Source organism: Melampsora larici-populina (assembly GCF_000204055.1).
Source record: "Melampsora larici-populina 98AG31 unplaced genomic scaffold MELLAscaffold_82, whole genome shotgun sequence".
NCBI lineage: Eukaryota > Fungi > Basidiomycota > Pucciniomycetes > Pucciniales > Melampsoraceae > Melampsora > Melampsora laricis-populina.
In genome coordinates this window covers 267099-323630 of record NW_006768846.1, presented here as the reverse complement: position 1 = coordinate 323630, position 56532 = coordinate 267099, and the positions used below count along the sequence as shown (strand labels likewise).

At 42.8% G+C, this 56532-nt stretch overlaps 8 protein-coding genes across 8 annotated transcripts; 4 read left to right on the top strand and 4 right to left on the bottom strand.

Moving 5' to 3' along the window:
• Nucleotides 1-11421: 11421 nt before the first annotated feature.
• Nucleotides 11422-14349, top strand: MELLADRAFT_79652 (uncharacterized protein; the record flags this gene model as incomplete). The annotated part of the gene is made up of 7 exons (XM_007418002.1): nucleotides 11422-12035; nucleotides 12113-12361; nucleotides 12437-13095; nucleotides 13189-13450; nucleotides 13512-13818; nucleotides 13840-14255; nucleotides 14290-14349. 7 exons carry the CDS (start codon nucleotides 11598-11600, stop codon nucleotides 14347-14349), a joined length of 2391 nt encoding a protein of 796 aa, XP_007418064.1.
• Nucleotides 14350-14415: 66 nt separating this feature from the next.
• Nucleotides 14416-15102, bottom strand: MELLADRAFT_73567 (uncharacterized protein; the record flags this gene model as incomplete). The annotated part of the gene is made up of 1 exon (XM_007417994.1): nucleotides 14416-15102. One exon carries the CDS (start codon nucleotides 14826-14828, stop codon nucleotides 14622-14624), a length of 207 nt encoding a protein of 68 aa, XP_007418056.1.
• Nucleotides 15103-15433: 331 nt separating this feature from the next.
• MELLADRAFT_73563 (uncharacterized protein) lies at nucleotides 15434-17098 on the bottom strand (the record flags this gene model as incomplete). The annotated part of the gene is made up of 8 exons (XM_007417993.1): nucleotides 15434-15787; nucleotides 15878-15940; nucleotides 16028-16089; nucleotides 16155-16220; nucleotides 16312-16362; nucleotides 16519-16573; nucleotides 16648-16821; nucleotides 16946-17098. 8 exons carry the CDS (start codon nucleotides 16967-16969, stop codon nucleotides 15731-15733), a joined length of 552 nt encoding a protein of 183 aa, XP_007418055.1.
• A 784-nt stretch (nucleotides 17099-17882) lies between these two features.
• MELLADRAFT_50952 (uncharacterized protein) lies at nucleotides 17883-21986 on the top strand (the record flags this gene model as incomplete). Its single annotated transcript, XM_007417981.1, has 6 exons — nucleotides 17883-18595; nucleotides 19415-19862; nucleotides 20619-20696; nucleotides 20757-21000; nucleotides 21078-21440; nucleotides 21536-21986. The coding sequence occupies 6 exons, from the start codon at nucleotides 17938-17940 to the stop codon at nucleotides 21683-21685; spliced, it is 1941 nt and encodes a 646-aa protein (XP_007418043.1).
• A 5691-nt stretch (nucleotides 21987-27677) lies between these two features.
• Nucleotides 27678-28494, bottom strand: MELLADRAFT_113372 (uncharacterized protein; the record flags this gene model as incomplete). Its single annotated transcript, XM_007418021.1, has 4 exons — nucleotides 27678-27837; nucleotides 27866-28014; nucleotides 28109-28261; nucleotides 28399-28494. The coding sequence occupies 4 exons, from the start codon at nucleotides 28492-28494 to the stop codon at nucleotides 27678-27680; spliced, it is 558 nt and encodes a 185-aa protein (XP_007418083.1).
• A 740-nt stretch (nucleotides 28495-29234) lies between these two features.
• MELLADRAFT_113371 (uncharacterized protein) lies at nucleotides 29235-30355 on the top strand (the record flags this gene model as incomplete). Its single annotated transcript, XM_007418022.1, has 3 exons — nucleotides 29235-29393; nucleotides 29928-30305; nucleotides 30344-30355. 3 exons carry the CDS (start codon nucleotides 29235-29237, stop codon nucleotides 30353-30355), a joined length of 549 nt encoding a protein of 182 aa, XP_007418084.1.
• A 5071-nt stretch (nucleotides 30356-35426) lies between these two features.
• MELLADRAFT_79649 (uncharacterized protein) lies at nucleotides 35427-41157 on the top strand (the record flags this gene model as incomplete). The annotated part of the gene is made up of 12 exons (XM_007418001.1): nucleotides 35427-35584; nucleotides 35679-35779; nucleotides 35865-35945; nucleotides 36074-36082; nucleotides 36175-36537; nucleotides 36627-36711; nucleotides 37071-37194; nucleotides 37256-37322; nucleotides 37409-37643; nucleotides 37705-37916; nucleotides 37984-38179; nucleotides 38248-41157. The coding sequence occupies 8 exons, from the start codon at nucleotides 36329-36331 to the stop codon at nucleotides 41155-41157; spliced, it is 4038 nt and encodes a 1345-aa protein (XP_007418063.1).
• Nucleotides 41158-42271: 1114 nt separating this feature from the next.
• Nucleotides 42272-44292, bottom strand: MELLADRAFT_73561 (uncharacterized protein; the record flags this gene model as incomplete). The annotated part of the gene is made up of 11 exons (XM_007417992.1): nucleotides 42272-42504; nucleotides 42578-42685; nucleotides 42757-42775; nucleotides 42866-42903; nucleotides 42977-43075; nucleotides 43141-43186; nucleotides 43250-43367; nucleotides 43450-43458; nucleotides 43533-43749; nucleotides 43809-43836; nucleotides 43913-44292. 11 exons carry the CDS (start codon nucleotides 44077-44079, stop codon nucleotides 42400-42402), a joined length of 954 nt encoding a protein of 317 aa, XP_007418054.1.
• Between the last annotated feature and the right edge of the window lie 12240 nt (nucleotides 44293-56532).

Here is a 56532-nt window from a genome sequence, read left to right as displayed (position 1 = left end):
TTTATTGTTCAAAAAACAACAAAGTCAGTGATTTGAACCAGTTTTCCTCGATTTAATGAAAAGCAATTGACCACCTTTTTAAAATCACCCGATTCTTAATTTATGATGTATCATCATCATTATCATTGATTGAATGAGATTTCAACGAGAGCGTTATGATTTTCGGTCGAATAGATTGAATTTGAGGTTATCGTTACCCATGAAGGTCAATGAGACAGATACAAAATCTGATTTAATCGGCACACTTACCTCATTAAGCTCAAAGATTACTAATCGATCACCTTTATCACCTGTAGCGAGATAATTCCTTGTGTGATCGACATCAACAGTTGAGATGATATCCACGATCAATATCAACAGCTGAGATGATATCTGATTTGATGATATCTTCGACTTCCGTTTTCTCGGCTTTATGATTGAATAGATTGGTAATTAGCAAGATCGATCAAGAGTAGATGATCAAAAAGCATTCAGGATAAGATTGAAAGACAAACCAAAAAAATGAGCAAATCTCCAACCAGATGAGTAACTATCTAAATCTGTTCCCGGAGCTGTAGCTATTGATGAAAAAGAAGATATCAAAGTAGTGATGATAAGAAAAAAGATGATGAATATCAGTCAAAAGCATGTTTTGTCAAAAGTCTGAATGATTGTGAGATCTCAAAGGGATGTTTTCAGATGATAAGTTTTCTTGAATGATTTGAATGAAGTTGGGATTTGATTTGTTTGATGAGATTGTTTTGATTTGATTTGATGATGATGATATAGTTATATGAAGTTGATGATGATGAGTTGAGATGGATTCGATGAAGTTGAAGTTATTGAGAATGGTTTTGAGGAATTGATCGGTGGTTGTTTGGTTTGTTGAGTGATGTCATGATTTCAAGTTGAGGTTAAGTTCGGTTAAAGCTTTCTTAAATTTGACCTTATGAAAAAATTTATTAAAAGGAAGAATAGTCTGGCAGACGTCTGACAGGCGCCTGCCAGCCTTTTTTCAGACTTGATCACGCACACCGGCTGCAGTCCGACTACGTACGGTACTCAATCGGATCGCAGCCGGTATGTAGCCTGCTCTCACCAACCATTTTCAGGCCTGTGAAAGGCCACTTTCAGGCCATTTCCCGGCCATTTCACGACCCCGACGACGCTCAGACCTCACCGACGCTTTTTCTGCTCAAGAACCACTCCGTGGTGTAGTACCTCCTGGACCGGGCTGCGCAGCAATTGCTCCGCTATGAAAAACCCCGGTCCTGGAATGTGATGCGCGGGCTCTGCTACAAAAGGCGGAGGGCGTGGAGCTTCCAAAATTTGCTACAAAACCGCTCTGCAACCACCATTTATTGTGGAGCGGTTCAGGTATTGGTCCTGCAACAGACAGTACTCATAGCCCCAAATCACAAGGCACTGGCAGGCCAGTGCATCCCAACAACTTCAGAATGTTTTGGATTAGTTTTCAATTAGTTGTTGAGTGCATGTCATGCATTTTTTGAAAGGTCTTTGATTACATCTTGACCAATTGTCAGATAGGTCTTGACTGGTCATGGAACACACGTCCCCAAGTTATTAACCCAATCTTGGACAGATAATAAACAACCAAGTTTCCAATGGTTATGAGCTGCGAATCAAATTTATAATGAGCTGACCAATCCAATTGGCCATATGGACCCCTTTCAACAGCAGCAGTCAAGTCCAGAATTGATGTCTCTCCCTCAAAATCTTGGAAATGGTGGGTAGTGCCTAAATGGGTATTTTGAAAAAAAAAGTTTATAAAACCCACAAAATTGATCCAATTTTGAAGCCAAGGGCAGATTTGGAATCCTCACATTGATAGCAATCCAAAATTGTATTGAACATATTTTTTTAACAATTTTTACAGTAGAGATTTTTTTTTATTCAACAGAGTTTTTGATGAATCAGTTTTTTGGCTGACCCGACATTACATGATTTTAGACACTACCCACTTTACAAATTGGCATTGTGTATGAATCAATAGTGTTCAAACAACCAGGAGACCTAAGCACAATCATGGCAGAACATCTACAACATACTCTGAGTGTTCAGAACCAATCATCCATCCATAACCATGTCATCCTCATCTTTGCCTTGCACAAATCCCTGGTCAAACCACAAAAGTCAGTCAAAAGCCAAAACCAGAATTGTTTTGAAACTCACCAGATTCACCAATTTAACTGTTGAGAGTGTTTCACTTTGGATATCAAGAGTACCTTTTGCATTCTTGATGACAACTAGCTGCCCAATGACCTTGTCACACTTGATGACATGATATCCTCCAGGCCGGTTGTATAGCACTCAGGTGTTCAGTAAGTCAGGCAACAAAGCATATGTATTCTGGTGTTTTTCATCATCATTGAGAGGTATCAATGAGTTGGATGTAGCTATTCCCAGGGGTCTTCTTGTAAGTGCGGTATGGCTTGTTTGAGATCAGTATCCTTGTTGTAACATCAATATTTGAGGGTGCAGTGCACTCCACCCCTATATATAACTATTCTGTTGAAGTGTCAAAAAGGTGATAGGACTGAGTTTGATGGCTGCCCACTTTGTCTGGTGCTTTCTTAAGAGGTACTCTTCAATAATTGGATCATTTGCAAAAGTGGTGTGATTGTTACTGATAATGGCTTAAAAGAAGCTGTGTCTGGAATAGGGCTGAAGCAATGAATCACCCTGCCATTCTGGTGATGGAAAAGAAGGTCAGCTGATGGTTTATAAGTTGTATATTGAGATAGATTATGGAGACAATCTTTCTGATGACTGGAAAAGATTGGTACAAAAACAAGTTGACAGCTTTACAATACCTGGTTAAGGTAATTTGGATGACTGAACCAAATCTGTCCCATAGCTTGTCAATATATGGTCAAGACTTTGTTAAAATATGCCTCACAGTGGTTTGGAAACTTTCCAAAAAGAACTAAATAAAGTTAAAAATCTGCCTCACAGTGGTTTGAAAGTTTCCCGAAAAAATAGCTTTACATAATGGGATGCACTGGCCTGTGTTAATGATTGCTATGGATCTATGTGATCTACAAGGATGACAATCTGTGAAATGATTTCAATATTAAAAGATAATGCACACTGCAGGATTTGAACCCACGACCTACTCCTTGTGGGGAGTCCATTTACTAGGTGGAAGCTCTAACCAGGTGTGGGGTTGCCCTGACCCCGGATCAACCCCCCCCCTTGGGTTTTGTGCGGCGCCAGCGGCCCGCATCCGCGGGGTCAGCACTTTGCATGTAGTGTGAGCCAAGTGCGCTTGTGTTTTAATTAACCGAGATTGTACTATCTCAACAGCCTGCCAGTGCCTTGTGATAGGGGGCTATGAGTGGGTTGTGGAGCAGAAGAGGAGGAGATTTTGGTTTTGAATTGTACCAAAATTACAATGAGTGAATAATAGCTAAGCAAATAAGAAAGAATAGAGGGTGTGAAAAATGTAGATTGATCAATAAAAAATGAATTAAGTGTGCCTACTGTTTTGATGAGAGCTTGGTCAAATAGCTTATATGGTATTTGACCAGGGGATGTATTTCCATAGCCCCATGTCAGGATCACCCCTAGCATAATATTATTATTAATTAGCATTTTATATAACAAGGATTTTGATCAAAAATGATGAAACAAAGCCAAAAAAATGGAATTACAACCTAATTTGGGGAGTCAATTGGCTGATATTTGGAAAAGTTGATCAAAAAGGGAAGCAATCTGTTGGGGTAAACTAAACCTTGGAGGAGAGGATAGAGAGGGCCACTACAGCTACCATTGGCATTACACCAGGTATAGTGCCTGATATGTGGATCATGGCCAACCCAGTATTGGTATTGTACCCGTGTGTACAGTTGTATACCCAGTGCAATACCTCAAAAAAAGTCATTTCAGGACTTGTAGTAAAGTGCCAGCCTGCCTGGTTTTAGTACTTTACTGTAATATACCAGTACATACTAGTACAGTGACTTTATCTGCATTAATAATGGGGTAAACAGTGTCTAGGTTCCCCTCAATACTATTTCAAGGTTATCTTGTTCTCTTTCCCCATACCTGCTTGTTTGGTAAGCATGAAAATATTGCCAAAGGAATAGTCTGAGCTTCAAGACAATCAATTATCCACATATGAAACACAGAGATTTTGGAGTGTGGAGTAGGACCTAGGAAAGCTCCTATTGGGGTTTGTATGGAGAATCTCAACATAAAACAACACAAACTCAGGTTAGATCCAAAAAATCCAAAATCCCAACATGTTTTGGCACAAACCTCACCAAGACAAATGACAAGGGGATGGGCCCTGTGTGTGCACAATCACACGGCTGGTGTTGTCATCCCAACATTTTGGATTAACAGAATGGTGGTGAAAAGAATAATTCACATCATTCTAAATCTGCTCCCCCTTATATTGATAAGAAAGGGAGTAAACCTTCTTGAGTCCATAAAACGGATCTTGACTTTGATAGCTCAGATGAATCGGACAAGAAAAATGCTAAAAAAAATTGTTTGGTTTTCTAGAGCAGAGTCTGGTGCTAATTCTGAAGCCTCTTATACTCCAGGCACAATTAAATTTGCTTGTGCTAAGAAAGGATACACTTCAAGTATTTGTCTGGCAGTTGAATGTTTTGATAGAAGTGTTAGACCTTCTGATTTCCCTAAAACTCTTACAAAAGAACTATTGGAGTGGGGATATATTGACTTGCAACATATCAAAGGGGAATATTTGGCTAAGCAGAAAGGTTATACTGCTCCTCTGGTTGTGGGTGGTCATGATAAAAGCCTTTGTCTTCAAAATAAAGCATTATCAGACAAACTGGTCAATGGCATAATTGCCTTTTGAAGTCTATATCATTGGTCAATGCATAAATATGCTTTCATATGGTTAATAGTGGTTGCCTTTCTTACATGGTCAAGGGCTTATGCCTTGTGAATCATAGTGCTTGGCAATTGCTTTATTTTTTACCTTTTATCCTTTTTGAGAATTTTTTTGGTCAAAAGAATACTGTCAAATTATTTTTGTTCACTAATTTTTTCCTCTCCTTCTTCAACACTCTTTTGGTACACTGGTAGGCGGGTTGGAGAGGGTGTGTCCATTTATTCAAGTAATTTCAAATTTCTTGGCTTAGGCCTTGGACTTTGCACCAAATACAATTCCTTTGGTATTTTGATACCAAGCTAGTAGTAAGTTTTAACAATCCCATTTCTCTATCCTCTTATCTTGTTGTCTTGCACTTCACTTGTATTTATTTTTGTTTTTGCCAACAATTAGTATTGTCAACCTTCCATTCTTGTTTTTCAACATCTATTGAAAATTAAATTGTTATGAAATCAATGGGCACTAGTACAAAAACTCAATACCACAAAAATTGAGCCTTGCATGTAAATTCAAAACTCACATTGAGGACAAATCATGCCTTGAAGTGAAATTGAGAGTAACAGTGGTGAAAACTTGTCTTCAATTTGATAATTAGGTTTAAGGACATTTCCATTAAGAATAGCATTTAAAACTCAAGGCTCAGTTTCAAGAGTCAAGTTACAAATGATTTAGCACATGTAACATGTGCAAAACTTACATCAAACAGTGTGTACGTACACAACTTTTATGTAAGCCAAAGCTACATATATTTCATGTCCATAACACTTACAATTAGGGCTGCGACCCGGCCCTGAACTTTCAGGGCCGGCCCCGGGGCGCTGCCCGGCCTCGGCTTTGCCCGAAGGCCTATGGGAATCGCTCGGGTTGGTCAGGGCACGCCCCGAAATTTGAGGCACGAGGCCAGGCAGGGCCAGGCTCAAATTTAGGTGCAAAAAAGTCTCAGAGTGGGGATAATTGTGTATTTCAAATCCATATAGAAGCATTTATTGTGTATAAAAATTTATAAAAAAATTGTAAAAGGTAAAAAAATAAAGGAAAACAATTTTGCCTATCAGAAAACAGACACCTTTACATCTTGGATAATATTTTTTTCCAGCTTTTGAGGCATACATGAGCCTCAAGGTTAGTGGGAGTGAAAGAGGATCGGTGATCACTCATCACTCTTAGAGTGTGAGAGAAAGAGCTTTCAGATGGAGCGCTTGTGGCAGGCACTGCAAGCATTGCCTTCGCCATTCGCCCCAAGTTGGGCCAGTGACGACGGGCAGATTCCCAGTAGACAAGCGGTTTGCGTGATTCATCCTCTTGAGGGGCGGTGAGGTACTCCTTCACCTCGTCTTTGATTGGAACGGTCTTGCGACGTTTGATAAAATGTTGAGGTTGGTCAAGATTAAAGGTTTCTTGAGGTTCTACAATCTTGATTTCAGGGTCGACAGGTGGTTTAAATTTCCCAGCGTGTTCAGTAAAGTAAGCCACTAAATCCTCAGGTCCCCAGCCAAGTGACTCCATAGTTTGGGCTTTGAGAGCGTTAAGTTTGAGACAAGGGTCCAAAATAGCCGAGCAAATGCAAACTGCTTTCTTCTCAGCGGCCTCCTGGTATTGAATAATTTTCTTTATCATAGGCATGATCGCAACTTTGAGTTCGGCGCATTTTGAATCCGCCCAGGCCTATGTGAAAAGATTATGCAATTAATCAGCTTTTGACATATACAAACAAAAATAAATAAAATAAAATAAAAGAGAGAAAAACTCACACTTTTGAGCTTGGCAACAAGCCATTGATAGTCGGGCATAACAAGAGAGAAGGTTGGATATTGGTGACCTTCGATGGTTTCAGTCACAGCAGCAAGCGGGGATAGGAATTGAACCAAGTTTTCCACTAAGGTCCACTCATCGCGGTCGAGTATGAAGCACTCAAGTGCTGGATTGCAGTTGAATTGATATTCCAAGACCACTCGAAGTTCAACAAATCGGGCGAGAGAGGAGTGAGTCAAAGACCAACGTGTTGAGACCTCATGAACTAGGCCAACCTTTCTTTCCAACTTGGCACAGCTAGCGATCACATTGTCAAGTGATGTTTTAAGCTGACTAGAGTGTTTAATTTTTTTGTGAAAACCTCGGATTCGAGTCAAGATGCTGGCTATCTCGGTGTTGGAGGTTGGCTCAACGAATAATGGAACTGAAGAAGGGTTTTGTGGTATGGTGGGATCCAGGGCACTGATTGGCGGAGTCGGAGTCTTTTGATCAAAAACCGCTAATCCCGCTTTAGCAACCAGGTTAATCACATGGGCCACGCATCTGTGCAGGTTTTGTGAAGCATCAAATTGAGGTATCATTGTTGAAAGGGCTTGGCCCATGGTTGTATTGTTCGACGCATTGTCGGCAGTAATGCAGTAAAGTTGGTCGGAAATGTGGAAGGACTCAAGAATATGCTTGAGATGGGATGCAAGATTTGTCCCTATAAACAAACGGTTGATACACAAATCGACATGAAGAAGTCAGCCAAAAAGGAAACTTAAAAAAAGAGGAACGAGAAAGAGACATACCAGTATGAGGACCATCAATTGGCTTCAGAGCCAATGTGATACCTTTAATCTCGAACTCATCGGAAATCCAATGTGCGGTGACACCGAGCATGGCCATGTTGGTGGGTGAGGTCCACCCATTGCATGTGAGACTGATATGGCTGACAGAGGAGAGCATATTGGTAATTGCCGCTTTGGTCGATCGATAGGCATCTACAATTCCATCGGAAACAGCGGTGCGTTTAGAGAGAAGAGAGAACGACACCGGATTGACCATGTTGATTATTTCTCGGAATTTGGGTGCATCGACAAAACAGACAGGGACTTCTTGGTTTACTACTAGACGGATCAGAGCCTCCTTGAGGTTGGCTCTGTTGAGGGGTTTGACCTATATAAAAAATTAAATGGTTAAATATTAATACATTGATATGAGACTTCAACATAAAAAAGTAAAACATTACGCTTCGAAAGGACTTACTTTGACAGCCTGTCCGTCAACATAAAACGCTGCAACAGTAGGTTGTTCAGTTGGAATCGGCGGAACAATGTGATGGGCGCGGTCGAGGTGTCGGATCATGGATTTGGTACTGGCATGCTTATCGAGAGCAAGAGCCTTGTTGCAGATCTCAGTGTCTTGAGGATCTTCTTCGCCGCCAGTTGCATCAATGAAGCCTTTGTTTGCTCGACAAACGTTCTTCATTTCGTGGTTGACTTGTTCCTGGACAAAGTACTGCCAGACCCAGGAGGATCGTGCAGTGCTGGTGGTGTTGGAAGCAGTATCAGAGACTGAATCAGAGGGAGCGAGACTGGAAGATGACAGGACTGAGCGACGTAGATTAGTTGTTGATCTAGTGACGGGCATGGAAAGAGCGGACATAGCGGATACAATTAAAAGGGAAAGTGTATATGCGAGATTATGCGAGATAAGGGGTATGCAATGCTCGTGATCGGTGGAAAGAGGGTGCCGGTGTATACACGTCAATCGGCATAAACAAAGATGTATGACATAATCAGTCGTGAGAACTTTTTCAAGGAGAAAACAGGTCGGCCGCCGGGCGGCCGACCCGGCCGAGCCACTGACGGGGCTTTTGTGACTATCACTATGTTAGGTTTTGAAGCCCCGGGGCGCGTACTGTGGAGCTCCAAAAAGTCGTCGGGCAGACTCGGCCGTGCGGGGCCGGGACCGGGTCGCAGCCCTACTTACAATACAAGTGAAATATACTTGGAATCCAATAGTAACTGTGTTACTGTAATTAACTAATCTCAGAATCACAATTTGCACACACTTGTAGTCCAAAGATTTCCAAGGTTCAGACTATATAAATGTTGAAAATCTAACCATTTTGAGCATCATCACATCAACATTCAACTACTACACAAATTTCTCTTACAGTCACCTCTGAGAAAACCGGTATGTGTGAAAACCAATGATCTTTGAGGGCCAATACTTTTTTGGCCAAACAATTTTTTGTTTTCAGCAAAATTTGCTCTGACAAAACAGATACTTGGTGAAAACCAATAACTTTGGACCCAATTTTTTGGGTATTGGATTGCTCAGAGGCAACTGTATTCATCTTCCTAGTTGCTTTAAACTTTGCTTAACAAATACCAAACATTAAAGGCCTGAGTCTACAAACCTTGAAACTCAAACCTTCTGTCTTCTCCCTTATTTTGTGTGCTCATTCAACTTTGTTTCTGATTAGATTCCATAATCAGTAATTTTTGTCATATCCATTTGGTGGAATTACTTGTAAGGAAGTAGTCCTGAAGTGCTACTTTTATCAAATTTGGAATTCATCTGATATAAGAGATTCTAGCTCTACAGGGAAGTCTCTATTAGTCAGAGTGCAAAGTTCCTGGTGTTATAATAGACTTTGACACCACCTTCTTTGACCCTTCTTCCAACAAGAAGAGGATCAATTTAGGATTGAGAATGGCTTGCACATCAGTTGCTCCTATTTCTACTTATTGTAAAGAACAATGATCAAACCAAAATCCCTGGGCAAAATCCTTTGTTCAAAGGTCATCCAACTCAAGTCTTTACTTCTTCATTCCAAGTAAAGCTCTTACACCCCAGTGTCTAACCATTCATACTTGTAGATTTTGATCTACACAACTTTAGTAGAAGTTATTGGACCATCTACAACCTTTTTATCAAATCTACTACCCTATAGATGCTAGTAGGCTCACTGGTGTACTGTGAGCATTGAGAGAGGCTCTTGGGGGTGGGACAAATGGCTATGGGTCTTCATAGGTCCTGATGCATAATAGAAGTGATTTTGAAAAAAATAAGAAAGCAAACTTTTTGGGAACAGCTGTAACTCAACAACTTTTGCCTTTTATGTCACTTTTGTCAACTTTTTGCCCAAAGTTGAGCTCAAATTCTGACATCTTCCAATACAAACATTGGAGCAAATATGGCAAATTCCAACCGTTTTCTGCACAAACCACTGCTGGCACAAACATAGATAATCTCCAAGGCCAAATCCCGACATTTGGGTCCTTGTGAAGTTTGTTGGGAATGGCTTTAATATGTAAGTACAAATGGAATACAGCATGGATGACATGTTGTACTCTGTTGCACTTGGGTGACAGGTCGCGGGAAGCAGCTGAAGTTTTGTGAGAGTGGTTGCTGTGGTTGCTCTTCGTCTTGAGATTGCTGGTGATTACCAAAAAAAACCAATCTTACAATCAACATCGTTATGTCTTCTTCAAAGTTCCCTCCTCACTTCATGAATAAAAAATTCACCACCCCCAATCTAAAATAAGTCATTGATAGCTTTTCTTTTCTCAACGAAATTAGTCTTAAGTTAAAACATCAATTCAGACTTCAGACTTGCATAGTAATACCCTGTAATATCATACTTTATCTCTTTCTTGTTTTCAAAGAATCTCAAACTTCTATTTTCATTTATCAAGCAAGTTGATTTGTATCTCATCAACGCCCTCATCAGTACCATATCCCGGTGACTTGTGAGTACAAATCAAAAGAAGAGACGAGAGGGTATCATCAAATTAAATCATTAACGATTCATTCTTTAGGTTTTGGCATACATTCAATTTAACCGCTCAATCTTCGAGGGCTTTCTTTTTGAGAACTTTACTCTTTTTAAACCAGCACCACCATCAGCAAGCCTTCTTTCGCCTCTTAGAAAATTTATCCGCCACTCCGATCATTCAATAGCTGTGACACCAATCTTTTTAAAAAGTAAACTTCAGAGTTGTACCGATTGATCTGCAACACAAGGACTGTCAGACACGCGCAACGCGTTCTTAAAAACTAATCCCACTTTTCGCTGATTACATATCTTGATTTCACTTCAACACTCATCATTTCACCATCCAATCAAATTTATCATCATTACATAACATTAGCCTACACACTACCTCACCATCATTCCGTATTCAAGAGTTCCAAGAAGTTAAACCATCTCAATCCACGATTAGTTCGACCGATCGAGTGATCGAATGCGATAATAGATAATCTTTCTGAACAAGATCGGGTGATTATCCAGTTTGGTACTGAGTGACCTCACAGAATCCATCGTATCTTACAACAGATCAAGAAATCAAGTGCGATAGGTTTCGACAAGTTGAAATCAAACCGACGATCGTCCTCTCTGGTTTTACAGTTTGGATGAGATTCAGGTACAGATCTTCTGATAGAATCTTTGGTGATTACTCCTAATATTTCTTTAATTTTGATTTTGATTTGAGAAGTGTGAGTGTTAACATTTATGAATGAATTCTTTAAACCTCCTTTTACAAATTATCGCCATCTCATCAAAACACTCCAGATCATCATCAACTTTTGTATCAGACAAACTAATCCATTTAACTTGTATGAAAAGCGTTATTATCACTTCACTTTACTACAGTCTCAGATCAATACACCACAACCGATTATAAAGTACCTTACAAATCTTGTAATACGTAATACATACTAGATATTTACAACCATCTCACTTTATCAACTTTTCATCTCAACTTTACCTATCTCTTCGCTTTACCAATCATTTCAATTGAATACGTAATCTCTTGATTTCAATCCATCAGGAGCTTCAACTATTCACTTTTATGGTTTATTAAGTCATCTTCTTTACCAATATCAAGATTCGAAAGATACCCATCTCACAATCACTATTCTCTGATCTCCATTCTCCACTTCCATTCGATCACATTCTACTTCTCGATACCGAACATCTTTCATGAGATCATCGACTCATCAAACAAACTCACCTATCATGATGCCATCAACAAATTCTAGTTCGCCCGACTTACCTCAGAAATTATTCGGCATCAACAATCACCTCTCTTCTCAATCTACGCCTTCTCAGTCTTCATCACCACCTCTTCTCCTCTTCCCTCGCACTTCACAATCACAGGCACTGGATCAAGGAGTCTGGCAGGGTGACTACTCACTCAACAGCTACATTCATGATTATCTCTGTAAACGAGGATTCCACGGTACTGCTGAGAAGCTCATTCAAGAATCTGGTATGGACAAATCTTCAGCATGGGGTAGTAATAAGCTTTTGAACACTCCACAAGGGTTGCTTTATGAATGGTGGACCATCTTTTGGGAAGTCTTTCTCGCCAGCTCAGGCAGTAGCGGACACCATGATGCCAATCTTTACTCGCAAATTGTACGTCTCAGTTTTCTGCATCATCTTTTCGTGACATGGCGACCTGCATCCTGATCAGTGATGATGACGTTCAATAGACGAAAGCGTCCAGGTCCGAGAGTGCCTCCGGATCAACTCAGCAGCGTAACGCTGGGCTGATCAAGTTACCTACGGCTGAGCGATCTACACATCGGAGCCCACCAGATCCAAATAGCAACCCGGACTCCGATCTTGTCACAATCTCATCTTCGACTTCTACCAATACTTGCTCTAACACTAGTCCCAAGGTCCCTCGTCCATGTCCTCCGAATCACTCGGATTCAATTAATATTGCCCATCGTCCCGCGGTTTGTATCTGATTGACACTTCACGTTTACTACTTTGATCACCTTATTGACCTTTTCATCTTTTTTTTGACGCAGGTCACAAGGCTGAGAACAACTTCTGGAAATAGCCCATCCTCGCATCTCACTTCACCTGCCACCACCGCTCGTTCACTACAAATTCAACAATCGCAACAACTCCAGCATCCCAATTCCCAAACGCATTATCAGCTTCTGCAACCGCAACGCCATCAGCAGCAACAGCCCCAAGCGCTCCAACAAAACCAAGCACATCAACACGCACACCAGCTACACCAACAGCAACAGCACCAATCATTGTCATCAAACGCTCCACCTAATGGCCAACCGCAACGCCAGCCAGCCAGTCACATGATGGCTCCTCCACCCCATCCAGCTTCTTTCCAACCCCGACCTTTGACGGACAACGAGGCCATGACCCGCCAGGCGTTGTGCAGCGCTGGACTGTCAGGACGAGAAATTCCGTCCTTGACGCTTGAAGAGAGAGAACGATATACGGCCCAATTGAGTAATTTAGTTACAATGCATCACGCCGCACAGCTCCACAGAGTACTTTCGAATCCACGAGGCATTCCATATTCACCTCTGGCCGACCCAAGAATACTACCTAACCATCCCAGTATTCATCGCGATATTCACCAGCTCTCCCTGCAACAGCAACAAGAACGTCAGTTAGGAGCTGTCCGAGCAGCTCAGCTGCAGCAACCCGCTATGTCACTGTGAGCCTCTGGCCCTTAGCTCACATTAGGCTTTTCTTGTTTGGCTGAGTTCTAGTTAATATAATGTTGTTCTTATTCTTTTTGGTTATCCAGTGGTCAAACTTCTCCGGGGAATCTTGTTGGACCCTCCCAGAGTCCAAGTGCAATGCCATCAGCGGTTAACTCTCATCAGATGTTCAACGGGGCTCAAAATGGAAGAAAACGACCGTTGACGCCGGCCCAGAACATAAACGAAACCCCACCAGCTAACGTTTCTGACACTAACTGGCCTTCACCATCTAGCCGAAAGCGGTCAAAGCCGCTCGATGCTCCTTCACCCGCCCCAAGTCCTAGGATTCGAGTGGGCTCTGGCATGGTAATTCAACCGTCTTTTTGAGTTTGTATTGTCAAGTTATCTGATGACGTCATCTATACAGAGCGCCAACGGAATTTCGGCGTCAGAAGCACGGCGTACTGTGGATACGTTACACGGAATTACTGGTCGTAACGAAAATCAGACCGGGATTGAAGGCGATGGCCAAGTGAATAATCAACCCGAAAGATCTGTCTATGGTACCCCCTCTACAAAAGCAAACGGTGAACCGCCTAAGGCAAATACGCCCAACGCGCCTACCCCTGCATCGACTCCCAGTGCCTCTCAGCATGCCACCGCCAATATGGCTACTCCACATCATAATCCACCAGCTATGGATGCAAACCATCCATCTGCCTTGCGATCTTCTGGTATGTAACTGGCTCTTTCAGAACGTAATCAAGACATATCTGACTTTTGGTGTCTTCGTCGATTTCGCTTCTTTCCAGGTCCTTTGAGCAGCGGGAATGGATTAGGAGCAGGATGCGCATCGTCGCCCGCAGCTCTCTCCAAACCTACCGGAAATGGGTTTACCAACCTTGCTTTCAATCCTCATCAACCATCCGGTCCGACCTCGAGTGGGATGACAATGGGAGATTCAAGTCAAATAAATGCTTCTGCCCTCGATCTTCGCTCGTTGAACGGTGTTTACGGTATACGCGATTCCACAAATGAAAACAACTCTACAGCCGAGAGTCGTAATGAGAATGTAAAAGATTCAGCCTCACAAATGAACAGCACTCCAGGTGGAAGCGGACTGGACCTTATCCCTGGTGGCTTTGATATCGATAAGCTCCTGGAAGATGCGGTAAGTTCTTCTACTATCTCGTGACCACCACCAGTTGAATTTTGGAAGAGATGACGGTCGTAGGTTAGCTGATCTGCTCATTGGTCTTGTTTAGTCGTTTTGGAACACTATGCATCAGGTGTAAAACGATCCTCTCATATTGGCAAGTTGAATGGTCTTTCAGCTGTATTAATGTTGTGCAATATCATCAAACCGTCAACATCATCCGATACTTGAATACCAATGAAGGCAGAGTGATCTAAGTCGTGCACATGGCCAAGAAAACACTCGTCATGACATCAAAAATCTCGAAACTATTCTCTTTGATGTCGATCAGTCGACAGCCATCTTAATCTTTCTCTTACAACTTTTTCCTAGATCATGTCCCTAAAATGTGTACCTTTCTACATCAAATCGGTGTTGGGGTTGCTGTACCTTTGTTTTCTTCGTATTGTCATTCTTCTTTGGGTTGTTTGTCTGTGCTTTTCGTCCCTTTTGGTTCATGTTGTTGTGAGATGTTGCACATATGTCTGTAACAGGAGTCTTCTTGTTGTTTTCTCTATATCTTCTTTCTACGCACCATCCGTACCTCATAGGTTATTACGATCTTGCTCGAAAGAATTCCTTTTCCTTTTCTTATTTCCTTTCTTTAGAGGATTACCCTGATGTTTCTTTCACCTTCTTATTCTTAATGCTTGTATGGAGGTTTCAACTTTGTGAAGATGTGGGATTAGATTGAAGTTTATTTTTGTGAAGGAGATTATAGTAAATTAATTTAGGAGTAAAAAAAGTTTGAGTGAAGAAACAAACATATTTGATATCTTGTATTGTAATTTTTTTGTTTTGTTTTTGAGAAAGAGGGGAAGGATAATTTACTAATTAATAAAGAAAGATTTTTAATTTGTGACTTTTTTTTCCATGAATTCTTTGTAGTGGGAGAAATTAAGAAGGGAGAGGATTTGACTGTTAAAAAGGATTTGAAACTCTTTTTAAAAAAAACCTTCTATTAGGCAAAAAAAGAATGCCAAAGGTTTGTATTCTTCCCAAGAGTTGAAGATGAAGTAAAATACATTACAACTGTCTGGAAGACAATTGTGCATAAAAACCTTCAACTTCCTACTCTACTGGGAGGCCAAAGTACTCACAACTTTGTAACACTGAACTCCTCCCGCGGATATGTCCCACTGTGCGATGTTTTTATAATTGATAGTTTGGCATTAATTCATGTTGTGGCATCTGAATTCTTATATGCTTGAAGCCTTCCAGTCCACACGCACATATATATCCGTTGAGAGAAAGCGTTATAAAGACGCGCACATATGTGATGCAAGACTGCCGTATAAACACACACATATATATTTATTGAAAGAAAGACTGCCCTATGAACACATCGGTATATATTGTGAAAAACTGCCTTTAAGCGCAAACTGTACAACAATAGGCAAGTCACATATGAGAAAGCGCTTGTACTCATCCAACGGTATCTTGCTCAGGGATCAGACAATTGTGGGAACAGGTAGGACATTCCCGCCTACAAATGTATCCACGTAGGCCTGGAATGTAGAATGGAAGTCAATGCCTAAGCAAGGTGAAGCAAAATGATTCTAGAATAGATGTGAGAAATGATCTGAAGTATAGCTTACTTGTCGGTAAGGGTTCTTCTCGGTTTCAGTGTTCCGGTTATAAGGTACCCATTTTGGCTCATCCTATGAGATGGTCAAACATAGCGTCCATTCAGAGAAAAGGCTTCGGAGTGGGAATTGAAATGTCAAAAGAAAAGAAAATGACAGCACCTTGAAAAGGCGCATGGCTTTGATATAGTCTTTGGTATCGACTGTGAAGCGGTGATATATACCTGATAGAAGACCATGAGAGTAAGCTTAGGATCATAGTTTGTAGTAGAATCACATGAAAGTTTACCTGGAGGTAGAACTAGTAGATCGCCTTTGCTAACTTGAATTCTGATCCAATTTTGATCACTCTTGTCTTTTTGTTTTTGGCGTTTACGGAGTCAAAGAGTGATCAAATCAATTGAGAATTGTCTGAGATAGATGAGTTATAAAAGATTGTAGGTTACCTCGAACATCAAAGTAGCCGGTTCCATCGATAATCCATCGGATCTCTTCATCTATGTTCATCAGAAGAGCGAGCTCGTATTAGTAAGGAGCAACGCAAGATAGGTGTACACCATAAAGTTACGGAAGGACGACACTCGGGTGGCGTTGGAGATACGCTAGAGTTGATTGGTGGGCCAGTGGTGTAGAAAAACTGAGAGCTGTCTCACCTTCATGGAGATGCTCTTCGAAGAAAGAGTTGATCTTTGTCAAATATATATCCCCCTGATTAGCAGACGGAAAAAATAGGTGAGCATCTTCATTCATACATGCGAAGCTGGGAATGAGAAATCACGAACCATGGCTTCCTTACTAACGATGATTTGGTCTCTGTTTCTGTAACCTCGTTCGGCTGCCAACTTATCGACCTCATCAAGTTCTTCTGTATGCCAATGTAACACGCCTAAATCTTTCAAGCCATCAGAAGTGATCGTAACTTTTGAGTCATGTTCGGCTCTTTGGTCTTCCGAAGACTGGGTAAAATTAAACAAGTATATTGAATAAAATGAATTAGCTCTCATAAAGCCTTATCGGAAAATGCGATATCAGGAGGAAAGATGCGAATGTGCTGCAGGTATGAAGGATATCAAAAATCACCTCCTCGTAGATGTAGGCTCGCATGAGTTTGAACGGATACAATTTTTTGGTAATGTCGAGAAGTTTGTCCTGGTATTAGGAGTGTTACTCTAGAACTCTAACTTCGTTCAATGGAGGGTGACTGAAAAACGTCGGCTTTATCTTTCTCTCGTCGTTGTTGCTGAGTCAGCTGAGCGGACAAGAGATTCAGACCGTCCCGGACGAGCGCGGGCTAGTCGCGGTCTGTTATTTTCGGAGTTCATGCTATATGCGGCGTCCGGGTCCACAAAAGAGCATTCTGAACGAGTATTCCTCAAAGGTCCATTGCTGAAGCCCATTAGGTGCCCCCTTCACCTCTATTTATCGAAGCCACGAGGAGTCTTATCAAGTGTTTTTTACTAGCAGAAAGGGTGACAGCTTGTAGAGTTCAGAAAATTATATAAACCCACATCAAGACGCTGAGATGGTTACATATTTCCATCCAAAAACAATTCAACTTTTTCTGATGTTGATCTGCTTGGAGAGAAAGAGGTTCCTAATACATGGTATATTTATCAAATGAAAACAGAGTTGAGCACCAGTGACTTTGATTGCTTCGAATAATTGGTAGTGTGGCTCACAACATCACGCTTATGGTGTAAGATTTTTAGAGATGTGTCATAAAACATTGTTCAGCTTTTTCTATAAATGAATAGAAGACAAGTTGAGCTATCCATGCTCTTGGGATTTATGGAGATTCAGCATACATTCCCTTCCACCAGAATTGTCAATGACATTTTTCTGAACATGACCTTGGAAATTGATATTATGATTGGAATGCTGATCGTGCACTGGATCAGCGTATTTTGGCTTGAAATTACGTAATCCGTCGATAGCAACTCAATTTTAAATTTGAAACGATTTAAAGCTGTTGACCATTTCACTTTAATTTGATTACCATTACCATCATCATCCATCACTCAAACTATTCTCATTCTCAACAATTCTCATTCTCATCATCATTCATCATCATCATGTCTATTCATCAATCAATCAGTTCATCATCAATCAATAAACATTCATCAGCTTCAAGTACTTCAAGTACATCTTCTAATCAACTTCAACTTCAACAACTTTCAAATCATATGCACTCAATCTCTCTCAATCACCCTTCACTCTCATTAGCAGCTCTCACTCCTGAAGGTACACCTCCAAAGGCATTCTCGTCTAACTCAACCACTTCGATCTTACATCCGCCTCCAAATCGAACTATCTCTCCTCCTACTCCAGCACCTTCACCTCAACCTCAAACAGACAAAGATTGGTCTCATCTCGCTACTCATCCTCAACGAATTCCATCCTTACGTCTCGATGACTCACTTACCTTAATCGAAGCATTCAGTTCCTTATCTCTTGGTAGTAGAACCAAATTCCTCAACTCACTCTTACCTATTCTCAATCTCAATGAACTCACCACACTCTCTGGTAAGATTCTACCAAGGCTGAAGCGTGACTTTTTAAGAGAGTTACCCATCGAAATCTCTCTTCATATTCTCAGCTTTGTTGATGATCCAAAGACCTTAATGCGAGCTGGTATGGTCAGTCGTTTTTGGAGATCATTAGTCAGTGATGAAGCCACTTGGAAAGGAATGTGTTGGAGACGTGGCTTCAATAATCGGAATGCTCCTATCAGTCTCAGTGAACGCATGGAAAAGGAGCGCAAAGGTCGTGTAGAAACTTATCGAGCTGGTGTGGAGGAGCGTAGACGAAGGAAGAAGGCTCTCAAACATGATCAAGCTGCCCAAAGAGCAGCCAACAATCAAGATCCGTCTTCTTCAACAGTACATCAATCTTCCAACGCTCAAACAAGTCCATTCCGTACATTGGATCTCGATCAGCTTATCAACGGTCCCAATGCCACTTCATCTACCTCTCTAGGACTCATCCGCAACACAAATCCTGTCACCACTGGTCTTGGCGTAGAAACCGAGGCACTCGATCACGGATACAATGGTCGCTTTGCAAATCCGGAACATGCACTGACATCCAACTTGCCTTACACCCTCGACCCAGAATCTCATCCTGATCAACTTTCGACGCCGTATCTCTCAAACCCTCACCAAATCCCTACGTTCCCATTCTCTAGGCGCAGCAGCTACCATGATCGCATCACTTCACCCAGGCTTGACGGTTCTGATCCGCAGCAAGGTACCAGGAGTGGGATGATGAGCAGGATGCCAAGCGGGGCGCCAGAAAACCCTCAAACCACATCACACGATCATCTCACTGCTCTTGGTATCGAATCTAGTCAAGGTGAAAGCCCGTTCTCAGCTGTAATCAATTTGCCAATGATCAGACAGCCCCATCGAGTCATCAATGCCACCTCACCTGAACCTGGCATGATTGCCCCCACTGATGCGACTTCACCTCGTAGGACTCGTCCTCACTCAATGCCACTCATCGGTCTCAATCTCAGTCTCCCCAATCCTGCATACTCAAGCCCATTTGAAGCTTCTCGTCCATATCCTCCTGATCTACCCCACCACCAGTTTGATGATGCCTCTAATAGCACGCCTAGCTCAACTCATCCCGATCAACTCAATTCACTCGCCAATACACCTACCACAGCCAATGCGCTCGAAATGCATCCTCCGAACAGTGCATCTTCTTCGATGGTCGAAGAAACTGAGTATTCACCTCGTCCGCCTTTTTCTTACAAATCATACTTCAAGCGGGCATATCTCACTGAATCAAATTGGCTCAGGGGCCCTGGGGACCTTATCACAATGCAGACTTCGCAGAATTACGATGGAAATGAATGGGTAGTCACCTCACTTTGTTTCGATGATGATTGGATTGTGGTGGGCATGGCTACGAGTAAGATCCATGTCTTTGATGCCCGGACGGGAGAGTTCGTCAGAATGTTGGCAGGTCATGAACTCGGAGTTTGGTCTCTTGCGTTGGTGAGCAAGGGTGGAATCAGAGATCGCAGGGATCCGATTCCGAAATCGAGTAAAAAGGGTAAAGGGGTAGATGTTTCGGAAATAAATACAAGTAATGAGCGTTCAAGTGCATCTGGTTCGGAATGGATTGCGTCAGATCATCATTTCTCGAGCGGTTCTCGCGGAAACGGCGGAGGCGCGAGTATGATGCGGGCCAAGGGCGGTTTAGGGGTATCAAACTCCAGTTGGGACTTGCCAACACGTCGAGCACGATCTAGAAGTCAACAAAGAACAGTTACCAACAGCGCTACTATATTCCCACCTGTATCCGCAGAGATAGCTCCAGATGATGGCACATCAGCTTACCCAACACCTTTTCCAATTTTTGTCCAACCAGAGAACAACGGCGTTGAAACGACCCATCGAAACCTTCAAGCTAGTTTACTCGGTACATCCGAGGAAACAACCACTGTTACATCAGTTCCAATGAGAGCCGGACGATCAATGCCTGCTCCGATCTCAATTCCTTCCGATCGATCTTCGTCCATCAGTAGTGCTACCACCTCAAGTTCACATCAGTTCAATCATTCATCTCGGCGTCGATCATTCGGTTCATTGATGACCCCTCATTACCTCGATGATAACTTCAGACAGGGGCCTGCAAGCGCGGGCTTACATCATCAATCTGGCGAAGTCATTGGTGGAATGGGGTTGGGTGCTGGGGGTCCATCAGCCGGCAACCTACAGCAATCATCTGCTTGTGGAATCTCCAGAGGCTGGGGACAGAAGAGGAGCTTGGTGGTCAGCGGTGGGTGCGATAGAGATGTAAGAGTATGGGAAGTTGAGACGGGGTTAGTCATACTTTCAATCTTTGTTTTACTGAAACGATTATTGACTCTAGTTTGAAACAGTCGATGCTTGCATGTTCTAGCGGGGCATAGCTCGACCATTAGATGTATGAAAGTCTTAGAAGGTAGACCAATTGCGATTTCAGGATCGAGAGATTCAACACTGAGAGTATGGGATATAGAGCAAGGGGTTCAGAAACACCTCTTGGTTGGACATACGCTCAGTGTACGAGCCGTTGAAGTTCATGGCAATAGAGCAGTCAGTGGAAGTTACGATAATACATGTCGATTATGGGATGTTGATACTGTGAGTACCCTCCCTTTTCCCCTCTCTTCCTCTTGGGAGCAGAGAAAAAGAAATTGAAGTTGTGATGTAAATGATAGGGCGAATGCTTGAAGTTATTAAGAGGACACTATCACCAGATCTATGCAGTAGCATTCGATGGCACTCGAATCGCATCAGGTTCAATGGACTCTACAGTATGTATCTGGTCAGCCGAGACGGGTGAACTCCTTGCACTTTTACAAGGTCACACGGCATTAGTGGGACAAGTTCAGATCAATGGACCCTCAAACGTGTTGGTCACTGGCGGCTCGGACGGCAGAGTAGTGGTGTTCAGTTTGGAGAGTTTTGAATGTTTACATAGGTTATGTGCTCATGATAACTCGGTGACCTGTTTGCAATTTGATGATCGGTTCGTGGTCACAGGTGGAAATGATGGGCGAGTCAAATTATGGGACTTCAAGGTCAGTTTTTTTTCTTTTGTCTCGGGCACTTGTCCTTTGAGCCAAATCCTGATTGTTTCAAATTTTCTTTTCGATGTATCACGCTTTTTTTTCAGACTGGATCATTTATCAGAGAATTAGCAGAGCCTTGTGAAGCAGTTTGGCGGATTGTATTGAGAGATGATAAAGCGGTTTTGTTATGTAAAAGGGATGGAAGAACAGTAATGGAAGTAATATCTTTTAGACCTAGTTTAGATTCTATTTAAGGCTTAACTTTCTTTTCCTTTCCTACCTTATTTTCTGCATTGAATTGTATTGTGTGTTGTTTTTTTGTCGTTCTTTTATGATTTTTTTTCTTTGTTTGAGTTTGTTCGTTTATTGAAAGGAAGGCATGGGAAAGGAAAGAAGTATGTGAGTTGGAATGTTCTTATTGTTTTTTTTGCAAACTTATATATTGTTAGTGGTCCATAATCAAGACAAGGTAAAGATGTTTTCAAGTGTTGTGATACTTTGCTTTTTTTGTTTTAGGTGCTTATTGATCTATTTGTTTAATATATTGTTTGAATCAAGCTGAGGTACTCTGGAGACAATGTCAGAGTTGAAGTTGTACATACCAGCACTTGCTTTGGCTGTGGGCACAGAGAGTTGACAGATCCCTATATGCAATAGTATCCCCAGGATTTGATTTACAAGAGTCAAAAATACAGATCCCTATGTGCAATAGTCCACCCAGGATTTGACTTGCAAGAGTGCATAAATCAAATCCTGGGGGTATCATTGCATCAACTGATGTGCCCAGGGCCACAGGCAGAGCAAGTGCCAGCATGTGCAACTCCAACTCTGACATTTTATTTATATTTGAATGTCCTGCAGGACTTGAACCCACAACCTGATCCCTTGGTCTAGGAGGGTGCTCTTACGGGCCACCAATAATAACCTGTTGTTATCAACATGCTTCTGGAGATCATTCCAATGGTGAAAAAGGAAGTTCCGGTATCACATGGGTTTTTGAGCATTACATTGAATCAAGGTAGCAAGATTATTTTATCAAGGCTATAAGCTAATTAGTGCACATGTCCCAGTGAGACAATCATGCCTAACACTGAGAAGGCAACCTGGAATGGCTTATATGCGCTGACAACATTAGCTGTATGAAGTGGGAGAGATGCGGTATCAGTCTTTCTCTGAGACTACCTGAGAGAAGCAGTGAGACATACAGGTATAGTTCAATCCCGGTCTGTGTGGCGCGTTTTTTTTTGCATGGCGCTTCCTTCTCTTTATAAGCCTTCCACCAACTACAGAACATCTAGACATCCATTGGTCAATTTCATTGGTCAAAAATAATACATACAAAAGACGATCGAGTTGATAAAATGCAAAATGAGATGTCTTGAAAAGCAGAAGTTGGAAGCATTTTAGGTTGGTTGAAAAGAAGTGATATCGAGTGCTTTTCGTGAAGATTATACATACAAAGAGACAGTTTGAAAAGATGGCGACTGAGTCGTTTTTGAAGAAATCAAGACAACGCAACAGATAGAAACCTCTTACATCAAAGTATCTCGCTCCGATGACAATGCATTGTTTTTCTTGTATCGGTTTTGCTTGCTACTTTCATTCAAAGTAGCTTGTTCCAATAACATTTTGTTGTTTTGTAAGTTGCTTCATTATCAATACTTTGATATGTAAGTGGTTGTAGCGATAGAACCCCCTTGACAATGTTTCAGGGGGATTGGAGTGAGTCTGAAGGTATAGATATAAGGTGCACATGGATGACTCGACAAAGGTTCTTGATTCTTGATGAGGTTATCAAAGTGTTAACAGCTTCTTTGAAGTCTTAATGATGAATTTGTTCAAGTCTTCATACATATGTACCAGTTGCCACCAGCCTGTACAGACAGTGTACAAAAAGCCACCATCCGGTTTACTTTTTTGTTTGTCTCAGGATAGTCTCAGAGCGAGTTAGTCTCAGAAAAAGACTGATACGGTTACGCTCCCTATGAAGTGTACATATAGGACAGAATATATCAGATATCCAACAATTTATCCATCTCTTGTGACTCTACACTAGATTGCAAATTTACTGCTGAGTTTAGAAAAGTAAGAAAATATAGAAAAGTACCTATAGGTCACAAGGGGTCTGTAGAATGTGAAACAACAAGTGTTGAAGCTTTGTGTGCTTTCCCATCATCTTGTATATTTTTTGTATTGTTTTACACCAGAATTGACTTACAACATTAGTAACCATACTTTTGTCCAGAACACCAGGGATTTGTAATGATCTCTGACACTGGTTACAGAAGTGCCACAACCTGTGAAAGAGAGCCAACCAAGTCCCACTCTTGTAGAGCAGACTTTCTATATTGCTCTCTTCTCTATGCTACAATAACTATACCAGATAGTACCCACCATCCCTCTCTGTCTGTCCCATGTCACAAGATCCCATTCCCGGTCATAATAGGATTAAGCTTGGCTCTGAAAATTTCATTGAGAGATTGATGGTGCATCTCCACAAATGGGTAGGGGACAGCAAGGCAGTGAGGCAAGAAAAGCCTTTACATTTTCACTGCTATGGCTCCAGCATTTTTTCAAAGATTGTTGAGCATGGCTTTTGGATAAAAAAATAATCAGACTAAATATCAAAGGTATTGGGCAGAAATTGTGAGCTTTATGTGATATCTTCTAAGGTTTCTGTCCAAGACTTACTGGTTTTGGAAAAGATGTAAGTCTATGAATTGAGATTTGCACTGCCAAAAGATCAGAAGATCTGTCCAAGAATCTGAATTTCATAAAGGCTCAGGTTCCTCAACCCAAGGGATTTATTTTGAAAGTGTAAAAGGTGGATTGTTACATTTTTATTTTCTTGTGATTATAATTATGTGTTGATAGTATTATATAGATTGGTTCAAGGTAAGTTGTTTCCAAAATCTAGAGGAATTGATTGGATTCATTGGAAAATGTGAATATTAAGGATTGCCCCAGTTCAGCTCCAGAATTTTAATGATTATGTGAACCTCTTGGAGCAGACTGTACACAATTCACTACTGAGTTTTGAAACCTCAGAAAACATAGAAAATTCCTTGCACAGCTATTTTAATTTGGGTTGCATCAACACCGCAAGTGCTACACAACACAATGGATTTTGACCTTTTTCCATTGTGTGGCGTAGTCAGCACAATATTACACTCCGCAAACACTCCACAATTGGGGTCTTTTTTTCTAACTCAACATTGTAAAGCGGTAGGAGTGCAATATTTGCACAATATTGTGCGCTGCGCAATGCCACAACAACATTGCGGAAATATTGCATAAACTGTGCAATATGCACAATATTGCACTGAATAACCATCAAAACTTTTCATTTTTTTGGAAATTATAAACAAAGGGAAGGAATAAATTGATTTTCTTCTTTTTCTTTACACTGGGAATTTAAGCTTGGAGAGAATTTAGTTGAGGTGCGCAAGGGTTTAAAGCACTCCTGGGTAAGGGCTTTCACTTCGCTATGTAGCAGTATAGAAAAGTTAAACCACAATTGCAGTGCGTTTCTCCCAAGAACTGAGTTTTTCAAGGCTGGGTTGCGCAGCGCTGGCACCACAATATATAGTGGTGCCATTGCAGCACCCAAAACCACTACACAACTGCAATATACTGCACAGCGCTTGCAGTATTGGTTGCATTCTAAAAACATAAAGAGCAAGTGACTCAAAGCTTTCAAGCTTACAAAGCTTCAATTTTTTGTAAGGTTGCAACACTCAAAATCAAAATTCCTGTAAGCTAAAAGAGGTCAAAAGATATATAGAAAAACAACAAAAATACGGTAATGGGCTGTTCTGTCCTCTTACATCTTGTTTCAGTGGATACTAGAGACAGGTGCTGCAGTATCCTCTAGGTGGCAGGGCCAAGCAAGTAGACTAATGTTTAAGTTGACAATGAGTTCACTCCTGGGTGTTGTATTCACTTCATTTCAATCATCTGTGAAGATCAATTGATCATTTCTCAATTAAATATCCAGGGCAATATTGTAGTTGTGTAGCAGTTCAGACTTGAAATAGGTTGATTGAAATTGAAAAAATGTGGGTAACTGCACTGCCACAACTTGGGTTTTTCAATGCCTAAAACTTGGTACAAACACAAAATATGTTTATATGGGCTACATGTCAAGTGGGAAAATAAGAAAACTGGGTGTTTTGCTGCTAAAGTAGGGTTTAACCTCTTTGGAAGGTCTTGATGTGTCAGAGGGAGGACATAATGTGGGTAAGAATGAGCATAACAACTTATCTAAGAGAAATTACATGAAATCAACAATAAGTAGACTTATAGCACTGTCAATAAAGCTGCCTTGGATTGGAAAATCTAAGGGATACTTGGATGGCAATAGACTCAGACATGGTGTCTTAGTAATAGATCCAAGGCAATATCTGGGGCCAAAGAAAGTCTTAGATTATTTACTCAGAAACACACTCCAAGGGAATGTGGATCCAAGGATACCTCAGATTTTCCAATCCAAGGCAGCTTTTCCGGCAGTGAGGAGACAGGCAAGAGCAAGCAAGAAAAAACAGAAATGCATGAGGTGAAACACTTAAGAGTGTGTACTGTAGTGCGGAATTACACACACAAAAGTCAAGTTCATGTGAATACCAAGTGATGCACACAGTCATGCAGTCTGGGCTTTCTTTCCGAAAAAAAAACAGAGAATTGTTATCTTGATGGTATATAAAAGACAGTACAAGTTATGGTCCCTATGTCATTGTGGGACACTTCCTTTTGTCCTTGGATGTAAAAAGGGTGATTCAATTACTAATCACATCACCTCAGGCAATGTGTAAGTCACAATGCAAGAGATTGCATTGAGTTGTGAATTTGTTGCTACCTCAACAAAGTCACAATACTCAAATTGGCATTGTGGATACTCAGCAACAATATCTAGAAGCTCAATTGAGCATTGTGTCACATTTGCAGTAAAACACATTGGTACTGGTATTTGACATCACACAGTGTACTGTTGCATCTTCTGTTTGTTTCTCCTTGAATTACAAATTATTGAAGCCATTTAGATTCATAATACATGTCTAATAACAGCCACCAGCTATTATTTATGGGCAGGCCAGAGACTGCCATCAACTCCAAAGAATTCCAATCAAATACCCAATGTAATGTCTTATTATACATACACACATGGTGGGAAAATTTCTCACCATGATGTAAAAGTTGCATGTGTAATTCAGTGTGCCTCTTTTTACTAAAGGGTGTGCAGTAAATCAAAACCAGGCAATCCATTATTTTTGTGCACAATTAGCACAGTAAATTTGAATTACCATTTGTTTTGTTGTGTTTCAGCCAATGTATCAAGATGCCATCTTGAGGCATTGCCCACATGATACAACCAATGCACACAACAGGTATGAGACCCACAATCTAACATAGCTGTGTTCAGACCACACTGGGTTGCCAAAAAACCCAGTACACTTGGTTAATTTTTGGGGCTGGGAGCTGTCAACAGCTGTCAATAAATGTCAACTTGATACACAAATTTACCACAAAAAATGGGTGTACCAGTTATTTTGGCAACCAGGTTAGGTTTGAACACGGCTAATTTAGAAGCATGGAACAGAGTCACATGAGTACCAGTCAACATATCTTGTTCTTGTTTGGTTGAATCCGCTGCCACATAATTTGCCCCTTTTTAAACAAGTGATTAATCATCATATTTCCAATTTGCAAATTCCGCTTTTGTCATTCTTCCATTTTTTGTTTTATTTTTTGCGTCTTCTGGTTATTACATCATGCCTTTTTTTCAGTTGTGTGTTTGTCTCACCAATCACTTGAAGATTGATTTTCTGCTTACGCTTTTTACCTTAGCGCAATATATTTGTAATTACAAAAAAACATTCCGGTACAACTCTGATTGCTCCGGGTCTTGGGGAAGAAATTGGCGAAGGAAACGCGAGCAACTCAAAGCACCACACCGCTGCCTTAAGCCTGTAGCGCTTTTTTTGGCAGTGGAGCGTTGAGAGAGCTACATTTAGTGAAAAACCACCCACTACATTTTTTTCGAAAGAAGTGGTGCGAAGCTGAGCCTTCAGGCGTTGGTGTAAGGCTCCCTAGATATTCTCACCGGAATGAAGTATGTTTTTGTTCACCCACGATAGCCAGCCAAATGACAGAAAGATTTCTCGGTTGTATATAGACTTTATGAATTGGTCTGGTGAGATGACTGGGTGAGTCTTGGATAAATGTTGAAGACAGTTTGTTGAGGCTTCTTCACCGTACTGCGAATCGCGATACCCCTTCACGTTTTTCGTTTCTGGTGATTAAGAAAGGTGTCATCAATGTATAAGCTTCGCCTAAAGCAAATTGTGGCTCGTAGAAATGTTTCTGGCAGCAGCCAGTCGTTTGTCGACATTTTTGAAGCTCCCTTTCCCTTGAAATCACCGCACGTGTTGAGCAACGCATTGAAAATTTGTAAGTCGCTCTCATCTTGTCCTCTTGAATCTACCACTGGACTGTCGTCGCCGGCGTAGTACCTCTGAAGTCTGAATTGGCTCTGAGCCGTCATTCGCTTACGGACTACGTCGTCAGTGATCCTCTGTGACAAAGGCTTCAGTGCAGTCGAGGGTGCGATGAAATAGTTGAATCATGCAAAGGAATGCTCGTATCTTTCAGCGACGATGATATCCTATCCTATCAGGCACGGAGGTATGAGCTTCGACATCATCTTCCAGAGGACCCGCTTCAATTCGATGAATAAGGTCTATGTGATGGTTAGTTGTACCATGTACCATGAGTTTCTTATTAAGGGAGCTGATGATTTCTTTTGATGTTGCGATTTGAACGGCCACGGTGGACTGTTAAGACGCATGATGCCGTCGAAGCGCGAGACTAGGAGAGAGACGCAGTTGGTTCGCGCGCTGACGACGACTGCAAGAGGGGCGCGAGAGATTGGTTGAAGATGGCATGGATCATTTCGTCATGTGCCACTTACGCTGCGTCGTCTAGCATGAACACTCTTGACGTCAAGAGCTCTGTTCCAAGGGACATCGTGCCACAAAATGTAGAAACCTTTGTGGTAGCGAAGCATAGGGGAAAAGTAAGCAAGATTTCGTTTGGGTTGACAGATATCTTCTTCTTTGTTTTTCATTTGGTGAACTCATTTCAATCGATGAAATAAGACATAGAGGGGATGCCAAGAGAGGATAGAAAGGGCCGGGGGTCGAAGTTAGTTTGACTTGAGAGCTGTATATAAGGATACATAAAGGAGCATAACGGCATATGGAGACATCTGAGGGTTTAATTTGTTGAACCGGTTTGGGCTCAGTTGGCTAGGGTTTTAATGTGCATAATTAGCAATGTGATGGGTTGCAATTGGGGTTGTTATGTAATTTCTTTAAGCTACTGTTTGATAACAACCTTTCTCGGGTGTTCAAGAGACGGCGATAACTGAAGATGGACCGTGATGGAGGGAAACAGACAAGGGGAAGTGAAGCTAAGATATGTAGAAAGAAGATTGATCAGATTGAAAGTTGAAAGATGAATGAGATATAAGCTTAACATAAGCCCCTCTTCCGACGCGGCCACGTCCGCTCTCGAAGAGGGGCTTAGGGCATACACCCCGAGCTTGGCCTGAGACCAGCAGGAATTTCGAGCACTTTTGCTTGAAATCCCTTTGTGAGGGCTTTAAACATCGTAAAAGGTTGCATGAAATTCAGGAGTGCCTCTGCTGAGCCTTCTACACAAGCACGTGTCACTTCCAGCACCACTTCCCTTGAGTGAAGTCGCTCCAAGGAGCTCTTGTAAATGTGGGCCTCACTACGACTTAATATGTCAGACCCGCGTTGCAAGAAAATTTCATCTAATTCGAGTTTCAAAACTTTTGAGCATCCTAACATAAAATTAAGTACCCACAAATGCGCGCCTAATTGCGCATGGTGCGTGGCCGCCGCTCGGTCGCCCATCCCACGCAAAGCTGAGCTAGAAATGGTCTGCATGAAAATTTTTGATCATTAGGTTTCCAGTGAGAATCCGAAGAAATGCCTGAACAGGTGTGACCAATGAGTGTGCAAGCAATTTTTTAAAGTTGCAGTCATTTAACTTTATTTAGCCATTTCCCAACCTTTGATCATCCCCACACAAACTTTGATCATCTCAACACCAAAGCCTGGATAAACATGAAGCAAAGAGAGTGCAGTATTCAGTCTCGGCCTTACATAACCCGCATGACAGTCTCAATATGTCAAACTCTAGAGGACCACAAACCACGAATATATCCAAAGGAGTTTGTGCATGCTTTTTTGTCCGCAAACGACCCTGTGCTAAATGTGAAGCGTCGTCTTTGGGCAAACAAAGGATCAAAGTCAACATTGGACATTGTCCGCGATATCAAGGACCTACTCAATTCCTCGGGTGCCAATGGCAGAATGATTTGGAGGCAATTCATCCTGGACGAGGTAACTACAGTTTGGGTTAATAAACACTGCATTTATATGCTGACAAATTGGAACACACGTACGGAAGGCTCAATTCTATGTGGATTCCGAGAACCTACCTGTGGGTGAATATCCTGGTGGTTCGTTCTACAAGGCAGATGCCATTTCCCTAAATTTTTTTGAGGAAGATCAGATGGTGAAACGTGCAACACAGGTGAAGGAAAGCATGGATTTCTTACATACCTTAATCGAATCAAAGCTATTGGGCTCGGCGACTAACACTGACAGAGGATTGATTTTGAGAGCTGGAGAGAATACTGGGAACGATGACTCTGACGACGAAACCAAAGGACCTCAAGCTGAAGAAGGCGCCGAGGATGATCTTGATATTATCAATCATCGAGAGGGCGTTTTGTATGCAAAAAAGCATAATCATCAAGATAAACTAAAAACTCGTGCTCGCCTAGTGAGTACTGAGTGATTTTGTTTGATAATATGGTCCAGATGATTGACTAAATCTCCCAGATTGCCGGTACCACTTGTGCTATGGTTGCTTTTGCAAAAAATCGGCGACAAAACGGGCTTCAACTGCATAACGCATTGACTTTCTTAGCGGTGGGGGTATCCGAACGTATGAACTCTTATTTGCACACAATTGGCCTATGTAGCTCACGAGATACAGCAACAAAAGCATTGAGGAGATTACGAGACATTAATGAGGCCAAACTGAAGCGTGTAATGAGGAAAAATCATACCTTTCCTCCGATGATCTGTTTCGACAATATTGACCTACTGAGACGTTTGTCAAAGGCACGGGTGGATGGAAACCAATGGATTTTTCGAGGGACATATGGCTATGTCCATGTGATCCCACCTCACTTAGCCCAAACGATGGATCCATTGTCTGAAAGCTGTAACTTGAAGAAATTCCTTGCTTACCACGACACAGCACAAGAAAAACCTGTTCGGTTATGGACATTCTTGCCAACCGTTCAAGAACAGCTCACTTGGAAAGCTTCACTTAAATCACAGCTGACAAAGTGTTTATATAAATACATCATTGGCGACGGTCCACGCCCTTCAACCAAACTCCCTTCAAAGCCACCACCGATCGAAGAAATCCCTCGATACAATCCGGAGATTTATATGCTAAAGATGCTTGATTGTTCAGAAAACTCGGCCGAAGGAATTAGTCATGTTTTTGACGGTATTTTGCAACAGACCGGTGTAGCACGTGAATTAAGTGCTAGTCGTATTCAGGTGGTTAATGGTGATGTGGCCACTTGTCAAGCGATTGAAAGTTTGAGAAAGAAGCTCTTCCCAGCGGGTTCCGATGTCGATACCGGTCAAAATCTGATTACAATCTTTGGCGCTTCTCATACTCTGTGGAATGTTGCACAAGCAATCCTTTGCGAGCACTGGGGTACTCCTGGTGTGAAGAATGATACTGGGGCCTGGCGATGGTGGCAGTCATTAGGAGGCTCAATACGTAAACCACCTGCGAAAATGGATTTTAACCAGGTCCTACAAGCGATTCATCAGATACACATGGCTACCCTCACTTTCTGTTTGAGGTAAGTTTATTTCTTATTTCTATACTGATAATTGGGATACAGTTTAAGCTAGCGTGGTACATAATTTACAGGCAAATCATAACCGAAGAATCCAAAGAAGGGCCACCAGACTTTTCAAAAGAAGGGGTTGCGGAGAAGTTGATTGAAAAATGCTATAATGAATTCTGCTCGCCACGTGCTTTAAAAAAAGCACGTGTGTCTGGTAATAAGAAAGGCTACAACCTAAGATTACGAATTCGAGATTTTGCAACTGTTGTTGAGACTGACGAAGCTATGCAATGTGGAGATATTGGACGATGTATTTCCATGTGGAAATTATGGTCTCTAATGGCTCATGGTGTGAAAGGCCTCCCTCGCTATGCTCGACATATCACTCGATTCATCAATTTAGTGGAGCATGATCTCCCAAAACCATTAGCCACTTTAATCAAACACTGCATGCTTATTCCGACCAGGGACGGCCAGGGTCATTTTGTAGCTACTGACTTCTTCTTAGAAACTATGAATTACTGGCTGAAGTTCTTTTACAATCGCGCGGTCAGTCTGTTTACACAAACTTATTGGATATCCCAAAATTGATTATAGTCATTATATTTTATTTCTTTCAATATTATTATAGGGTAATGGCACAGATATTGAAAAATTAATGAATGACATTTCAAATAATATTCCATTTGTACGTGTGTGAGACAACTGTTTCATTTCGAATAACTAATTCAGCCTAAAACCGGTCAGCTGCGCAAGCTAATTCAACAACTCAAGATCCGATCTGGACTACAACCGATATATCAGAAACACGATCACAAGATCAACGAGGCGACCATGGCTCAATTCCAGCGGGTAGCTCAAGACTACTTGGCGGAAATGGATTCCCAGCATATGCAGAGCCACGATATGCCGCTCGATGTGTTGGAAGTTGGAAGACGCAAGCTAGCACATAATCTTGAGGCTGATGTTCTTCAAAAAAGGCCCTCTCGATATCGCTGGGGACATAAAGCACATGAGAAAGCTGATGATACCATGCTGTCAGAATAGTTGTAATAAAAAACTAGGACGATGTTAATCGCTTGCGAGTATTGCCTTTTTGACTAGTAAATTGAAGATTATCTTGAGTTGCCTTTTTATGATAATTCAACTCTTCTTCAGTGGGATCTAAAACCGCCCAAATGTTTCTGCTATGTCGCCAGGTGTCCATTACTTCGGCGAGCCTGACATATGTGTTGGGAAGTGGTTCACCTCCATAGATCGCATCCAAAGGTAGGCCATTGGTCAGAGGCCCGAGATTCCCAATTATCTTCCAAGCGAGGTCACTTGAGAAAAGCACTTCTGCTGTGAAATAGGACAATTCAGGATCGGGATAATAAGATTCAAATATATTGTTGAAAGCCTTTATAAGCCAGAGATACAGCCTGATGTATCGGATGTCTCGACGAATGGGGTCTCCTTCAGAGACTTCCAGTGGCTTGAGAGGCTCATCAGATAGAGCCAAAACAGTTCGGTTAAATAGATTCGGGGTAGCGTTTGGCAGAGTATAATCTTTTTGAATCCAAGAATCAAACGTCGATGTTGTAATCTCAAGCTGGGCATGAGAAAAACCGAGGGCTGAACTCGAGTGACAATTTGAGCAACAGCATTTTGCCATTCCAGCAACTTGCTGTCGCAGTAGCTCATCAAGATAGACCTGGTCATCGGAAGAAATTGGGATGTATCCATGTCTAAACGATCCATGGTCAGCAAAAATGAATCAGGCAGTGAGGCGAAGTTCCACTTACTTCATATCGACGGCAAGCGCCACTCGCAAGCAGACTGGAGTTATAGCCAAAGCATCCATGCGATCGTCGTCAGGTTGATCCGTGGAATTGGTGAAATCTGCCACCGAGTTTTTACCGCCAGGTCGTTTAGCCTCTACTAATAAAAACCCAACGCCCATTCGGCCATCACGCCCAGCGCGGCCTACCATTTGAATAGTGTCGGAAGGGTTGGTGCGACCCAAAACAAAGACCCGTCGCACTTGTTTCCAGTTCTGACCCATTCCCAGGGCGGTGGTACAAGTCATGATAGGGAATTTTCCTTCGGAAAAATCTTTGACCCGCTGTAACTTATCGTTGGGTGCAGTGGTAGCGTGATATCTTCGCACGCAGGTACTAACTCCACAGCTCGAGTCTGTAGGATTTTCGCGGCCAAGGTTTATAGCTTGCATTGCGGCGAAAGTGTCATCCTGGGTGTGGCAGTAAACTAGAGTGGGCGGGATAGAGTTGTCGGGTACGTTCTCTTTCGGACCGAAAAAGTTGGAAAGATATCCAATGGCGGAGATGCCTGTTGGGACTCGGAGTCGAATCCAGCGAAGTTCCGGGCGCGTCAGCTCGGCTTTGTGAATGTCGACTTCACTCGGTCGTAATTGAAGATTTTCGAAAATTGCGTTCATCGCCTTGGGTGGGCAGGTAGCTGACATCAAGAGAATCGGTACCCGCTCGGTAGCCAAAAACCTTTCAATTAGATCTCCATACGAAGGCCGAAAAGACGATCTGTCTTGAGGGCCAGTTATAGAAATTCCAATCTTGTGTTTATCACTTTTCGCCAGACCCCAGTAGTAAATGAGATGGGCCTCGTCAACCACCTTGAGGACCAATTTCTCTTGGAAATTTTTCGAGAAAAAGATGCTTGTAAACCGAGGATTGTTTAAAAAGATTTCGGGTGACTAGAAATGTAGCAAATGATTAGCTACGAGAATTCAACGTACAGCGGCAGCCATAACTCACCACATACACAAAACGGTACACACCGCGCTCAAGGTTGCGTATTACCTCGTCCGTAAAATTATGACGGTTCAGATTCACGGCTGAAAAGCCCGCCTTCGTCTTTTCCTTCACCTAAGCAAACTCACCACATTTTGTCAGTGAAACCAACCGTGAGGACACTCAAACAAAAAACAAAACGTACCTGATCGTCACCCAACGCGTCTGTGGGATTCAAAACTAGGACAAAGGCTCCCGAGTCCTCAGGAAACAGCATCAGAAACAGCTCGGCTACGCAAGACTTCCCAAACCCGGTTCCGGCAAGAAGGAATGTGGTCTTGTTGTTCATCAGGCTATGGACAGATCGTATCTGTTTTTCTCGAGACTCGAAACCGTATTTGGTATGGAACATGGCCTGAAGAATCTCGATTTGGGCGTCAGGTGAGCTTTTTTTGTGTTTTTCTTCAATCAGAGGTCGACCTGGCTTGAATTGAATTGCTTTCGGAGAATGACTTGCTTGATTAGAATTGTCTTCCGGTGATTTCGTGGTCGCTGCTTCTCTTGCTGAACTTCGAAGATGCATGTCTAAAGGTAATTAGGTGGTGGTGTTCAACCGCGTTGTAACCGCGTCGTGCATGAGCGGGGGTGCAACAATTGAAAGCGCTTGGGGCAGATAGCCGCACGTAAGCTTGTTTTGGACTTCTGTCCAAAACAAAATAATGGGGGTCCGAAACAAAATATTTGGCCAATACTCCCAAATCAATTTCCGGGCCTGCACGCGCGCTGAACCCGTTGAAATCCATGGATATTGGAATCCAATTTTCCCACAATCTACAAGTGGTGACATGCTAAAAACAGTCCGAAGTGAAGGAGAAGGCTCAGCAGAGGCACTCCTGAATTTCTTGCAACCTTTTACGATGTTTAAAGCCCTCAAAAAGGGATTTCAAGCAAAAGTGCTCGAAATTCCTGCTGGTCTCAGGCCAAGCTCGGGGTGTATGCCCTAAGCCCCTCTTCGAGAGCGGACGTGGCCGCGTCGGAAGAGGGGCTTATGTTAAGCTTAAATGAGATATAAAATCAACAAATAGGATGAAGATGATGCAAATGTTGCGAGTTGACAGACTGTATTGAGTATCTTTTTGTATGGGTGATGATGAATTGTTCGATAATACTGTGACTGAAGCTACTAAAATGAAAAGTTCAACTTGATCAACTTTACCTTTTTCTTTTCCTTTCTACAACCTATCAACTCATCGTCCGGCTGCTGTTCTAGAGTGAGACTTACACGTAGTAGAGCATTGTTCATCTTCGGCCTGCCTTCAAGAAGTTGGTTTGAAGTCAAAGTTCAATCGCGATATCTAAATCTTAGACCTCTCATCACATCGAACAGCAAGGAGGGAGAAAAGATAAAAATCAAATCCTTCCTTGAGCCTGAAACTGTGAGTCATTTGCGTTTGTTTCGATGACAAGTTTGGTCATCGATCGGTTGGCAGCTCAATGAGTAATTGTTCAAATCTTTTACTCATCACTCAGTCATTCTCATCGCCTTTCGAAGGAATACTTTTCCTTACGATTTCGCATCATCAACAACTGTCTGCATTTTTGAAACGATCTCAATTTGAGAAATCGCTAGTGTACTTCAACCTCTTTTATCAACCTACTACATGCATACATATTCACTTTCACTTACATAACTTCATTCTACATACTGTAATTTAGAAATGCTGAGGAAGTGAAGTCAAAACATATAAGCAAGAGAAGAAGGAGAAAAAGAAACTTGGACAAGAGACAAAGGCAAAGGTAAGTAAAGCATACGGTTACTAATCTTTTTGTTTCTGAATCGATAAACTTATCTCATTTTACGACTTACTCTTATCTTGGATTGTCTACCCTTGATGTCTTTCTTTATTGTGGATGATCCTCTTCAGCTTCATTCGGTATAACTCATTCAGCCTTTCGAGCTTAGGATGACCCCGAACTTGTAAAATCTTCACTTACGACCGTTTCTATCTTTGTCTCCGATTCTCAGCTTAGTTGTTCGCACTGCTTGGGAAGATTTCAATTCGACTACATCCTCAATCGATCCATAATTTTGTCCGACCATCCCTCTGCCCTTTCGAATTACGAATTACAGTAACTACACTCAGTGAACTCGGTCGTTCTCGCACTCTCACTCAAACACAATGTCCGACTTACCGTCTCTCGTAAACTCATCCACCTCACTCGACCTCCCCACCTCCACCTGCACCAAGGCTAACGTTCCTGAGTCCACAAGCCTCCCACTCACTTCCACCAAACGTCCACACCCTGAGCCGACCACCGCAACCACTACTGCTAATGCCTCGGCCACCACGAGTCGTGCTAAGCGATCTAAAGCGAATGTTAAGCACAGGTCTGTCACGTACCCCTGTCATACAACCCCCTCATGGTCTGCTGTCATTGTTTCTCAGCCTGATCATCATTCGACTCGAACGTCTTTAGAAATGGAAAAGGTCCTTCTCGCAGAATGGCTACAGCTGCGGTTGCAAGCTCAGCTCGACCTTCTGCGGGCCTCGAACTGACAAATGTAAGCAACACACTCCACGGCGACACATCTCAACTCCTTTGAACAAACTTTCTGTTGTCGTTCTCTTACAATTGATCCCGCCCATAGGTCAGCAGCGATCTTTGTGCTGCATGCGGGGCAGCTGGTCTCTATGTCTGTTGCGACGGCTGTCCGCGCGTTTTCCACCCCTTTTGCTTGGAACCACCTTTGGCTGGGGTTGAGGAAGCGGGAGAACATTGGTATTGTCGTGAATGTGATGCCAGTCAGGTGATTATTTCACTTCTCATGAAAGATGGTCCTTCATGCTTTCATGTTGATTATACCATAGCCTTCGCTGCAAGAGACTAATTTTCCAATATGCCTACATCCGTTGATTCCAGGATCGACATGCCCCTATCCCATCGACTTCCACTGGAATCTTTTCTGCCTTAATTCAGCAGCAGCACAACGAAAATCCTAAAGTATTCAAGCTTCCCGAAGGACTGAGGAACCGCTATGAGAATGGTGAGTGTTTTTGTCATCATCTTCCATGATCCTCAGCATTGACACTACGCTCGATTCACAGTCGCCACAAACCCTTACACGGGCGATTTTGTTGACCAATCGCGCATCAAAACCAAAAAGAAAGTCGAGTACGTCATGCGGTATTCATTCCTATCTCTATCTCTCTTTCGAAGACCTTCGCGAGTTGATCAGTATACATCTGTCTCGGTTCTAGTGGCGTGAAAGGCTATGCGGAAGATCCCCATCCATATCAGATCAAAACTCGCGATGGTAAAACGATTCTGTGCTATGCATGCGGACTTGGTGCCTCTGTTGCCAAAAGACTCAAGATCTTGGGTTGTGATGAGTGCGACCAATACTTTCATCTGGATTGCCTGGACCCGCCCCTTGTCGCTCCGCCACCATCTACTGTGAAATGGATGTGTCCATTACATGCTGAGAAGGCTGCAGTAAGTCCTCCTCGTTTCTTGACTCAGGTCTTTATTTGACTGATTTCATCTGCTCTGCTAGCCGAGTCGAAGATTCCCAAAAGAGTCGGTCACAGTCAACGTCACAGAACCGTATACTCCTAATGATGGTGACATTGATGTCATAGTTTCTTCTCAAAGGCGGATCAAGGCCAAAAACGTAGAGGAACTGGTTATTAATCGAGTCAGATACCAGGTACCCGAAAATATTATCATCCTTGATTTCTGGAGCAAAATTGGCGGTTCGGATCATGCGTCAGTTTTTGCACCTCGACGAATGCGCACGCGCTTCGGAATCCAACTAATCTTGTCATGATAACAGTAGTCAATTGCTGACTCATCGGACTCGCGACTCGTCACCCTTGACTTCCATCAGCTCTACGACTGAAACACCACGACTGCCTGTTCTAGGTCAAGACATCCTTCCAACGTCAGCTGCTACAAGCGAAGATGCATCCACTTCACCTAGCAAAGTGAATGCCGTAGTCTTGGGCCAACATGGACTCGGATGTAGCATAGTGAGCTGCCTCTTGTTCTCGTCAAGACGATACATTCTGACTAGAAATCTTTGTTTCTTATCTATCAGTCGGGGGATGCCTCACAGCCCTCATCCCGCTCTTCGTCTCCGGAGCCTCATATCTCTCCGCAACCGAATTTATCCTGTCTTCTTCAAGCTGCTTCTGTGGTTGCAGATAAAGACAGCAAAGACTCGGGTCCGAGTCCTCCACGCGACACAAGATCAACTCAATTGTCATCTCAGATTACTGACAAAAGACTTCAATCCCGCCGACGTGCACGTATCTCGACACCTCGAGTGGGCACAAGAGGTTCAAGTCGGCTGGCGAATGCTTCGGCTCTCAATTCAACTCCGAATTCCTCCACGCTCAATCAGGATTCAACGGCTCATGCGACCAAATCCGACGCTGACATTGCAACCAAAATTGCCCCTTCACTCACTGTTTCTCAAGGCGACCAATCGAAAGGACCGTCGCGCCCTGATGCAACTCACTCTCCTGCCACATCAGCTACTCCGATTCCGATTCCCGGTGTGATCAGGAAACCTAGGGGGTTTCCAATCCAAACCACGTACCCTCCTGCCAAAGACAATATCAACGTGGCAGTTTCTGAAGCCTCTCGGGCAGCTATAGAGTCTCCGAAGTCTCCGAAACCGTCGCAACACCCGTCTGATCAAGACACAGCTGACGCAGATACAGATGACAGTCTGTTTTCCAAAGCACCGACACGTATCAGGATCAAAGGGACAAAGTATCTGGACCAACCGGACCGGAGCCCTTCGAGTCAGGAAGTCATAAGCCCCCTTAGAGTCTCACATCTTTATAATCGCTGCGCCTCAGATCGCGGGATATCAGATCCCATGTTACTCCTAGTAGATAGATCTAAAAAACCTACACAAGGCTCTTCAGCTGGTCGGAGTAAACCTTCCCAAGACACTACGCCACGCCCTCGAACTTCAAAGCGCCCGAGTAATGCAACTGCGACAAACTCTAAACCACTGGCTTATCCCTCTGCAACGATCTCATCTGATCTACGTCCAGGGTCGCCTATTGTCCCTGTAAAAAGAAAACAACAGAAGGCACCGGTAGTGAACAACACAGAGTCCGCTATAACCATGGTTGAAATGCTACCCGGAGTGTCCACTAATCCCAAACCTCCTCAAGCCCCCTTACCTGGAACGTCTTCATTGAAGCGTGATACCTCCCCACATAAGGCTTCTGGTACCAATGGAGCCACTCGACCTCGAAAAAAAGCTCGTCGCGACGACTACTCAGTCGATCTAGCAGCTAAGAACTCTTATACAAAACGGGTTGATGACAATCCTTCAAAGCTAGCTTCTACACAAGACAATCCCGGTATGAGCGCAGCTGTGCGCCCAGATGAGATACTTGAACAGAAGGTCACTAACCCCCAACCTTCAACCTCCAAGCCGATCGAGGTATCTCTCATCCATCTGCCGCCTCTTACAAATCCATCTACGCTTCCCAAGAAAGCTAACAGGCCTGCCAACGTTAAGAAGCGAATTGTCTCTGCCCCTTTGTCGTCTCTTGATAGGCCAATTGAAAGACCACAGATGCCCAAGATGATTCTTAAATTGCCGGCTCGTCATACTGTGTCAACTTCTGACAAGGCTACCAATGCTCTGCCCGCCAATTTGGCGGTACAACTTTCTACATCTGCTGGTCCTCATGGGAAGAGTATTTCCGGGGCTGCTTCTGGCTCAACTTTCCAACGCGCGCCACTACTTGGAGGTTCTCTTACCTCATCGCTGCCACGACCGGATGCCATGGAGAGTTCACTGAATGGTGTAAAATTCCTCTCATCACCCCACCTTTTATCCAGTAAAACGAAGACCAAACGACCAAGCGTGGCAAGTTCGCCGGATAGCATAAATTTGTCACCATCCTCCGTGCGTTCATCCAACAAGACGAAGGCAAAACGACCAAGCGCAGCTAAGCTGACTGCCAGCTCGAAGTCAAACATTCAAGCAAGTATCACATCCCATACGTCGACCCTCGAGAGCGTGATATCGCGGCAGAATCTACCGCACGTCGTGGGCTCCGAGTCGGGTGAGCCATCGGCCAGACCAGCCCTGGCATCAACCTCGGTCGAATCTCCCTCTGGCTCGTTGCTACCCAACAGACCTTCAACGAAGACAAAGCGGCCAAGCGCCTCCCCATCGACCATCAGTCACAAACCCACTATGCCAAAAAATCACTTGTCACAAAACCTGCCGGCTTTGGCTAGCCCTTTGTCACAGCAAATCCAACCTGAACAGTCGGGTTCCAAGGCTACTACGTCGAAAGTGACGAAACCCAAAGTGCGAAAAAGGGTCCCCTCCGCTGCGGGTCCTTGGGATTCCGGCGACTTAATCACAGATGATGCATCCCTAGCACCTGTAGCATCATCACAAACACCAAACCCACTACCAGCATCCCAAGCCACAGCTTCTCTTGCCACACAAACCAGCATTCCGGCAAAGCAGGACCGATCAACGCCCGTCGTACCTGTGCGGACGAAAAAGTTCAAAATCAAACTCCCGAGTAGCAACTCCCCCTCGAATTCGACGTCTCAATCTACTTCAATCACCAGCAACTCGACAAATGAATTACCAAAGACCACTGCTTCACAACCGACCCACACTATCATTGCTCATCCACAGAACCGTCTCCCATTTGTACCTCATCCACAACATCCCATCAGCTTACCACCTAATTTTGTACCGCATCCTCAATACCCTGTCCCTTTTGTCGCTCACCCTCAACATACCCCGCCTCATATCGTGCCACCTGATGGATTTGTAGCTCATCCTCAATATCCACTCAAGATTTTCAAGAACATCACTCCTGGCCCGATAGGTAGTGGTAGTGCGCTAAAGAAGGATCACCGCGAACCAGAAGCAAGCTCTGGTGGTACTGCTACTGGCAGTTCAGACTTACCAATTGGCCATCATCAACTTGAGCCTTCGTCTACATCATGATTGACTGTGTGTGTACTTTCTTTTTGGATCAAGAGTGTATCGAATATATTGATTGATGCTTTCATGTATTTTTTCTTGATGGTCAGCTTGTGCGACTTTGTATTGGCCTGTTTGCATGTATAACCTTGGTAATATCAATGATTAATCGTAGTTTTTTTGATTGTGTGATGGAGATGTGGAAAGCTTTTGTGTTATATATCTAGTTCTTTAGCTTGTCATACACATAACAATGAGTGTTTTTTGGTTCTTTGAATGAATGTGAAGGTATAGGATTTGAGTATATCATTTCTATGGGAAATACCAATGATCTTTGATGTTTACAGGGATTCTTCAAGTCGATCAGCTTGCGATTTAATACTATTTCTTAAACCTATTACTTAATGTTCAGAGCCATATTATAAATATATGGATAGGTTGAGACTTGACACGATTTGTTAGTATGATTTTGAAGTATGAAGCAGAATTCATGAGAGTTCATACTTTGCGAGAATAATTCTTGCGGTTTGCTTCACCATAGGAGAAGTTTGTCGTGACAAGCATACCAAATTTGTAATGAAAGATGTGTGGAACAATTAATCATTTACCATTGGTGAACATTGGGTACCTGAGTGCTACTGATTTCGGCTCAAAAGATCCTTTCGCCGTCAAAAAATGTGTACAATTGGGCGGCACTGATTTTCCAGCCAAGCCTGATTTTATTGGCAGGTCTTGGTTACATAACTTCCCAAATTCAAAATTATAACTGGCGAATGGTGTTCTGCAACTGTGAGTCCCAGTGATATGGTGTAAGACTCATTCAACTCAGGCAAGTTTGAGTAGCCAAATAAGAATCACATAGCCTTAGGTTGGTATTGGTAGACTAGCCGCACTCATGGGTATTTGTTCATGTGATGAGTGAAAATTGCCTACTTTGTTTGTGATGCAATTTCTTTATGGTCAAAACATTTTACTTTCAACGTGACTTTCAACAGAAGTGGATATAGATTTATATAAGATGGAGTCTTATAAGTCTGAGTATGTATTGGATGATGGGTACAAATGATGGTTGGGCAAGGTCCTTGTGAACTCAAAAATATTGAACTTGGTGGCAAGACGGGCTTTGCTTGCCCTGACGAGTTTTGTGTAAAAAGTGTTTAATTGCGAGCTCAAGAATACATATTACTGCATCAATAAAGTTAACTAAAAGTTGTGTACATGGTTGATGGTAATGACAGAAAGGTAATGATGCTAAGAGTGCATGAATTAGAAAGTAGATCGACGAGTTTTGCTGCGTGACATGTGTTGCTCCAATGGAGTGCCAGGGTTCGATTGTGGGGCAGTGGCAGGGCGGGGCTTGACAGACGTGTTCTTTTCGAATCGAAGGAAATCAGCATCAGTTTATTTTGGCCTATCGCGGATATAGAAACTTGAGATCGCGTACACGAGTCGTGGGTGCGGGCCCGTAATTGGCACCTGAGTTGATTGCGGCGGCAGAATAGTTCTTACATTGGGATGTTTTAGCCGGAGGATGCGCCTCAGGACGGTTCGGCTGATGTGACAAACCAGAAGGCAAAAGGTTAAATAATGAAGATCTGTTAATCGTGATGATGGATGACTGACTTGACCCTGGTACCAACGACTATTTTTGTATGAATGACGTGGTTAGTAAGGATATTATGTTATGATTGCAATGAGGAAATGATCGCGTTCAAGTAAAAAGTGACGCAACTAAGTGGTGTATTTGCCATCGGCGCCTTTGTATTGATACTGCAGATTGAAGACGTTTTCAAATTAGAACATACCCTACTGAAGCGCGCGAAGTTTGTGAGAAAGGACTTACTTCGCCCATTGGCTCTACGTCATCTGCCTTGCACGAGTCAAATCCATTGTCGTAATTTCCAGGCATATTCCAAGCGCACCCTTGAGTATCATATATATGCTGGACATATAATAGGGGGTTAGGCTGGTGCTTGGGATACAAGCTACTATGATGATGTTACTGACGTTGCAATAATCTGGGGCGCGACCATCGGCAGTTGGAAAACATGCTCTGTATTGATGAAATCGTGAGCTGGCTTTCAATGAGAAATGAAGAGATGAAGAAAAAGCGCACCGAATGCAAAATTCGTCAGCGGCAATAAATTCTGTCCACTCCGCAAACTGGATGCGTTTGCCCGTGGGGTCATTTCCGAAGACTAAGCCACCGATCGGATTTCCGAGACCATCAGCACCTAATATAACAAGTTGGAAAATGGTCAACAATGAATTCTACGTTGGGGGCGACGAAGGACGGCGGTTTTGTTTCGAGCTTACCGTGCGGATCTGGACATCAATGAATAAAATTGATTGTTAGCAACCCATCCGGCCTCAAGGCAGCACGTTGAAATTTTGCTTACCAAGCTCGCCACCTTGATCTCCCTGGGGCAGCATCAGTTTGGTGAAATCACCCTTGCCAGTGATCTGGACATAGTGCGGAGTTTGAACAAAATGTGCCCCTTGAAGGGTTCCGGCTGGCATTAAACGAGAACCATGTCCTGGCTTTGTACAATAGGCCACAGCAACACGCTCGGAATTGCCCACGTCCGCATGGGTTGGAGAACTAAATAGACAAAACTGTGAAGAAACTGAAGTTAATATAAACCAAATGGATGGTATGTTGAATGGCGCCTTACATCATCTATGCCGTTGACCCAAGCGTTTCTGAGAGATGTATGATAGGGTAGAAGTGCGCACACGTTAGACACCTGGTCAGCATGTATTCAACGGAACAGCTTACTGGCATTGAGAATTCGGAGAGTCTTGGGTTCCACAATCGTTGTAGCCTGTCTGCCCTTCTTCAGTTTTGTGAGGGGGGTGAGATGGATCAACGCCCTTTGTGAATGCCTGGGCAAGAAGTGGTAGTGCATATGCGATTGCTACGCGGAAGTAACTGGTCGAGTGCATCGTGTAGGTGTTTGGGGTGAGTGACTAAAGCTCGTGTTATGTTCTGAAAAGCGGAGACTATGGATAGGAGATGAGAATGTAGCGCAGTTCGAAAGCAATGAATGAATATGATAAATAGGATCTCGTTTGATGACAACTTGGCAAGTTGAGATGTGTTGCAGTGAGCCGCAATCGCGTGGAGCCTTTGAATGAACCAAAATGAATATGTTAGGAAAGTAGCACGCGTAAGCCCGTGATGCGTTATGTGAAGCCTCTTATAGTGAGGTGAAGAGAGGCACAATGACCCAGGACCCATCAGGGAAGTAACTCTTTCATTAAGGATAAAAGGGTAATCCTTATTGGCCCGGAGGACTGGCACTTGACTGAGTAGGTCCTTGCTGGCTGTGATACTGGGCGATCGCCCAGCTCACGATATTGTCCACTTCGGCCAAAGCTCTTCCAGTCACGATAAAGAATGAAGTTCTATGTTGTGACTGCAAAGCTCAGCATTGGCTTCATGAACATTATTCAACATCGTAGCAGTTGATCGATCCATCGTCCATGGACGCTGTAAAGCAAGCGACGTGAGACACAAATGCACTCATGCTGAAGTTTTCATGTCAATGCTTATGAAGCGAACATATTTTGCTCTGCACGACTCTTTGCGCTCCAACTTCTCGACATCCAGCCGATTGGACGATTTGTGAACAATCAATTCGGGATAAGAAAATCTATCAAAGGTTCAGATTTCGTCAAGTGCCCTGTCTTCTCGCATTCAGGTGAATATGAGGTAGCATCGCACACCACAGTTGTTCTGCCAGGCGGTTCGATCTCGGCACCAGCTCTTATTAATCAGGCTTGCCTCGACCCGTTTGGTCCAAAATGACTTCAATAACCATCCTGATTGAGCTTTGAAATATAATTCAGTTCATTTGTAAAATCTGAACCTAGGTTTGAAAGCGTTTTATTTAACAGTATTGGGCAAGAAGAACCTTGTGTCGTCAAGTGTGCTATAAATGAACGTTTGTGCTCATCAGCTCAATGCAAGAAAAAAAGAGAGCCAACAGAGCCAGCCGCCCAGGTCCAAAAATAACGTGGGTACATACATCACACCTGTGTATGACCATACCCTTTGAGGGAATGGGTTATGTCAACGTGTGGTCAGGGCTTGGGAAACCTGTAAGCCCATACCTCCATGACATTTAATCCCCTGTAAAGCCATGATATATATTGAGGTACAGAGTTGAGCCAAAGGGTGACCAGATTGTCCAAGATCCAGTGATTGGACGGACACCCCAGCTCAGAACATGGTCTTGACGTCCAAGGGACATCTGCACAGCATCTTGTAGATGTGGTGGCAGTGTCCTACCTTGCTGGGATGTGCGAGTTTGAAGGCAGAACAGATACTCTGCTGTGGTTGCCATGAGGGCACCCACTCCTCATGCAAGATATATTTGTGTTGACTGTTGCAAAGAGAAAACTTGACCTGCAGCTTTTCAAAATGGTGTCTTGAACCAATCGAGTACATGGATTTCATAGTCACACTGCACTTGCTGGATGAAGTTGGTTGAGTTAAAGCAGAAGCCATGACAAATTGGGTGTTGACTAGGGCTATGACCCGGCCCTGGCCCTGCCCGCCCAAGTGTGCCCAAGCGTTTTGTAGGTGAGGTCGAGGCCGAGCCCGGGGCCTCAAGTGTGAGCAGTAGCAGCCCTGTGCAAACCTACTGACCAGCACGGGCCGCTGGCCGCTGGCCAGTACAGCTGACACCATAGGTATATGTAATTACAGATCCGTCAACGCAGTCACATTTCAATGTGCCCGATCCAATGTCCCGTGTATTGTGATCTCCCCAAATGAACTGACGGTCGCCATGCACTCCCCTTCTGGCGAAGGTGGCAAAGGTGGAAATACAACAAAGATTACCACAGGCCCATGGAGAGCCGTCATCGGGTGTGCCCCGTCATTCCTCTTTAAAAAATCCGCGGAAAAATTGACAAATGATATGAGCTGGCTCAACGTTAATTCCTGATAGGTATCAGGGTATAATGTGGCCAGCCGTGACATAAGGACTTTGACAAGCATTATGTGCGGAAGTTGAAGCTGAAGATTATATGAATAGGGTCCAAAGTGATGAGTACGAGAACGACAGAATCACTTTTATGGAAGGCGGATACGAAGTGCTACGAGGTGATTTGCTTAAGAGTAAATAAAAGCAAGACCAGTTCTGTCTGTAGCCCAGCTGGTACAAAAAGCTTCAAACAAAAGGTTTGAGAACAATGAAATCGAATCAGAGCGGAGATGAATTGTGCCATATGCTGAGATTCAGATTTCACAAAACAGTTTTCAGTTTGTACTCAATGTTTTCTCTTTGGGTGTACGTGCTTCTAAAGGATGTGTCCCCGAGTAGACATTTCTAATTTTAATGTTCTATCATCGGCGAGCAATTCCTATTGGTTGGAGTGCTCCTTCATTTGTGTTGTGACGGGCAAGACCAAATGGAACGTTCGTTTTTGAACGTTTGTTTTTATTTCGCATGAAGTCACATCGCATTGTGTGCGTTTGACAAAAGTTTCAATATGGTGTAGTGAGGTATAGTATGGGGATTTGAAAACGCGATTATAACTGATTGAATGGACATTGGATGAGGACGATTTAGGAAGGTTTGGTGCAGTTTGGTGCGGTTTGGTGTTGCTATGGACTGAATTTGTTATTTGTTGTGTATCCGACAGTTTGGCAGATGGAGGCGTGTGACACGCAGGGATATTCAAATACATGTGAAATGCCCCTGTACATCGTGTGAAATGACCAGCGGCTGGCCAATTTCGCTGGCCGGCCAGAAGGGTCGCACAAGGCTTTGGTTTCTCTGCCTCAAGTCCAGCCTGGGGATAGCAAAAAAGGCCCAGGTACAGGGCTACTCGGGGCCGGGCCGTTGCAAAAAATCTTTATGGAGGCATTTTTTTGCAAAAATTGACGTCATCAAGCATCCTTCCCGAGCTCTCAAACACGCTTTCAAGGGGATGGTCCGAGCCAGGGCCTGCCCGGTGCTTCCCGGCAGCATCCTTGAGTATTGCGTGGCCGAGGCCGGGCCTAAATCGGCCCTGGGGCCGGCCCTGACACTTCAGGGCCGGGTCATACCCCTAGTGTTGACTAGATTCTGTATGCCAATTCATTCATACAGTGTCCATTCCCATTCCCATTCCCAATCTGTGACAGTCCAGTGCTTAGCACAAGCACTCTGGCAGCAAAGAGGGTCTTACAGCAAACTTGAGCTTTAGGAGCTCCAAGGATCATGTGCCCTTATTAACCTTTTTCCACTTGTCCATTTCCACTCTCCAATATTCTGGTGTGCATCTCATATCACAGGGGCAAAAATTGATGCTCACATAGGTGTGAGCGTTGAAATTTTTGTGTTTTCTTCAATGTTTGTTCAATTTTACTTCCCTTTACTTCCCTATTTCTTTCTGCTTGTCAGCTGATTACGTGATCAACAGGAATTGAGCAGACAAACTAAGCCTTCCTCAGGCTTTATTCCTGAGCAAAAAAGTCTGAGGAAGGGCTGATCCATCTGCTCAGTTTATCTCAGCTGATCCTGAGCGGCATTCCCTGGTTCAGTAGGTTCCAAGGGACACCACTAATGATTAGATTAAGGGCTGAGCTGAACTCAGTATTCCCTTAGCTAAGTGTCTGCAGAATCCCTTGGACAGATCCCAGAGGGCCAGGCTTGCCTCAAGCTTCATGTCTCCGGAATGAAGCCTGAGGCCCATCTGCTCAGTTCAACTGAGCTGCTCAGCTATTCCTCTGTGGCATTCCTGAGATCAGAAGGATCCAGAGGATTCCAGTGCTCAGCTAGTCCTCAGGGGCATTCCTGGGATCAGAAGGATCCAAAGTATTGGCTGAGGGGCTGCTCAGTTAATCTCAGCCCCTCAGTGTGAACAGCTTTATCCAGGGAACATCACTGAGGATTAGCTGAGCAAATGGGATGGCTCTTTTATCAGGCTTCTTTCCTTAGCAAGGAAGTCTGAGGAATGTCTGGGCCATCAGTGATTCAGCCAGGGGATGCCACTGAGTATTTGCTGAGCAGCTCAAAAGGGACACCCATGTGCAGGCTTCTTCAATAAGAAATGAAGCCTGAGGAAGGTATAGTTCATGTGCTCATTTTCATTTTGAACAAATTGCTGAGTATACAGTGACTCATGAGCTGATCCTGAGTACTCATCTGGACTCAGTTATTGCTCATCCAAGATGGAAATGAGCCTTCTCAAGAAATGTCAAGCAAAATATGAGCAACACAGGCTGATCACCTGAACACAACCAAAATTGTGAATTGAATGAATCTGAAAGAAAATGAATCTTTTTTGGAGAATTCAAAAAAGTCTACAATGCTCACATGTATGTGAGCATCAATTTTGGCCCCTGTGTATGAAACAGACCACTCTACACACATGTATTCCTCTCAGCAAGCCGTTTCCAAATTAGATGGCAAGTATTTAGGTGGATTCAACTTTCCTTTTTTTGATTCTAACACAACTTTCACAAGCAAATTACAAGGAAATGTTGCTTCTTATTATTACCAAAGTGTACCACACTTTTCAGCACCCTTTCACGGATCAGACAAATAACCTTATTGTGATTTACAATATTGGGATATGGCTGACTGTGTTGGTGGTTTGAGGAGGTTTATGGTATTCCAATGGTATTGGTATATGCAGGTTTGGCTACAGATACATAGGCCATATCCCAAGGGCATACACAGCAAGTGGTGGGTGCTGTTAAGATACAAGGTGGTTAAGTGTTATTGTATCTTATTTAGGTGTTCAAAGATCATTTTCCCGATTTGGTCATTGACAGTGTTGTATTCAGGGTTAGAAGGTTGGGGTGGGGTGTGTGTGTGGCAACATTGTAAGAAGAATGGATGAAAGGGGTTAGCTGGAATTGTGAAGCAAGGGGTTGGTTGAAAAGTTTTTCTTGGGATATCAGCTTACTGTTGTAGAATTCTCTTTGTCCCTCTTTTCTGGTTCTTTTTGTCTCGAAAAGAATCAGTAAGTTTCCCTCCATCCTATTCTCAACACTTTTACATTTTCACTGATACATCACTCTGGATTAGATTTTATAACATTTTACTTTGTTTCATTGTTATCTTACGCGCGCTCCTCATCTTTCTTCGAGCTCGCAGGTAGTGACTTCTCTTTCTAGATCAGACTCCATATTCTCTTTCTGATCTCATTCATGTTTGTCACTCTTTATTCTTGTCTTGTGATGACTGTAGGTTTGTCTAGTTTTCTCGACGTTGACCAAGCATAGAGCTGTAGTCTTACGCAAAAACTTGTGCCCTCAGGTTAGTAAAGGGTGTTGAAAAGAATCAATTTTATAACATTTTACTTTGTTTCATTTTTATCTTACGCGCGCTCCTCATCTTTCTTCGAGCTCGCAGGTTTGTCTAGTTTTCTCAACGTTGACCAAGCATAGAGCTATAGTCTTACGCGAAAACTTGTGCCCTCAGGTTTGTCTAGTTTTCTCAACGTTGACCAAGCATAGAGCTGTAGTCTTACGCGAAAACTTGTGCCCTCAGGTTGTTTTGTGACTAGAACTACAGACTCAAATAAGCAGTGTCACCCTTAGGATTCTTTTGAATCAGTTCGTCAAGAACTTTATAGGTGCAGCACAATTCCAGCATCTACATCCCTGTCTGTGCCTGGGTGTGTCGCACCTAGGTGCAACCAATCTTTCAGTCTACTCCACAAACAATTCTCCTCAAGAGCTCCATAATTCAAGCACTTGAGCTCACTACAATACACACCACAACTTGGGTGTATTGCATGTCAGAGTAAATCTCCATTGTTACAGTCACCACTATGCAGCAATAATGACATAGGGATCTGTATGCACAAGGACTGCCAGATCACCCTCATCATGAAGGGGCCCGGGGGCTGATGACCTCACGATTTTGCCCAAAAAGTGCCCAATACAACTTGCCTTTCTGTGTCCTAGCCCTAGCCAGTGCTTAGTTGTACATCACATCAGCATGATTGACTGTGTTTGGGCTCTCAGCTTGAGCTGAAATTCACACTCAACAGGAATTCTGCTCAGAAAACTGCAGGATCCTATGAAATTACTGACATAACTGCATATTCCTCACCCATAGATGGCTGCTTGTGGTGAGAAGCATTAGACTAAGGACCAGATATTTGCAAGTGTCAAGATATCTTGAGAATCATGATAGCATTCACCATCAATTTCAATAATAATCACTTCAAATCAATCAAGGATCCCATTCCTATCACTTTCTTGACAAATCTCCAGTTATCATGAGTCAAATCAAACCAATCAAATCAAACTAAAATAAACCAAAACCCAATCCATACTAAAAAATAAAGCAATCAATCCAAGATCAACATCCATATCCTCAAGTACCTCAAACACTCAATAAATTAATCACTTGACCCCCATATCCTGGCCAGTTGTTCACCATTGCACAACCCACCCTGAGAGCCGCAACTCAAGAAGTATTTTACACTTTACCAAGTAATTTGTGAGCAGCATCAAGTTAAAAAAGACTTACATGGTTGATTTTGGGGGTTTGTGGTGTAGGAGTGTGACACAAGGGAAGAGTTGTGGGTTGCTTAACAGGGGATTAACCAGTTGTGAAATCACAGTGTCTCAGGGACATCTCAATTCACCAATATTGTTCCTGCCTTATCTTAAGCTTTAGAATAACAGCTTACTATGTATTGCTGCTCATTAGTACTCGTTGAGCTAAGGTGGTGGAACCACATATATCTGAGCTGCTCAGATTGGGAGATTGTTGCAACACAATTTAGTTGCAACTGCAAGACTCTGATCCCCTTCAATGTGGGAGTGGCCTGGTCTGGTGGTCCTTGTGATGGTCTGTTTGAGATATTGGTGGTGCCAAACTGCTAGGACTGCATGAATATGATGTAATATCACTATGATAGTACACTGTAACAGATAAAAGTACAAAATAAAGATGGATCACTCTATACCGACCCCCCTTGTTTACTATTCAGACCCCCCCTCAACCCTAGGTTTGCTTAGGTCACCTTAGGCACCTTAGGTTACTTTTGAACCAACCATCAATATGCACCAAATCATGATTTCACAACCATTGTATTGGGCACTTCTTTGACATGTGCTATCTCAGATTCGACTGGCAAAGAAGAGGACCAACTGGAGTTTGTTCTCCAGAATCGCTCCTGAGCATTCCATGAGCCCAAGCTATTTCAAACTCAAGGACAACCTTCACTCTCCTTAAAACCCCACAAGTGGCTCATATCCTGTCATGAACATGCTGAAGCCAAGTTGTTTGGTCCAAACAGTAGTCAATGTAAGTGATGAGGTGATTCAGGCTGATCCATCTTGAATCAGCTCGGCCTCTATCCTCATTTATCCCCCAATTGTTCTCCCTGGATCAAATATCAATTTTATGTTTATCAAGATAACTTGATCACCATCTTGACTACATGTGTTATCTTGTTTATCTTTGTTCGCTCAATCATAAAGATGGATTTTGATGCTGTCCAATTTGTATCATGTTTTGTGAAACAAAAGTTGTTCTCAATTTATGATCCTTACAATTCATCACCCACAATTGTGAAAACAAATGGAGTGAGTAGCTTCTGAAACTTCCTTCAAGGGAATTCATGATGTGTGATTAGATTAGATGATTGAAGAGGATAACATCCTATAACATCATGTTTACAATTTATGTGTATGTTGATGACCCGCAAGTTATTGATCTGGAAATATGTATTGTCTTCGTTAACTTCAGAGCACTCAGCATTCATCTTGAGATTTGAGAATGAGCAAGTGGAATGAATTGTCCATTGCCAGCCATTGCCTGTACTGTACTTAGGTAAGGTGCTTAAGGTGACCTAAGCGGACCTAGGGTTGAGGGGGGTCTGAATAGTAAACAAGGGGGGGTTGGGATAGAGCAATCCATAAAGATATACCCAAGTTATTGGAGGAAATTTTGAAAGTAAAGTGAGAAAAGAAGTAGATAAGTGTGAAAGCTTGTGGTAGTAGTGATCTAACCAAGGTTCTGATAGTATGAGGACATTAGTACCACTACATCTTTCAGAAGGTGGTAAAGAACTTTCTCTCTTCCCAAAAGACAAGAAAAGAGAGAAGATTTGGATAGAAAGTATATATATATCTAGATGAATCCTTGCAGTATTAGCACTAAGAGACAAGAGAAGACACAACACTGTAATTAAAGCTACATTGTCAAACTTCACTTCCTACCTTGTGATAGTTTTGATTTAATTTCAAATGATTGTGGTGTGGTTGCACCACTATTGATATTGGATTGTTTTTCCACTCTGAAATTACAGTCATACTGCTATCCTGAAATCTGCAAGCTCAAACTTGTTTGTTGCACATCCAAGGTAGTGCTGAAAGCTTTGGCATGATGAATGTGAACAAAATGAACTACCACATCTGGAATATTGAGAAACCTGAAATCAGGCTCACAGATTAAACTTCAGGTTAGGCCTGTGAAAGCTGAAGATGTGAATGTCAAGGATTTCAGCACCAGCAATCATGAAGACAAAATCTATTGTGGTATCTTTTGGTAGTTGATGAAGTTCAAGAGTGTGAATTGTCTTATCAGCATGACTCCAATTCAAGGTTTGATCTGGTTTGGTTGAATCTTAATTATAAGCTGTCAACTCAATACTACAGGAGCTGGTAATATCAATCCAGGCTAAACAATAGTTGAAGAATGAACTGACTCAGCATGAGCTCCAGCTCCCAAGTGCTAGGAATCAAGGTGCTTGGGCAATTTTTTTCTCAGAAAGTGTGAACTGGAACTCACCCTTCCCCGGCGCTGTTTCTTCTCAAATACAGACCCAGGCCAGATCCTGGTCTAATGCCCTTTAAGGGGATTAGTGGGTAAGCATGGATCACCAGAGATCACCAGGGATTCCACGTGTACCCAGTAATCCCTGTCAATAACCCATGGGCTTGACCTTGCTTGAACTTCAAATATTCCTTTTTCTTGGTATATGTAAGGCATGGAACTATGAATCTTATCAGCAACATACGGATGATGTATCTTTGAGTCTTCATATGTATTTATCTCCATGATTGTCTTCATTTTTCTGCTGCATTCCAAAGTTTGTACTGCCTTTGAAAAAGCCCTTCCCCTGTTGAGCTCCAACGAGCATTAGGTTTTGTCAGCTTAATCCCTGAGATCAACCAACCCCTGGGGGTTTGGGATCCTATAAAGCCCAGATCAACCCCCAAGACTACTGGGGGCCATGGATATCTCTGATTTGCTGGGTTTTGGGACTCATCTTGAGATATGACAATGATGAAGCTTGGAATCTGGATGGCTTTAGTATTTGGGATTAGGCACAATGAACATGTTGCTGTCTGAACCTCTTGTGCCCCTTGCCAAATAGTATGCATATGAACACCTCTGGGCATATCTGAGTGCAAATTTTTCAAAGAAATTGCCCCCACCTCTTTACCACTTGTGCTCTTGACACACATACATCTGAGGCCACCAGATTTCTGAGCATATCCTCCACTCCTGACCCCAGTTGCTACATCTTCTGATGTTGTTATTCAACCTGTCCATTTTGAGTCAATGCCCCAGAGAACATGGTGTGCTAAGTTTGTCATATTCACATTTTCCTCTTGACACTTCATTGGCCGTTGCAAAGGTATTATGGCACTACAGGGCCAACATTTAAGTATGAAATGAATTGAATTGATGTACTTATCACATACCAGTGGGATTTGCAGTTCTTGACAGACTTGGCATTACTGCCAACAAGGGTCATACAGAGCGTGAAGGGTAAAATCTGCAAGTAATGACTATACAGAAAGGGTCTAAGGACTGCCCTCCAAAAACAATACAAGCAGAGAAGAGAACTTCTGTTGAATTGAGTACTGATAAGGCACCAGAGAAAAGTATCTTTAAATGACCAAAATCACACGGATTTTAACTCAAACAGCACTGTTTAATTTCTCTCAACACTGCTATATAGTTATTCCAATATGATAACTAAGAAAATAAAGCAATATCTTTTTTATATTATTCCCAATAAGTCTTTTTGACTATAACAACAAAGTAAATTTCTCTTTATGATTGTAATAAAGGGTGTATTTGAGTCAGCAGGTACTGCTAAAATAATTTATAATGATAAACAAAATGATAACTGTGTAGATGATAAAGAAAAGAAAGGGAACGAAAATCCCAAAATCATTTATGAGTATATATATTAGCACCGGTGTATATTAGGGCGGTTCAAGTAGGCAATTTATGACCAAAATTAGGAATTTGAGTTTTATTTGGTCCCTTAAAATTATACATATAATCTTAAGAACATGAGCCAGCTCTAGAGGTGGCTTGCGGTTTTAAATTTCAAGATTTGTCCTTATAAATTTTACAACCTTTCCCTGCTTGCAGCGAAAAAAAGCGCCCAAAAAAAATGAGCTGTTTTTTTTTTGGTTTGTGCCTTGTGGTTAACGTTTGTTTTTTTCAAGTTATATTTTTTTTGCTTGTTGTTCCTGACTTACCAGCTACTCCGGTGCCGGTAAATCCTATGTCCCCTGTACTTTTGGTCGACCTACGTAGCATGATCTTTGTTTACATGCTTTCCTCCTTCCCTCACCTTGGACTCCTCACGCTTCAGGACATCAATTAGCAAATCGTCTCAGGAATCACACAACACGGCAAACGGGAAATCAACGTACCTTCAGGTCTCTCAGAAGATCTTTCAACCTCATTTGGGCACTTTTTCTGATTTAAATCGTATCATCTAGATCATTTGACGTCAACATTGGATAGGTTGGCACTTTTGATATCACCTGAAGTTACGCACAGGGGCCGCATTGATTAGGTTGGGGCTTTCAATATCACCTGAAGTTATGCACAGAGGCCGCTTCCGAACTCAGATGCTTGATTTTGAACATATCCACCATCGTGTTTGGTTCTAGATTCTTTCTCAATTTTGATTTCACTCGTGCAGTTCACGCCCGGTTTGAAGCTGATATTAACCACCCGCTTTGTCTTCATCATATAAGCGCTTCTTGACAAGATCCTTTTCTGATTGTGCAACCCTCCTTGCTTCCTCTTTCTTGTCATCAACAATCTGGCCTTGGTCTTGTGATTTCATCCTTTTTAGATCTTTGCCTCCGGTTCCTGTCCTCAAATAACCGCCTTTATTCACTTTTGACTCTCCCCTTGGTCTCGTGATTTCATCCATTGTAGATCTTCGCCTCCGGTTCCTGTGCTCAAAGAACCGCCTTTATTTGCTTTTGACTTTGATTTACGTTGGTCTGCCAGCTGTACTTTCACCAAATGGGTAGGTGATCTACATCTTGATTTTATCATTCATAGGTATCTGTACAAAAGGTCTGACTTGTGTGGTTATATTTCTTCTACTCTCAGTCATCTGCCATGCACATGGCGCCCAGGATTTCAATGACATTGACGTTGGCGGCAGTGATACCACCAATGGACATGATAACAGCGGTGTTACACCTGGTGAGATGTGTTTTTTTTACATGCTGCAAAATAAATATGAGAAAGATTTGTTTTCTGACATGCCAACTCTTCCTCTTACGTCGGTGATTGCTTAGGCAATCCACCAATTGGCCACCCCAGACCCCACCAAGGTTTCCGAGGTTTGACCCATTTTGCCTGCACCCGGTTCTCCTGTACAAACCCCACGGAGTCCTGATCCTCTCAATGTTCATTATCAGAATTTTTTGGAAAATGATTTCAGTCCGCCACCTCCTACGCCTAAAGGACAAGACAATGCAAACCTGATCCTATCACCAGCTCCACTTGCAAATGCCTTGAGTCATGGGCAATCTACCTCTGTTGCCATTAAATCATCTTCCCTTTTGACCAAAGGCAAGCACACCAAAAAGTCAAAGGCCAGCAAATTTGGTCTAACTGCAAAAGAGCGCGCCTTGGACTCCAGTTTGGATGATGAAGCAGGACCTACAAAAGCCGCTTCTGAGACTCAAGCTGCGCGCGGAACTCTCTCTCGCCGTGCCATGGACCCACTCCCTTCCATAGATCCATCCAATGTGCATGTTAAAGACCAAAAGCACGCCCTTGTTACAGCCATCCAACAAGTGAACAACGCTAAACTCGAGGTCATCGCCAAAGCTCAAGATTGGCACCAACATCTTGACAAAGCAAGAATGAAAGCGGACAAGGCCAGAATCCAAGCCAAAATGGAAGATCGCAAGTCTACCCTCAGCTGGACTAAAGAGCGATACTTTCTTGATCGCAAAGAGCAATGCAAAACCGAATCAAGAAGGTTGGCTCAAGAAACCCAAAAAGAGTGTAAGGCCTTTGCTGAGAGATTGGTTTTGGAAGGAAAGACTCCACAAGAGCTGGAGGCTTTCCTTTGTCTTATATATCCTGAACAGGACACCATGTGATTTTCAAGAGAAACTTGTAAGTCACTTGCTAATCCAGTCTGTTTATCTTG